A 72,089-nucleotide genomic window follows, 5' to 3' on the forward strand; every position below is an offset into this window, starting at 1 on the left:
TCCCAATTGGAATTATCACAGCAACAACAAACCAGGTAAGGATTCTATCAACTTTCATCACGGCATGCCATACGTATCTGAAGCACCAAATCCACAACTCACATTCTTCCACTGTATGCAGACCTCAGGACTGAACATCATCACAGAGTACATCATCGGGTACTTGTACCCCGGACGACCCGTCGCAAATATGTGCTTCAAGGTATACGGTTATATCAGCATGCACCAAGCTCTGATGTTTCTGCAAGATTTTAAGTTGGGCCACTACATGAAGATTCCCCCAAGGACCATGTTTATGGCTCAGGTAAGCTCTGTTTGGCCATCATAGTGTATTTAACATTTCCACTGCATAAGTGCACAGAAGGCATTAAGCATCAATATTTTGGAACATGGCAGGTGGTCGGAACAACGATCGCGGCATTCGTGTACCTTGGGACAGCATGGTGGCTGATGGACACAATCCCCAACATCTGCGACATTGAGCTACTCTCAGCGGGCAGCCCTTGGACCTGCCCCGGTGATCATGTGTTCTATGACGCGTCGGTCATATGGGGTCTTATTGGCCCGCGCAGAATATTCGGGGACTTGGGAACTTACGCGGCAGTGAACTGGTTCTTCTTGGGGGGAGCCGTCGCCCCGCTCCTCGTATGGTTAGCGCACAGGGCATTCCCAGGCCAGAACTGGATCGTACTCATCAACATGCCCGTGATGCTGGGTTCCATCTTCCAGATGCCACCCGCCACAGCAGTTAACTACACCACATGGATACTGATTGGGTTTCTATCAGGTTATGTGGTATATAGATATCGACGTGACTGGTGGGAGCGACACAATTATCTGCTTTCAGGTGCACTAGATGCTGGTTTGGCATTCATGGCCGTGTTAATTTACCTGTGCCTAGGCTTGGAGAACATCAGTTTGAACTGGTGGGGAAATGACTTGGATGGATGTCCCTTGGCTTCTTGCCCCACTGCTAAAGGTATAGTTGTCAAGGGCTGCCCAGTGTACAACTAAGCATCTTCTCATCTGCGGCGGCCGACGCTGGAAAAATTGGAATTGTGAGCAAGCAGAGATCGATGTAAATAGCGAATGTTTGTTTGGACCTTTTAAAGATGAGAAATGGGTTTTATTTTATATTCTATTGTGCAAAGTACCACAAAGATTGCCTGAAGAACAATCTTTAGTGGCAACAGGTTTTCACTGCCAAATTAACTGTTATCCCAGCTACTAGTAAATAACTGATTCCTTGATTGTTTGAAGTCCAGTAAAAGCAGGTAGCACGGGACTTGCAAGTTGCAAGTTTTTAACTGAAATTTCTGAATTTCTCACACACAATGTACCACAACTAGTATCTTTATGACTGCAAATTCTTATTCTTTGTTCGAAAAAAAAAACCCGGTTCCATTCACCAGAATGAAACCCTTGCAAGGTGCAAAAGCAGTACGCAAATTCCTCGACTTGTCAGTTGCCATTATATGACTGCAATTTTGTTACTCTACACAGAGATAATGATAGAGGGAACGGTCAACTACTCCTCTGACATTAGCAGTCCAGATTTCTCCCCTCCAAAAACTGAAATGGAACCATGTTGTATTACATCAATATATGGAAGGAATACGGTAATAATCTTCTTATTTCACGGTGACAGACCACAGTGCCAAGAATTTTCTTCAGAAAGTACTCATGACAACTTGACAGAATAAGAAGTTTTAGGCTTGCAGGCGTAGTCTACACATCGCATTACTAACTATTCACAGTAGGGTTTACTCTGAACCTCTTACCAGAGTTAGCCGCCGGCAACTCGCTCCACCGCCGCCCCCACGTCGGAGCATGACCGAACCTGTCCCTACTCCTCTCCGTCTTGCCGACGCCGGTGGTCGGACTAATCCACGTGCCGAGCTACGGGGTGGTCGGGGACTGACAAAATTGAACTGGATTGGAGGGCTGGCCAGCGGTAAGCCGGCAAGGCATGGCTCGGTGCTGGAGACGACGAGGCCGAGGGACTGGTATATTCTACCCGCTCTCGCTTGGGCTGGACCATATGACGCCCAGAGCTCGATAGCTACTACTCCCTCCGTTCGGAATTACTTGTCACAGAAATGAATGTATCTAGACGTATTTTAGTTGTAGATACATCAATTTTTATCTACTTTTGAGACAAGTAATTTGGAACGGAGTGAGTACTACCATATATCGTTGGGCCGTTCCATTCTGCGTGTATCCTACCTGGGCCTTGGGCTGGGCAATTTTTTTATTGTTCTTGCTTTGCATTCTCTCCATCAATAGCATTTTGTTTTGCTAAAATAAAATATCAATAGCATGTTCAATCGGCTCATTAGTTTAGTAGCTTGAATGTCGAGGCTCACAATTTAGCGAAGCATTCTATCGCTCCCTTTTCTTTTGTCGCTGAGCTCTTTTTCCCCTCGTTGAATTACTTCACAAGTGTGTGTTTTAGATTTTTAATGTGATCGTTCCAACTAATAATCTTAAAAGTTGTTCAAAAGAAAGTATTTACCTTTTATTTGCTGATGCGATCTAGCATTTTTTTTCATACTTATGGCCCCAAAATGAGACTTGAGTACTTTTCTTATATTGTACTGCATTTAAATTTTTGTTTCACTCGCCATTGTGAATTATGCTATATGTACTTTTTTTGTGATAGTTGTGAAATGGACTGCGAGCATTGTTCATTTATTCGTATGCGGCGCATTTAGGATGTGAATAGTCCTGTATGAACCTTTGTGCTCTCTCGCTACAATCACACCAACGTTCCGTGAGGGCTAGGTATTCCATTGACATTATACGAATTGCTCATGACAACTAAATTGTTGTTTCACATATTGATGGTTTTTATAGTCACTCGGAATTGTTCGATTGGTGATCATGAATTGTTTACGAGCACTAGTTATTCATTTTGTGCTAGTAATAGTGAATTATTACACAAGAACTAAAAATGTGTTCCACTAGTAATTGTGAATTGTTCCGTGTGTACTAAAATTTTGTTCCGAGAGTAATCATAAATTATCCACTTGCGCTAAATTTGTGTTCAGCATGCTTGAACTTTTTTTTATAATAGTAATTAATATTTTCCATGGCCACTAACCGTTTCTTCCACTAATGTGTCAATGTGTGTCGGCCTCCCGGTGACGCCACGCCGGTGATGAGTTATCAGCCGCATCGGCCAGCAACCCCATCACAAAGTCTCTTGAACAAAGAAGATCGTTGGAGTACATTGATGTCATGTTAATTAGAACCAGGCGTGCCAAAGAAAGCATGCCAAATCCACAAGTCATTCGTTGCCACTTGCCATTGCTTCAAGTATGATGGTGATCACTTTGACCTGATCTTGGTATTGACTATGCATACCTTTTGGGCAGTTCTTCCATTGTCAGTGCATGCAATCAACTGAATCCAGCATACATGGGAATCCTCTTGATGCTCTAATTTCCAACAATATTTTTGTATGTCCTCCACAGTTGGCTCTCTTAGGTACTATGGTCCAAACACCATCACTATAGTGCGTGCAAATTGCACCGTGTGTGTTCAGGACTATGGTCTCTTCCACCGGATTTCAGTATCAATTACATCTATGGCCTTACCATAAGCAAGCATCATAAGAGCGGTTGTGCATTTCTGCAGAGGAGACAAAGAAAGTTTTTTGCAACAATCCTTCCTCGGCTTGAATTTGTCATCAACCCTCTTTAGGGCAGTCACTATGCATAAGAACAAACCTTCGCTCATTCGAAGGCGACGTCGAAACAAACCTTCATGGTATTTTGGGTTCAGTGTGAAGTACGGAGTCTGTGGACAGAAGCCGTGCACCGGCAATCCTATCACAGGGAATAACTCTTCGTCCATATATGGAACCCTTGAAGTTTAGTACGTACTCCTCTGGCTTCTACATTTCCTCTTGGATGCTCGTCATCATCATGTCAGCATTTTCGTCTTCCAAATCCGACGAATTGATGAACTCGTTGAATATGAATTTGCCAAGGTCCGTGTTTCCATAGCCATATTCCTCGACAAATCCATTAGTGACCTAGAAATGACCAAAAGAATAACAAAACTGGCGTAGGCCCTTGCGATCAGTCCTATATGGTGGATGCGGCGGGTGTCCCCATATCCACCCCAGATATGGGTCGGGCATGGGGACTACTGGTCACCCCTGCCATTTGGGCTGAATTTGTCTGGTCTGATTGGGTGGCTCTTTTCTGTTTGTTCAGGCAGACTATGTGAATATTTGAGGCGGATACGAGGGCTTCATTGCAGATGCTGTAACCAGCCATGTATCCAGTGGCTCTGGTGGATTTGGAACTAGTAGCTCGTCAATTCTTCCAGAAAAGGACCTCTAATTAAAGGAGGGCGTACGCTTGATGGGCACCCCACTCCCACTGATGTTGCAATGCTGATGCTGCTCCTTGGCGAATGCATGCCTGGCTGAGATTTTCTTTGGCCCCGCTGCCAAAGCAGGAGCCGTACAAAACATCATATTCGGCGTGATTAATTTCTCGCTCACTCTAGCAGCAAGCCGACATGCATGATTATCTCGACGGTTTTTGTTTTCTGATGTAGTAAAATGTGCGACACTGCTAGGCCACAAATTATATATGGAATCTATTTATGCTTATGTCTGCAAAGTTTGCTTTCGGTGTGGAATTTATGTTTGGATTCTGCCATTTTTGTTTATGATATTATTTTTTTAGGGTAGTTTATGATATTATTAGAGCGTACGCATCCTCGTACTAGTCAGGTTATATATATCTATATGGACGCGCGCATCACGTGTCATGTTTAGAGCATCTTCAGCCGTTGCGTCCCCAAGACGCGCCGAAAATCGTCGTTTGGGGGCGAGCCGGCGTTTTTTTCGACATGGGGGCGAGCACGTCCCCAGCCGTCGCCCCCAGGTCGGGCCCCAGACGTCTCCACAGTTCGGCCAAATTTCAGCAAACACGGCCAAATTTCAACAAACACGACATATTTCAGCGAAATTTAGACGTTTTTTACACGAATAAAATGGACGGAAAAAACCCTAAACTACGGGCCGAAGTAGGTGCTGAGCAGGGCGTAGTCGTCGCCGGCCTCATCCTCCTGCTTCTCCTCCTTGACACGGCCGGCGCTGCTGCTCGACCCCTCGCCCCGGCCCGCTGCTTCACGGCGGCGGCGTTCGGCAATCTCCTCCAGGGCGCGGCGCTGGCGGTCCAGCTCCATGCGCGCGTAGTCCTCGCGTGCCCACTTCAAGGCGGCCTCTTCTTCGTCGGCCTCCTCGGCGAGAGCAGGCTCCGGCTTCACGGAGGCGAGCCCCGGCTCCGGCTTCACCGTCGCCAGCCCTGGCTCCCTCTTCGGCTTGACCAGGCGAGGAGGGGCCGAGGAGGAGGAGCCACGGCCGCCGTCGTTGATGACGAGGCCGGCGCTGCGGGTGCGCCTACCGAGCAGCGTGTCGGACGGCTCTGGCTTGACGCTGACCAACGCCGGCGCGCCAGAGGAGTGAGAGAAGGATCGGGAGGAGGAGGAGAAAGAGGAGGATGACCATCCCATCATCCTCCTCGGCAGCCACGCGCCGCCGCTCCGAGCGGTCGGGTACTCGAACGGCGGGTCGTTGCCGCCCTCGAGGTGCGCGAGGACACCGCTGAGCATGCGGCCCGGGACGCCCCACCATAGGCAGCGGCCCTCGCTGATGTTGCGGCCGCGCGGCGTCGGCGCATTGTTGGTGGAGGCGAGCCGCTCCTCCTGCCGGCGTTTGAAGTACGCCGCCCACGCCGCGTGGTTGCCGGTGACGTACTCCGGGAGCCCCCGCTCCGCGACCGTCAGGGACGCCCGCGCACGCTCAATCTCGGCGTAGAAATAGGCGGGCGTCTCGGGGACGGGCAGAGGGGGGACAGGGACCCCGCCGGTGCTGAGCCTCCACCGGGACGGAGCGTGTACGTCGGGCGGCGCGGGGTAGTTGGCCTCGTGGAGGAGGTAGGCCTCCCACTCATGCAGCGAGCGGCGGCCGAAACCGTTGGCCGCCGCCGCGTCGCCGGGGCACCTCGCGCTCATGGTTGCCGCGGGGGGGGGGGGAGAGGGGCTCGAGCGGCGGAGAGAGGGGAGGAAGTGCGACGGCAAGGAGGGGGAGGACTGCCGATGCCGATGGATGAGTGCCTCACCGGCGCGGCCAGGGGCGCCTTTTATAGCGGCTCGGGGGCGGCCACGTGGCGGAAGGGGGGGCGGCGTCGCCGCACTTCGCCGTCCGTGAATCAATGGCAGGCTGACCGGCGGCAGCCTTGGCATTGATTCCCCGCGGGAAAACCGAGACGATGAGGACGACCAGCCTTCGTCTCGCTGACGCGCCGGTCCCGCCACTCTTTCGCACCAAAACGTTCGCGCCGGCGCCCCCGGGCGTCCCCTAGCGCGCCGGGTTCGGGTTGGGTGCACCGGCGTCAATTTCGACCCAATCCAGCGAAAAACAGGTTCTTGGGAGTGTGATTGGGTCGATTTTTCGGCGCCGGCGCTAAAAAACAGCCTTAGAGGGCCCTCTTAAGGGCGCATAATGCTCTTATAGCAATTAAACTACTCCCTCCGTTCCTAAATAATTGTCTTTCTAGATATTTCAACAAGTGACTACATACGGAGCAAAATGAGTGAATCTACACTCTAAAACATGTCTACATACATCCGTATGTTGTAGTCCATTTGAGATGGCTAGTAAGACAATTATTTTGGAACGGAGGGAGTACGATGCAGCGACGACACCGTCTGTCACAGCACAGGTCAAGAAGAATTAATTACCGCGGAGGATCAACAAGAACGCCAGCCACGCAACAAAGGACGCGGTAGCCATGGCGTCCTCCTCCCGCTCCCACCAAGAAGCGGAGGACGGGGAGCTCCATGGCGATCGCATCACCTCCCCACTCCGTAAGCTCCTTCCGCCCACGCACGCACCCCTGCTCCCGCTGCTGCTGGCCATTTAACCGGTCTCTGCTCCCCATGCAGTGCCGGCGTCGACGTCGCGCAGCTCGCCGGAGCGGGATGAGGAGGAGGAGGGGGAGAACTCGCCGATCGAGCAGGTGGCGCTGACGGTGCCGGTGGGCGACGACCCGGACACCCCCGTGCTGACGTTCCGGATGTGGGTCCTCGGCGTCCTCTCCTGCGCCGTGCTCTCCTTCCTCAACCAGTTCTTCTGGTACCGCAAGGAGCCGCTCACCGTCACCGCCATCTCCGCCCAGGTCGCCGTCGTGCCGCTCGGCCGGCTCATGGCGGCCGCGCTGCCGGAGCGCCCCTTCCTCCGTGGCACACACTACGAGTTCACCCTCAACCCGGGCCCGTTCAACGTGAAGGAGCACGTGCTGATCACCATCTTCGCCAACGCCGGCGCCGGCACCGTCTACGCCATCCACGTGGTCACCGCCGTCCGCGTCTTCTGCGGCAAGGACCTCACCTTCTTCGTCTCTCTCCTCGTCGTGCTCACCACCCAGGTGCTCGGGTTCGGGTGGGCGGGCATATTCCGGCGGTACCTCGTGGAGCCGGCGAGCATGTGGTGGCCGTCCAACCTCGTGCAGGTCTCCCTCTTCAGGTACACCTTCCCACATCTCCGGCAAGCAACATGATTAGTTTTAACCGCTAATTAGTCATCACATTGCACACAACTTAATAGTACTTGGTCAGAGCCTCAGAGGGTTGACTTGTTGATGCTTGAGCTTAATTCACAAGCCATGATTATTTATTATTATTTTCTTATATTAAGAAAAGTATACTTATTGCAAGTAAGAGTTTCTTTGTTTTGGTTGAGCAAAGTCCAGTATAGCTGGCTAGCTACCTGTCATGGATCATGACACGTCAAAATTACATCATGATCACGTGGTCTGAGTTGGAGGGAAGTAGCCAGTTCTAAGGAGCTCAATAATTTGGTGGGATTTTCGTCAAAATTACCCATGGCGACTCGGGGAACGTATCTAGTGCACCAAGACAATTGGTGTTACCCGTGCACCGAACCCCGTTGCACATTCAAAAATATTTAAAAAAATTCGAAAATAATTTAGTGTATCAACAAAACATCAATTTGTATGTTGTCACAAAAATTCAAATCAAAATTCAAAACAATGCTAAAGATACAAAAATGATAAATTTGACCTCATTGTGCTAATGGGCCAAAACTGAAGCCCAACTTGTCTTACGTACTATTTAGTGTCAAATTTGTTATTTTTATATCTCGAGCAATGTTTCAAATATTGAATTAAAATTTTGTGACAACATACATTGATGTTGTGTCAATGCGTTATATTTTTTTGGATTTTTTCGAATATTTTTTAATGTGCAACGGATGACCGGTGCACCGGTAGCACAAATTGCCCCGGTGCACCAGATACATTCCCTGCCGACTCGCGCACGAGTGCGGCACATGAGGATTTTCCCGCCAGTAGCCATGTTGGACCGCCTCGTCACCTCCCTCACGAGTGCGGCACATGAGAATTTTTCCACTGGTTGTCACATTAGACTGTTAGAATAAATTTGAGGCATATCGTCGATCATCCAAGGATCAAACAATCACACGAGCACAACACCGAGATTTGTTAACGAGGTTCACCGATATGGCTACATCCCCGGGGCTTGACTACGGGCGCTCCTCCCCGTGACACCGTCACAATACCGCACCCGGTCGCCCTGGACACCGGCACATGTCGCCGGCTTCCCCTGCGTTCCGGTGCTATTATGTTGGCATATGTTACATCGTGTGTCTACCCCCGCTATATAAGAGAGGCCCAGGATATAAGTGTCCTACTAGGACACGACTCCACATCCTATGTAAACACAATACAACTCATAGTCCAACTGTAACCTACCTTGTACACAATATTCGACACAACTCTAACAAACTCCACCTTGGCGAATATTCTCCACCACCTTGAATTCGTCCATGCGTCAAACTTCCATGTACATTGGACTTGAGCTTATCCCATGAAAACCGCTGCTACTCCAAAGACTCCATGTGACTTCACCTGCAACTTGTAGTCCCTCCTTTTCCTCACCACAGTCAACACTCGAGCAAAATTAAGTTTCTCTTTACTCTAGTCTGTGCTCTCAACTTTTAGAGTATCTGTCAACATCATCACACACCGATCACTGACCTGCGTGAAAGTGAACAACTCACATATTGGGTGTCACACATAAGAGTTACTTGAACTCAACATCACCGCTCCTTTCTTGACCGCATGTCTGAAAATTGAAGGAATTTCACTGTTGCTTGTAGTCATCCCGAGTCAAATTCGCAGTTGTCTCACCACATGTATGACCACCAGAGCCCTGGCCCGTCTCCATGTCCCGTGCGTACCGCACGCCTCGCCGCTATTACCGCGTCGAGCCTCTGCTGTCCCGGTCGAGTCTCAAGGATCGCAAAACCACACTACTCAACCCCCACTGCAGTGTACCACCGATCATCACCGACCGATGACGAGTTTCATGCTTTCATCAGACCACCGGGCTCCAGTCTGAATTACGCGTCCCTCGCTTTTTACCCGCCGCTGAATAGGCTTTGGTTCTCTGGATCCATACACCGTAGCCCCTCAATCCAGCTCCACCTTCAACACGACTCCATGGTAGATGATCAGTCCACCCTTTGCGCCTCATCGACTTCAAGCTCCGGTATACACCACCTTGAATCAATCTCGCGCCATAGTCTTGTCGAAGCCACACAAGCCCTCGGGGCCTGCGCCATGTGTTTCCACGCCCAGAAGTCGGTCACCATCAGCATCACGCTCCTACGTCGTCAGCGCCGATTCCACCACCATCTTCTGTACCAACCGACTCACGTCGATCCGTCAGACTATCTAGTCCGACCCAGCCAAACTTGTCCGGCTGCATGACAAGCTCAAGGCTCCCAAATCGTCTTCCAAGAATTTCCATCCATCACAAGATAACTCCATCTTAGCTGAATTGACTTCCTGCAACTCTTCAAGCATCCCTGTTGTGCCAATAAATCTTTCATCCGTGTCCGTCATAGCCCAAGGTCAGTTCCTAAACTTCTCCACCTCAAACGTAGTACCCGTTGACGCCATGGTTCTTCGTATGACTGACTGTGTGAAAAAATACCTGAGCTATCCCCGCAACGCCAAAATACACGAGCAAAACCCAGCGTGGTCTTGCCTCCATGCACTAGTAGCAATCCACCAAATTTTTTTTTGGCCTTCAGGTGATCTGCTCCCTTGGCTCAACTCCTGACACTAGTGCAACTTGCTTTGCCAAAACCTGATGCTAATTCCAATGGATGCACAACGTGACGTTCTTTTTCCCTCTGATTGATCTGCTGCCTCATGCCGTGTCATGCGTGGACTCGGTCCACTTTTGGTCCAAACAAATCTCGTATGCACAGGCAGAACCATCAGCGCCGCATGCACAAGGCCTTTGCCTCCACTTGAGCCACACAGCTGCACGCACCAGCCGACTCCACTTGGGCCAGCCAGCCCGCTCCACGCACTGCTAGCAGCAGCACGCCATGCAGCCTGGCTCACGCGCACCGCCGATCGACCGGCTGCCCCCGACTCGGCCTGCTGTCAGATCGCTTTCCAGCAAGTCGGATGTATCCCGATCGACTTTTCGCCTCACGCCGCTTCCCGACTTCCCGGCGACCACGATCACAACATCAACCTTGTTTCCTCTAGATCAACAATCCGCGGTCTTTTCAAACCTTGCTTATGATACCATTTGTTAGAATAAATTCGATGCATACCGTCTATCATCCAAGGACCAAACAATCACACGAGCACAACACCGAGATTTGTTAACGAGGTTCACCGATATGGCTACATCCCCGGGGCTTGACTACGGGCGCTCCTCCCCGTGACACCGTCACAATACCGCACCCGGTCGCCCTGGACACCGGCACATGCCGCCGGCTTCCCCTGCGTTCCGGTGCTATTATGTTGGCATAGGTTACATCGTGTGTCTACCCCCGCTATATAAGAGAGGCCTAGGATATAAGTGTCCTACTAGGACACGACTCCACATCCTATGTAAACACAATACAACTCATAGTCCAACTGTAACCTACCTTGTACACAATATTCGACACAACTCTAACAAACCGCCTCGTCGACGCGTACATAGGGCAACCAAAACATATCCCTCTATAAATAAATATAAAACCGTTTAGATTACTATTTTGATGATCTAAATGCTTTTATATTTCTTTACAGAGGAAATCCTTTGGAGAGTATTTGCTCCCTCAAACCGGAGGTGTCGCTCGAGCAATTTAGGACATGTTGTATGAAAATTTCTTTCATGTGGTTAGTTGTTCTACCGCCAATGTAATTTACTATAAAAGACTAGAAGTTTACACAAACATATGATGAAAATGTACATTTTTTCTTCAAAAGAACTTAATGCATTTTTCTCGTCAGGGCTCTCCATGAGAAAGAAGGGCGCCGAAAAGGCGGCTTCACGCGCAACCAGTTCTTCCTGGTGGCATTCGTTTGCAGCTTCGCGTACTACGTCTTCCCGGGCTATCTGTTCCAGATGCTCACCTCCCTCTCCTGGATCTGCTGTGTCTTCCCCCACTCCGTGCTTGCCCAGCAGCTCGGCTCAGGCCTCCATGGGCTCGGCATTGGCGCCATCGGCCTCGACTGGGCGTCCGTCTCTAGCTACCTTGGGAGCCCTCTTGTCAGCCCGTGGTTCGCCACCGTGAATGTCGCTGCAGGCTTCTTCATCATCATGTACGTAATCACCCCCATCGGGTACTGGTTTAACTTCTACAAGGCACAGACCTTCCCCATCTTCTCTGCCGATCTCTTCACCTTGACCGGGCAGAAGTACAACATCTCGGCCATCGTGGACGACCATTTCCATTTCGACAAGGAGGCGTACGAGAGAAACGGGCCACTATACCTCAGCACTCTCTTGGCAATCACATACGGTGTTAGCTTTGCATCCCTTAGCGCGACGATTGTTCATGCTCTTCTGTTCCACGGAAGGTAAAAAATCTGTCAATTTGTTGTGCAAGATCACATGGTCGTGGCAACTAAGAGTCCTGATTCTTGTGTCCAGAGAAATTTTGCAGTTAAGTAGATCAACATTTCGAGGAAAAAGTGTGGACGTACATACAAAGCTAATGAGGAGATATAAGCAGGTCCCTGAGTGGTGGTTCATCTGCATCCTTCTTGTTAGCATTGCTGCCACTGTATTTGCTTGCGAGTACTACATCGAGCAGCTCCAGCTGCCCTGGTGGGGTGTACTGCTTGCATGCGCCATTGCCTTTTTCTTCACCCTCCCAATTGGAATCATCACGGCGACAACAAACCAGGTAAGGGTTCTAACAACTTGCATGATCTAGAGCACCGGATCCACAACTTACATTATTCCACTATATGCAGACCCCAGGATTGAACATCGTCACAGAGTACATCATTGGGTTCTTGTACCCTGGACGACCCGTCGCGAATATGTGCTTTAAGGTTTATGGGTATATCAGCATGCACCAAGCTCTGATGTTTCTGCAAGATTTTAAGTTGGGCCACTATATGAAGATTCCCCCAAGGGCAATGTTTATGGCTCAGGTAAGCGCCACTAAGCCATATACATAATTTATCTGTCATTTCCACACCACCAGACTAGACAAGATCATTTTGTATTGTGACAATAAGAAACAAATTCTTGGAATAATGGCAGGTGGTAGGAACATCGATTGCGGCATTTGTGTACCTTGGAACGGCGTGGTGGCTTATGGACACAATCCCCAACATCTGCAACATCGAGCTTCTCTCAGCGGACAGCCCTTGGACATGCCCCGCCGATCATGTGTTCTATGATGCATCGGTCATATGGGGTCTTATTGGCCCACGCAGAATATTCGGGGCCTTGGGAACTTACTCGGCAGTGAACTGGTTCTTCTTGGGAGGTGCCATTGCTCCTCTCTTGGTATGGTTTGCACACAAGGCATTCCCGGGCCAGAACTGGATCTTACTCATCAACATGCCTGTGATGATCGGTTGCACCGTCAAGATGCCGCCTGCCACCGCTGTAAACTACACCACATGGATACTTGTTGGGTTTTTGTCAGGTTATGTGGTCTATAGATATCGACGAGACTGGTGGGAACGACACAATTATCTGCTCTCAGGTGCACTAGATGCAGGTTTGGCGTTCATGGCTGTCTTAATTTACTTGTGCCTAGGCTTGGAGAACATCAGTTTGAATTGGTGGGGCAATGACTTGGATGGATGTCCGCTGGCTTCTTGCCCCACTGCTAAAGGTATAGTTGTCAAGGGGTGCCCTGTGTACAACTGAACATTTTTCTCAGGTCCCTGATTTTTTCCGGAAGTGAGCAAGCATGCATTGATATGTAAATAAAATATCTTTGTTCCTTTCAAAGATGAGAAAGCTGGTGTCATTCTATTGTTCAAAATATCAGAAAACAGGAACGTCCTCGGTAGTAACCTCCTAAAGAACAATTTTTAGTGCCAATAGATTTTTGCTGCCAAGTTAACTATTGTTCTAGCTTGTAAAAGTAGTGATTCCTTGATTCTTTGAAACCTAGGGAAAGTAGTTTGCATTGAATTTATCACCACTAGTAAAAAAATATTGATCGCTAGCATATTTTTAAGTAGTGAACTACTATTATTCCCATGAGCAGTATGGGACTAAACATTGACTTTTGCACTATAACTCGAGCAAGTTGGCAGATAGCAACTCGCAACCACTTCACTACTCATGCGTCCACCTAGTTTTCTCCTACTAACTGCGACCAAAAAGTGCTATGCTCATACTAGTCCACGGTGGAGCTAATGGGGCGAGGTCGACAACTGAGAGAATCGAACTAGGTTGGAGGGGCCCGACGTGGATGCGGTGTGGCGCAATGACTATACCTCGCTTATCGTGACTTATAAGTTGCGCTCGCCTTCGGTGCTCTTGCAAGTAGTTCATCCCACCAAACAATTTCCTTTTCCTCGCCTTCGCCTCTCTGGAGTATGTGGGTTCGTCCACTCGCGAGATACCATGTACTGGACAGGTCTTGTTTGCCAAAAAAATTCTTGCTCATTTTCTTCTTCTTTTGTTTCTTTTTGTTTGTTTGTTCTATCGTATTTTCTTTATTCAGTTTTTATTTCATTATAATTATTTGTTTCTTATTTTCTCTTTTAAGCAGGTTGTTTTTTTGTTCATAGTGTTCACGGAAAAATGCTCATTGTGTATTTTAAAATGTTCGTCGTTGTATTCAAATGTTAATCATATTTTTTTTATGAAATCAACATGTACTTATAAAATCTTCATAGTGTTTAGAAAATAATCATGTATGACTTTTAAAAATATGCAATGAACATTATTAAATGCACGGAGACAATTGATAAATACAAATATGTGTTTTCATTACAACATGCAAGTTTTAAATTGCAATAATGTGATGAAATTTTTTTACATGATGAACACTTTTTAAAAAGTGTTCACTGATTTTATTTTATTTTCAATAACTTAAGGAAGTGTTAACACATTTTTCTAAAATGTTCATACAATTTCAAAACAAATGGTCGCGCTTGTTCAAAACTTTTATGTAGTTTTCAAAAAAAATCATGAATTTGAAATGTCTATCATTTTATCATTAAATGTTTATAACAGCTGTTTTATACATATGCAAAAATATGTGTTCATGTTTTTAAAAGATGTATTTGCAGGTTAAGGACAGTGTTCCTATGCTAAAATATCGAAAACAAAAAAAAGGAATAACAACCTGATAAATGGGAATAAAAAGTTGTCTACTCTTTTCGGTCACGTGTGAGCGAAAGATTGCAAGAATGAAAAACAAAAAAATGATACAAATCTAGTAAGAGGCAATGCGAGAAAAAACACTTGTTGGGTGAGTTACGTAGAAAAAATGATGGGAGTGCTACCCGTTCTTGCATAAAAAATGGTGACTGCCAGAACTCATTGGAAGAGAGATGCAGAGGCGCCCGCTATTTAGGGGATCCATAGTGGAGGTGAATCCTTTTTGGCGCGCTTTGCGACAGAATATTGTGATAACAAATAAACGGAGCAAAATTGGGCCCGCCCAAATTGCTTTTCCTGTTTCACTATTTTGGGAAGGTTCTTGGGATGGGTTTTCCAGATTTAGAAAGATTCTACAATCTTTTTTTAGTTTTTTTGTTAGTCTTATATATGTTTATTTCTTTTCTTGTTTGATTTTTCTTCTTCTAGGTTTTTTTCCTTTTCGAAATGATCAATTTTTTTAGGAAATGTCTATTTTCAAAACATCATAAATTTTAAAATGCTCACCATTTTAAAATCTTCACAAATGGTTTTTGAAAATTCCACAGCTTTTGGCAAAAATGTTCGTATTATTCAGTAAAAAATGTTCAGAGATTTAAAATTTATTCAAATCTTGATAAAAATGGTTAGAAATAATTTTAAAAAGCTTTGCATATCTCAAAACTATCAATTTTTTCAACAATGTATAGATTTTTCAAACAAATTTTGTGCATTTTTTATACTTTAGAAAAAAAACTCTGTACTTTTTTAAAAGTATGTAGTTTATTTTGATAGATCCAGAAAAAGCAGACCGTTCTTTTTGAAGGGAACTGATTTGAAAATCATAGGAAAATACAAACTTAAAAAAATGCTTGGGATGAGCCTCTAGGCAGCATTGAAGTACGCTATCCCATAAATGAACATTCTGTTATTGCACATCATTTTAATGCACAATATGTCAAATAGGAGGTCCCGGTAGTGTATATGACGATGAGGAGGAACTTAGGGGCTGTTTGGTTTGAGACTAAGTTTGCCTAAGGTTGTCACACCTAAGGTTAGGCAAGTTTGACCAACTTGGATGGGCGTTTGGTTTAAGTCACGCCTTAGGCAAGCCACACTAGGGTCCCACATCACATACACTCAAAAAATGTGGTAAGATTCTCTTAGGCTTGCCAACTTGTGGCTCTCATTTTGAAGAACTAATCTTAGACAAGTGTGGCAACAGTGTATGGCAAAGTGTGGCACACGGTTAGGTCTAGAACCAAACAGCCCCTTCGTTCTCCCTTGGGTGGATAATACGAGGGCTATAGCTCGAGTGTACTGTATAATTGGGCCGTGTGATTTCAAGCATACTAGGGCTTTCAGCTAGCCGTTTCTTTCCTTTCTGTTCTTTTCAGCTGCTTTACTTTGCTAAAATAAAAAGTTGCTTAACTTTTCAAAACAACATTGTTGACACCCGATTTTGTCTATTTTTTCACGAGCTCCTCGAACGGCCAAACACCCCACAATTTTGCACAAACATCAGACATTTGAGTATCGTGCACCACAAAAAAAATCAGATTTGAAAAAAAACTCTGATTTTTTTACTATTCACTAGGTGCAGATGAGCCCTGGCACCGAATTGAATATTGGCTTATCTTTCCTCTCTTTGTTTTCCTTCTCTCCAATCTCCACCAATGGCATTTTCTAACCATCTTTTAAATTCTACTGTTTCCACTAATACTTTTTAAAAAAAATCCACATGATATTTAGCATTTTTTCCTTTGCTCTGTTGTTTTGCTGAACTAGTTTTTCCTAGTTGAAAAACTTCACATGCCTCTTTTAGTATTTTTAGATTTTTGATGTCAACTTTTCAACTTATATTCCCGGTCACAGTCCAAATCAGTTACGGCCAAATCCACTTTGATTACCAGATTTCCACATTATCATGTCACCGCTAGCAAAGGAGAGCAGAGATTTGGCTCCGAGGTCATCAGTTCCCGCCATGAACAGTAATAAGATAAATAAAAATACTAGAAGAACTAAAACAAATCTGTTTTTTGGATGTAAGATATTTTAGTGCGTGAGGTCCGTATCAATTTACAGCTCGTTTGGACATCCGTTTCTTTCATTTATTATTTCCTCCGTGTCGACCGACAGCAGGTCCCTATCGGCCGACCTCTCAACAGGGACCTCTCACCCGACACCCTTAGCACGACGGTTCACCCAGCTGGACCACCACTCCGCCTATATAAAAACTCACCCTGATCCAGAAGAAAACAAAGAGGAAGAAGAAGCTCAAGCTAGCTAGACAACACAAGAGTATCCACGAAACCCAACCACAAGGATCACCAACGAGATGCAGCAAGCGAAGGTGAAGGTGAAGGACGGCTCGAGCGCGCTGAGGGCCAAGGCGAAGATCGCGTGGGCTAAGCTGGCGGAGAAGGTGGAGGCGGCGACGTCGAGGTCGCACGACGAGCGTCAGCTGGCGCACGAGCGCGGCAGGGCCAAGGTCGCTGCCGCTGAGGCGCAGCTGCACCAGGAGAAGGTCGCGCACCGCGAGGCCGCCATGGAGCACCGCCTCCACAAGCACGCTGGCGTCGGCGGCCACAACCACAAGCACGACGCCGGTGGCGTGCACTGAGGCGTGACGCGTCTAGGGAGGCTGCCACCGTGTGATTTCCTCTATATTCTTTCCATTTATGTACTGTTACATACGCGTGTCGTGGTTATTTGGTCAAGTTGTATCCGGAGTGCCATGTGAATTGTTGACGTTATGGACGTTTTTATGATTGACTAACTAAGAAACGATTTTTTAAAACTTTCTTGACGTATTTATTTTCTTTATATTTGTCCATAATCCACGTCATCTCATGTCCATGTTTTCGCTCTCAGATAAAGAAACCAGTTCCCCAGTCCAAGGGAGCTACGAATTATAATTTTGTAATAAAACCAGGAAACACGGTTCATCTTGATCCCTAAGATCTCATATGGTGGTGATGACTGATGAAACTATTCGAAATCCAACTTCCAAAGTTTCAACAGAACTCTCGCCTTTTTGGCTATAAGAATATTACCATCTTGTGCTCAATCAACATTGAAGGATGCCATATCAATGGCTCCTTCGGTTCAATCTTTCTTTCTTCGGAACCTTGGACACCCCTACTATAGTACAATGTCTAATGACTCGTGTTCCCCCTCCTACCGCATCGGCGCATACTGTTAGATCCTCCCCCATGGAGGGATCATCCGTTTGTTCCTCCGGTGCGACTGGTGTCGAGGATGGAGGTGGTGGATTTGAAGAGGAGGTACCCAAGGGAACGGAAGAGGGATATGCCATGACGAAATCACTGACAGTAAGTCCTGGACACCGACGAGGCACACTGGGAGGACTCTCCCTAATATGTGGGTACCACTAGACAAGGGAAGCATGAGAAAGGAGACTAGAGAAACATGAGTCTAGTAGACGAGAGTGGGGAGGCCGAAATGTCGCTTTGTTTAGGACACCATTTCTCAGTCAAGACTGACCTTTAATATTACTCCACCGAGAGCGATAAACACGTTATTTGGGGCGTGGCTGTTTGGGATTGAGTCCGAAACAGCCAAACACATTCGTGTAGGAGTATGTGCGTTATTATGGGCAATTTGGAATTGCAGGAATGATTTGGTTTTTAACAGGACAACAAATATTCATTTTTTGCAGGTGTTATTTCGGGCTACGGCGCTGATCCGTACTTGGTCCTTACTCACTCCGACGGAGGCCAGGGAGCGTTTGGTTACTGGATCTGTCCGGTGGGAGACGGTAGCGCGGGATATCTTCAACCGGTTTGGATGGCGATCATGTAATAGGATAGGAGTTTAGTTTACCTATCTGCTATTTTGCCAGCCGGGTTGTGGCTTATCTCATTTCTGCCTTGCAGTCGATGCTCTATGTGAGCTATAGGCTGCTTTGGTTCCTTTTTCTGTAAGACCTTTGTTCAGAACCTGTTTATTTGTTTAATAAGAGAGGCCATATGCATCGATCTGATGCAGAGGGGAATCCCCTTTTCAAAAAAAAAAGTCAAGACTGACCGATCAAGACTGCGACATGGCAAACAAAGTCAGCGGCGCCTCGATTCCTCAGCCCACTGTCAGCATCATGAGGTGCAAGGTTCCCCTTCAACGATTTCCCCATTGGTGTTGTGGAGAACTGGAGATCGTGGGAATCTTTCTCCCAGGACCCTCTGACCAGATGCTGCCCCCCATGATTCAACCACTGAAATTCCTTGTCGGGTAGAAGTCTCCTGTAATCTCCTGGCGGGAGGGTTGCGCGGCACCGCCGGGGGGGGGGGGGGGCACCAACTAAGGCTCCGTTCGGTGCAAAGGAATTTTAAAGGAAAACTTGCAGGAATAAGAAATGAAGGAAAGTTCTCCCAAACTGCGTTCGGTGTGCAGGAATGAGCTCCTCAAGATCCAAAGGAAAGTTGCTGTAGCCTCTAGTTTTACAGGAAAGAAAACATCCGGTGCAAGCTCTTTTTTGGGGCGGAAGCACGAGGCAAAGTACAGGAAATCTTAGCTGGACCTGCATGCACCACCATTGCCTTGCTTTGTGTGACCCCACCACTGCCAGATGGACGCATCAACGAGTGGATGAGAAAATAGACTGACCATGCTTTGTACTAGTGGGACCTACAGATACCTTTGCCTTCCTTTGCTTTACCGAACACATCTTCTCAGCTTTCCTACAGACTTCTAATCTAGAGTTTTACCAGCCGATTCCCATGACGTTCCTCTGTTTTTCAGTTTCCCACAGTTTTCTTAACCTTTGCAGCGAACGGAGCCTAAAAAGGAAACTCAACTGTAGGTCAAGGAAGGCATCAATTTGCAATCACTAATGGATAGCGTGTGCTTTCAGACTATTTGTGTGGTGGCATTGTACATAGATTTTTATGCATAAGTATGTGCGCTCTAATCTCTATTGCGGCGCCTTTGATCGTTCAACCGATCTTTCTGGCTTTTGTAACAATTAATAAGCACTTGTGGTAACAAACTAAGACTAGCCACAATGAAGAGTAACATACACTAGTAACATGCATATATTTCTAGACTATATTACTACCTTCATAGTTGGTAGTAACATAGGTGTGGTGTCATGCAAAACTCCATCTATTAGGTTATAGAATCATACTGCATTGGAACATGTGATGTTACAGTAACTAGCTAAGTTATTAGAACTACCTCTCTCTTCATTAACTCACTGCCACATAGATAAATTTGCTGAGTTGGACTTGAAGTTACTACTGAAGGTACTTCCATTGTGGCTAGTCGTGTTGAGCTCATCAATCAACACAGGCCTATGTCGTGACACTAAAATGTATCCTTTGTGCATATCTCTACTCCTAATGGACGAATTGGTTGAATAATCCCCCCCACTTTCAACCGGTTTATTTTCAACCGGTTTTTCTTCGTCCCACCTCCCACCAGCCCCTCCCACCGGTTTTTCTCTTTTCTCGTCTGACCGGCAATACCCAACGTATTTATGGTAATCTCTACTCCTAATGGACGAATTGGTTGAATAGTCCCCCCCACTTTCAACCGGTTTATTTTCAACCGGTTTATTTTCAACCGGTTTATTTTCAACCGGTTTTTCTTCGTCCCACCTCCCATCGGTTTTTCTCTTTTCTCGTCTGACCGGCAATACCCAACGTATTTATGGTAATCAATCATAATTAATCCACATATATTAATTATCAATCCAGGTATGGTAAGGTCATAACTCAGGAAATTTTGAATATGGCAATTATATGGTAATAAATTTAAATTACCCCAAAGGCTATCAATCCAGATATGGTAAGGCCATAACTCGGGAAATATCGAATATGGTAATAAATTTAAATTACCACCAGGTATGGTAAGGCTATCCACGTATAGTAATAAATCATATAGTAATAAATCATAATTAATCCACGTATAGTAATAAATCAATCCAGGTATGGTAAGGTCATAACTCAGGAAATTTTGAATATGGTAATAATTTAAATTACCCCAAAGGCTATCAATCCAGGTATGGTAAGGCCAAAAATCGGGAAATATCGAATATGGTAATAAATTTAAATTACCCCAAAGGCTACCAATCCAGGTATGATAAGGCCATAACTCGGGAAATATCGAATATGGTAATAAATTTAAATTACCACTAGGTATGGTAAGGCTATCCACGTATAGTAATAAATCATATAGTAATAAATCATAATTAATCCACGTATAGTAATAAATCAATCCAGGTATGGTAAGGCCATAACTCAGGAAATATCGAATATGGTAATAAATCAGCGATCCGTCCGCATTACTAGCTCATCCGATAAATCAGCGATCGAGTAATTAAACCGTGCACTAATTAGTACTCCCTCCGTATATGGAAGGAACCGCCGGAGTATTCCATAGATTAGCCACAGGATTTTGGCAATCTCGCTGTGGCATCTCGGATTTCGGAAATCACGCGCCCGCAGACGCCGCCGTGCCCCCCCTGCAACCACCGCCGGAGTCGGAGGCGAACGCGATCGCAATCACGACGTGTGTATATATATACAAGGACGTACTACGTGCACAAGGGCCTGCAAGCAAACCCCAGTGCTCCTGATCACCATGCATTTCTTCCAGGTCGTCATGGCGTGGATGTTCCCGTGCGCCGTGTGGGCGGCGATGGCGCCGGCCGTGGCGACGGCAGCGCCCACGGACGGCGCTTCGAGCGTTGAGCAGGGCAGCTCCTCGTCGCCGGCGTTCGGCCCTGGCGACGCTAAGGTGGCCTCCGACCCGGGCTTCTCCCCGGCGTCGAGGTCGTCCACCTCCTCCTCCTTGCTCGGCGCCCGAAGCAGCTCGTCGAACAGCGCGCGCTCACCGGTGAGGGAGGGCGGTGACACGGCCGCACGGAAGGGCCACGCGCTAAGGCGGTGCCTGCACAGGTTCGCCAGAAATCTGCAGCGCGCCAGTGCTGCGGACGAGCGGTCAGACGGGCGCGGGAGACGGAAGGGCCGGGCGACGAAGCCGGACGGGAGGGTCGCCGCCGGCGAGGACGGCACCGCCCGGGCGAGGGAGGAGGCCGTCGCGAGCGCGATCGCTTACTGCAAGGAGTCGAGCCGGCAGCGCTGCAGGCCGCCGTTGGCTCCCTCGCCCAGCTTCGACGGCTGGCTCCTCGTTCGTCCGGAGGAGGAGATCGGCACCAGCGCCACGAGCGCCGTCTCGCCCTGCGAATGCGAGGCGCAGGGCACCTCGAGCGCCGCCGCCCCCCACCACGGCCACGCGGCCTGCGACGGTACGTGTTGTCAACCGATCCGTCGGTCGATCTGCTCTGCTGCACCCGTGCACGTCTAAACCGTCGTTGATCTCCTTCGTGCAGCAGAATGCGGTGGCGGCAGGCCGTCGACGATGGAAACTCGGCGAGGTCCAGCCGGGGAGATGGAAAAGGGTGACGCTGTCGATGGGCTTGACGGGGACGTCCTTACGATAACGAGTTACTTCGCCGCCAAATATGTGCGTGCGGTGCGCCATTGAAGAATAGCTCGGGGTCCGTCTCACATGAGGCGAAGCAAACAGTTTTTCGTAATCTAGAGGACCTTGTCTTACGTACCTTCGATCTTGTATGATCTGTCCATATCAGTGTGCGAGTAGTAGTAATATGATTGTAGTAAGATCTGTCCATATCAATTGTCGATCTTATTCTTATATGATATGATGGCTTGCAGCGTTCCTAAGATCTAACGAGAATCTTCTGGAGTTAACGACACAATCGTTCGATTGTTTCTGAATCAGACTGCAATTTTGAAGCTTAATTGGCAAAGGAGTTAAGATATAGACAATCCTATTTATTCGAACTAGCTTTGCTGAATCGAAAGAAAAGAGACAACGTGGATTCAATCAAAAGAAATTAGAAGATTTTAGTACTGGCATGTATTCACCTCAATCACTATATGCTCTGTTTGTACTCTACACATGAGGAATATATTCACCTTTAACTTATTTTTTTGCGGAAATAAGACTTTCATTCATCAACCATGGTCATTACACTCCAGATTTTACATAGAGCATGAATTCCATCCGGTGCATGCCCATGCACGTTGAATTATCAAATGAGTATAAAGTTGGTCTTTTTTTTAACTACTACACTCCAGATTCTCGAGCATGGAGATAGGCGAGTTGTAGACCAAGAGCTGGTACAGATATAGGCGAGTTGTAGACAAGAGCTGGTGGGCAGCAAGAAACGCATGCACACCAAAGAACAAATCTGAGTCACATGCCTACTTCTATTGGTTTCTACAAAGAGCGGCTAGCTTATATCTTAGACCAGTCGGTCACTGTCGAGGTCGCCAAGGTGATCTTACAGCACCGCCGTGGGGATTTCTCATATGATTTTATGTAGGCAAGCTGCAAGCGGTGGTGGTGATTGGCTGGGTGGTGTCGCTGCCTTGGGAAGAGACGAAGTGATGGTAAAAGTAAGCAGGATCCGATGATTCTTTCGTGGGGATAGCCAAAGTCAAGATGTCGACTACAGACTCGTCGCAGACTTGCAGTGAACCTGGATGCGGCGAGCCTGATTTGTGGATCGATGGCGGGTCTTGACTTTGTTAGGCTGGGATTGGATGGTTGCGGAGGGTGGTGTGCTTGGTTGGGTTCTCATGGAAGAATGTGGCCTCCTCGTGGATCTGGTCATGCCCATCCTAGAGAACATTGTGTTCCTAGCTCCCTCGAGGAGCAAGGACAGTGCAAGCGGCAGCAGGGGGTAGGGGTAGATGTGAGGAGGGATGTCGGCGGCTGCTCGAGGTCATCATGATGAAACCCTTGACGTCCCATCTTTATCAATGGAAGTGGAAGAGCACGAAGTCGAGATTGGATAGGAGTTTGAGTTCTTTTTGGCACCGATCGGTTCCCCACTTTAGAGATGTATTTTTTTTTGCGTGCGAGCAAACAGTGGGTTGATTCTAAAAGGGATAGGCACTTTTCAACAGAAGTGCATGACGGACCAAAAATATGACCTCATTTTATTCGTTTGATAGATATCATATTATTCGTTGTTGTTCGTTCGGTGAAATTTCCTAATATTTGATTGTTGTGTTTCTAATTAGAGCACCCCATAATCACCCAATATGAGGGGATGATAAATGAAAAATACTGATTATAAATTTTAAAGAGCCCGTGGCAACGCACGGGCGTTATACTAGTTATTAGATAGTTCATCCTTACTACGAAGTTTCATCCATTTTGTTCACTTTGTTGTGAAGTAGGAAGGTGCAACTCACACGAAGAGGTAGCCCTTCTAAATTTCGTAGACAAGCAACTCACACAAGGTTGAATTTCTACGTTGCCGCTCTGTTGTGGTACTTGTATCTTGCGTACTTCCTCGCCTGCCTGGCGCAGGCGAGGAAGTACGCAAGGTTGAGTGTCCCCATTGCCGCAAGTGTCCAGTACACGTTGTCCAGCCTCCCGTGGTCGATGTTCTCCGGCAGCCACGCCGTGACCCGCGTCACCACGTCCATGAACATGGTGCTCAAGAAGAACCCCAGCGCGACGAGCATGGGCGCCATTGCCGTAGCCAGGCTCCGCAGCGTCTCGGGGAACTCCTGGTAGTAGAAGGCCATGCTCCCAGGGAAGTGCAGGGCCTCCCTGACTCCGACGATGCCCAGCGGGAACAGCAGCCACATCACGGACATGGGCACGCCGGGTTGCGCAAGTCTCCGCGCTCCACCAGCGCGGTGGCGACTATGGCAATGACGTTCAAAACGTGGCCGGTGCCCGCGCGTTGCAGTGCGGTCGGTGGCGTGCCGCCGGTGATCCTGCGCCAGAGAGGGAAGATGGCGCGGTCCAGGACAAGGGTAGCCGCGATGAACGAGACGCGGCAGCTGACAGCGACTGACCCCACCGGGATGCTGAACTAGTGTGGCCCGACGGAGCGGTCCAGAGCGAGTGCCTGCAGGATGATCATGCCGATCATCACGCCGATCGACATGAACAACATTATGCCGGAGGACCACAGCGGGAAGACGCCGACGAGGGCCTTGAGGTCCTCCACTTGTTGCACCGTGCACAACCTCCAGGTGCCAGCCAACGCATCCCCGGACCCAGAGCCGTCGCTTGCAGTGATCATGGCGGCTCGGTTCAGAAATCTACAACAACAAGATACAGCAAATGATGCATCAATCCAGTGTAACTACGGAATGCCACCTAAATACTCCCGCTGTAAAGAAATATAAGAGCGTGTTTTTTAGTGATCTAAATGCTTTTATATTATTTTTTTACAGAGGGAGTACTTACCTTAAGCTTTTACTTGGTGCCCCGTCGCCGGCGGAGTCCACGACGGTGCCATTGCCCACGTTGTACTGCACACCGCCATGCGCGCCACTAACTTCGATGTCACCCTTGCGCACGGCGGCCACGATAACGTGAGCCAGCTCTGTGTACGGGCTGGCCTTTGTCGCCGGCATCCGGTAGTAACGTATTCCTTTCGTTTTTTTAGTTTGCATATAAGAATTGGTCAAAGTCAAACTTTGTAAAGTTTGACTAGCTTTGTAAGAAAAGATATCAACATTCATACTATGAAATTAACATTATTAGATAAATGATGAAATTAGTTTTCATAACATATAATTTTGGTATTGTAGCTAATGATTTTTTTTTATAAAGTTAGTCAAACTTTGTAAAATTTGACATTGACCAAATCTTATATGGAGACTAAAAAAAACAAAGGGAGTACGCGCAGAAGCATGACCAAGCCAAATGCCGACGTGGTGAGGCAAACACCAAAGCCCACGGCCCACGACACATTGTCCTGGATGTAGACTATGGCTGTATCGCCGAGCATGAAGGAGCAATAGAGGAAGACCATGTACGTTGAAGAAGGTGTCCTTGTCGCTCCTGCGTTCGAACTGGTCCGCACCCATCGTCGAGATGTTGAAACGTGTCCCACCAGCGCCAATGGCGAGAAGGCAGATGGCACCGTACAAAACAATGAGCTGACCAGGGGATCCTTGCTGACAGTCGGCCAACGGCGAGGTGCAGTGTGGCGGCCGCAAGGATGGCAGTGCCGCGGTGAGAGTGAACAACACAAAAGACTGTATAATAACATTGTGAAAAAGTATTAACAAAATATGACCTTTTGCAAAGGACTTCCTGGTTCAAGTGCGTGAGAAATAGTTTGGTTGCAGAGCATCCATTTTTTTATTGTGTAAAAGGCTATAGAATGTTGGCACCGAGAAAAATAATTGTTGCTAATATTGAGTTATTTCTCACGCGGCTAAGTATTTGCACCACACAACGGCAATCACTATAAACTTTCATGTCAACCAGTATTTCTCTTCTCAAACCTCTCTTATCTACAAAATATTCACGCGTGAAGAATATTGTAATACTTCTTTCACTATTGGATGTGAAAGGATCATTATATAGATTGAGGTAGTTGAATTAAAGAGAGTTTTCTTTCCTTTTGTGAGAGGAGCATGAGATATAGTTGGTATTTATCTTTACCGTCTATAAGTGTGAATAATTTTGATAGACAGAGAGCAGCATGTTTTTCTCGACATTACATGATAGGAACATTTGAATAATTTTGTTACACATCGAACAATGAGTAACGTTTATTAGCATAAATATAATAAGAAGAGAATCCTACTGTAAATTACTTAAACTAAAAAGTAATTATGCATAGGGATGTTCTAAAAACAATATATAGGAACATCCGATATACTAATAATTAGGTGATTCCCCACTAAGATATATATCTTAACATGTAACTATTCCACCTCAAAGGCCCATTTCAACACGTGCAACAATGCATGCAAAAAGACTTCAATGTTTTCATCATATTATGTATTATATAATTATCCAATAATCATATGTATTTTCAATTTTGGTCCAACCATGCATGGAATATGCCTCAAATGCTTTTATTATATTAGGTTACTTATATTCAATAATTATTTTGTAGTTATATAATTATACAATAACAATCATATGCATTTTCTATTTTTCTTCTTATGTGTTAATCCAAATATCCATGTTCATGTTCCTATACTATAACTAAGTACGTGATCCCCACTAACAAATTTATCTCAATATTCAACTATGACATCTGAAAGGCACACCTTAACATGCAATGATCAATGCAAAAGGCCTTAAACATTGCAATTACATAATGTTACTTATATTGGATAAACATATATAGTTATAAAGTTATCATATGTACTTTTAGTTTTTTTGTGCAAGCATATTATACAAAAGGCTCGAATGTTGTAATTATATTATGTTACTTATTTAATAAATATTTTTATTCTAAAATTATGTTATGCATTTCATTTTTTATTTTATATTATTAATTCAAATATTCAACTTCGTGTAACCAAAACCATATTAAACTACATTATAAGCAATTTCTGCTGCAACGCGCGTCGTATCATCTAGTTATAGGATGACCATACTATGAACTGCAACGTGGACCATTCTGTTATAATCGCTCTCCATCCGGAGTTAGATGGCGCTCGGAGCGGATGACAGAGGGAGTATTTTGGGTAGGGGTCGCACCAGAAGGTTGATGGCCGCTCCGGCAAGTATGACGGGGAAGCAACCCAGATAGGAGTCGGAGAGGATGGCACCGGCGATGGGCACCAGGTTGAGGAAGCCGCGGACGACGTTGGTGATCTGCGCGGCGCCGACGCCGTCCACATGGTACTCCTTGAGCAGGTACACCAGCATGTTGCTGGTCGTCCCGTTAACGGCAAGCCCAAGCCCCAACATGGTCGCTGCATGCACGTTTTGCACACAAGCTAGACAGGGAGTGAGTGACGATGTGTGTGCAGAGAGAGAGAGAGAGAGAGAGAGAGAGAGAGAGAGAGAGAGAGAGAGAGAGAGAGAGAGAGAGAGAGAGAGAGAGAGAGAGAGAGAGAGAGAGAGAGAGAGAGAGAGAGAGAGAGAGAGAGAGAGAGAGAGAGAGAGAGAGAGAGAGAGAGAGAGAGAGAGAGAGAGAGAGAGAGAGAGAGAGAGAGAGAGAGAGAGAGAGAGAGAGAGAGAGAGAGAGAGAGAGAGAGAGAGAGAGAGAGAGAGAGAGAGAGAGAGAGAGAGAGAGAGAGAGAGTGCATGCACGTGCACGTCCCAGCTATGAAGGGAATAGTGATCCATCCACCTTGCTTTGGCTTCGTTTACGGATTATTCGTTCCCGATTCGAAACTCCGCCCGTAGCAGTTACAAAAAAAATTAACCACTGCTAGGCCAAAACCTCTGCCATGATTCGAAACTCCGCCCGTAGCAGTTACACGCCTTAACCACTGTATGCCAAAACCTCAGCCATGATTACAGATTATTCGTTCCCGATATTTCGTGTCAAGTGCGCTCTTCTGCTCCGCACGTTCTGCTTTCATTCGGAAAGGAAGTCTAAAATAAACCTTGCATTTGTAGACAAAAGCTAAATCAAATCCTGAATACCGTGAGTCGAACTTAAGACCTTGGCGGTGCAAAACTCGTATTGCTTGCCACTGCCACTGCAATCTATTTATGTGATAGACAATAGCGACTTTATTTAACATATAACAGCGCCGAGATTAGGAAACATCTCAGAAATTTTATGAAAGATTTTCTTGAAAATTGTCAAAACAAAATTGAAATCCGAACATTTTCGCGAATTTTTGGAATTGCGATCTTTTTTAAAAAACACAAACTAATATTGAAAACATGAACCCTTTTTAAATCACCAAAAGAATTTTTTGAAAAAACTGAATTTTTTTAAACCTGAACAAAATTTTAAAGTGCGGAAAAATTTGAAACCTGAACAAATATTTTAGATTTGTTCCCATTTGTAACAAAATAGAAAGTGCTCACAATTTAATTTTTTTGAGGTTTGAAAAATATGTTCCCATTTTTATATAAAAAGGTGTACGTTTCAAAACATTTTTTTAATTTTCTTTTGTTTTCTTGAAAATTGTCAAAAATATTGGAATGAACATTTTGTTCAAACACAAAGAAATTTTGAAAACGAGAACTTTTTTTAAAAACCTGGACATTTTTTAAAGTGTGAACACTTTTTGAAGAAAAAGCATGTTGTGGTATGTAATTAAATAATTCCGTGCTTCTTTGTTTAAATAATTGTCGTCGGTTGGGTTGGCTAGCGTGATGGTTTTTTAAGCACCAGCACCCAAGTTCGATTCCCTTGAGTCTCGAAATTTTTAAATCACCTGGTGGGCCGGCCCAGTCGCGTCGGGCTGCAGCCCAGACCTACCGACAATCCCATTGAAAACAGGCTAAGGTTCAAAATAGACCGGGATCACATAGTTCGGTGTGCTGATTTCAGAGATTAGAAGTTTGGGGTTTGATTTAGCTTTCGACTATAAGTTCAAGGTTTTTTTTAGACTTTTTCCTTCCTTCTATAACAAAAAATAGCATGTTGACCCGTGCAAAATGCGCGGCTAGATTTGCAATACATATTTTATATCTTGACACGTTTTTCTATGTATCTTATTTCATTTGAGTTTTTTTTTCCGAGAGATCCAGCTACGATGGCATTTCATTTGAGTCGCTAAATCAATATTTGTATAGAGAGATACATCCAAAATGGACACAGTCAAAAATACTTGATTAAACTTTGGTATTAATATTTCCATCATATGTGTATAAAGTTGGATACAGATGTTGATGTGTGACAATGAAATACCAAAAAAAAACCACGGTCTATGTCCTACCATGCCAACCCACATACTTTCCTACTAATTCTTACACTTCCTTGTTCCACTTTTTTCATCTGCGACACTTATCTTTGGGAATTGTGCGTACTCTTTTTTTAGATGAATTTTATGTATTTTTGTTGGACTGCTAAACCAGGTTGTCCACTGTATGCATGCATGTATGTTTTGATAGACTTGCACGTATACTATCTTGGAAAGGCCTACTGCGAACTAAGTGTACCACAGATGGTTAGGTTCCTTGTGATGGAACTAGCCAATCATGCTTCAAGTCCTGATGCTTGTATTTTTTTGGATTTATTTCAACTACAGGAATTTAAATAGATGCCGATGGCCCGCGGTCATCGGCATAGGACTACGCCAAAGGCTGCCATTGGCATATGGCCGTCGTCCTCGATTTCCTCGGCATAGGGTTGTCAGCTGTCGGGATAGATACCCTATGCCGACGACTTTTCTCATGGCCGCCGGCATAGATCTATGGCGACAAAGAAAATCAGAGTGCATGTCGTCTAACGCTGTTCAGACACATGTCACCACTAGGTTATGCGACGTGCCAGTGGTATGCTGACGGCAGTAACATCAGCAGAGTTCCAAGTTGTGCCGACGACATACCTCTGCCATGTGTCACTTCTTGAGTGCTCATCATGTCATAGATATGCCGACGGCATTGTGTAAATGCATCTAGTGCCACCCCTAGTTGGTTTTGGAGTATTAACGACAAACCTAGTTGAGGGACTAATGTGTTTGTGAGAATTGCAGGATAACACAGGTAGAAGTCCCACATTGATTCGGTTTTACTACCAGAGATGACCCCTAAAAATGTATGAAGACATTGAAGCCAAAGGTGGTATATGAAGATATTCACATTGAAGACTATGACAAAAGAAGACACGTTATGAAGCCTATGGAGCTCGAAGACTTAGATCTTTCGTAGTTCTTTTTCTTTTGTGTTGAGTCATAGGAACCACCGCACTGTTAAGTGGGGTCCAAGAGAACCAGTCAGAATGACTGAAGTGATGCCTAAATCAAAAACCTATGTCTTCGAGTGAAGACAATGAGAGCGAATCTTGTCCAGAGTCGGACAACTCAGCTTTGCTTGTAGCCCAAGTAAAGTTGCCATGAGAGTTTGAAATCTGACCGTTGAGACACGTGTCAGTTCCTTAGTGACCCAGGGTCATTTCGGACAAATCAGGTCGGGTTGCCAAGTGGCTATAAATAGCCCACCCCCTACAACCATAAACGGTTGGCTGCTCAGATTTCAGTGCACGGCTTTTGTCGTTTGAGAGCAACCCACCTCGAAGCCTTTGAGAGAAAATTCCTAGCGAGGAGAAAAGCCCTAACCACCCAGAGCCAGAGAACATTGGGCATCACTTAAGTCTTCTTGTCTGTGTGATCTGAAGACTTATTACACTTGAGGACTGTGAATCCTCCAGACGGTTAGGCGTCGCGTTCAGAGCATCCAAGAGACATTGTGGATTGCCAGTGAACGAAGTCTGTGAAGGTTTGGGAGTCTACCTTGAAGACTTACCAGAGTGATTGGGCGAGGACTATGTGACCTTAGCTCAAGGAGAATACGGTGAGGACTTGGTGTCCTGAGCTGCGTGTTCAGGACTGGGTGTCCGGGACTGTGTGTCCTAAGGTTTAAATACCTAGCCGCTCCAACCAGACGTACAGTTGTCACAGCAACTGGAACTGGTCCAACACATCATTGTCTTCAACGAGTCACGGGTTTCATCTTCACTTCCTTTTTCTTACTGTTACTCATTGTGAAGCCATTGCATGCTTGCTCTATCTTTTGTCTTCACAACGTGAATGTATGATCTGTTTGGCTTCATAACTTCTTCCTACCTGATCCTTATTACACTGCAGCTGTTTGTCATTGTGCTTTCACTCTATTGAATACTTGACCATGGCTTGCCTAGTGTAATCTAACTTCCGCTGCATAGTAATAGGCATAATCTTCGCTGTTTGTCTTCATAACTCCCACCTTTTGAAGACTTCCATAAAAATCGCCTATTCACCCTCCTCTAGTCGATATAACGCACTTTCAATTGGTATTAGAGCAAGGTGCTCCCTTGTTCTGTGTGATTCGGTTTAACCACCTGGAGTTTTAGCTATGTCGACTGCAGGGATAATCAAAGTCTCCGCTGCGTGCCCCGTCTTCGATGGAACTGAATATCCCTACTGGAAGAATAAGATGCGCATGCATCTTGAAGCCATTGACGTCGACCTATGGTATGTCGTCGAGAACGGCGTTCCCAAGGCTGGAGAAGGTGTCACTGCTGCTGATGTCAAGAAGTTCACTCAACTGGACTCTACTGCCAAAAATATCATCTGTGGTCATCTGACAAAAGGACAGTATGGCCGTGTGAGTGCCTTGAAGACATCCAAGCTGGTCTGGGACTGGCTCTCCAAGGTCAATGAAGGCATCTCAACCCAGAGAGATCAAAGAATCAGTGTTCTTCGCAACCTCTTCAACCGCTTCAAGCGAAATGACAATGAGAATGTCCAGCACACATTTGACCGGCTCACTGACATCACAAATGAGCTTCAAGCCCTCGGCGCCACTGAGATCACCAAACATGAAATCGTCAAGACGCTGCTGAGATCACTTGATAGTTCGTTTGACATCCTAGCCCTGATGATTCAAGAACGTCCTGATTTCAAGACACTCGATCCGTCTGACATACTTGAGAGGCTCAACACACATGAGTTTCAGCTTTCTGAGAAAAGAGATATCTACGGTCCAAACTATGGGCGAACTCGTGCCTTGAAGGCAAAAGCTGTTTCCTCATCTGAAGAAGAATCTGACAGCAGTTCTGATGATCCTGAAGACATTGGAAGGGAACTTGCAATGCTAGTGAAGAAGTTCCAAAAATTCACCAAGAAGAAAGGCTTCAGAAAATCTTCACGATCAAGCTCAAGGAATGATGAAGCTTCTGCTCATGACTACAAGAAGAAAACATGTCACAAGTGCAAGAAAACTGGACACTTCATCTCTGAGTGTCCACAGTGGGACAATGAGAACAGAAGGAAGAAGAAGAGCAAGGAATATGATTCTGACGACAAGAAGAAGAAGAAATACTCAAAGTCTTCTTCCAAGTCTTCCTCAAAGTCTTCATCACACAAGAAGAGCTCATCTGGCAAGGCACGTGCGTTTGTTGGCAAGGAAATGGATTCAGAGGAGGAGTCCGCTTCTGAGGAGGCAGAGGTGGAGTCTGAGGAGGAGTCTGATTCTGGCATTGCGAGTCTGGCTACAGCATACGTCGCCAAGTCCATCTTCAACACTGAAGACAATGACTTCATCACCGACACCGATGCAAATGACAAGAACGACTCCACTCCTACCTACTGCTTCATGGCACGCGGTGCCAAGGTAAACACACGCACTACTCGCTATCAAACATCTAGTGACGATGACTCTGACTGTGATTCAAAACCCAGCTACAAAACACTTGCTAAAATTGCAACTGAACAACAGAAAGCTATGGAACATATTCAAAAACTGTTAGACAGAAGCGATGATCTGTTGGGTGCTGAAATGACTCGATCTGAATCCTTAATTGAAGACATAAAAAATCTTCACGTTAAGTATCAGGAACTTGAAGATCGTCTTGATACTCTCTCAACAACTCATGAAAAGCTTTCCTATGATTATCTTCAAAGGAAGCAAGAACTTGAGAAATTGAGAGCGGCTCATGAAGATCTTCAAAAGGAAAACGAGTCACTTCGCGCCGAACAGATCAGTTCCGCTCAGGAAGGATTTGAACCACCATGTCTTAAATGCATTGAGCGTGATAATGCTACTTCTGTTGCTGAATGTTCCACTGCTACTGCTGTTGCAATATCTTCAACTGTTGATGTGGTAACTAACCCCTCTGCTGAGGATACCACTGCTATTGCTGATGAGAATGCTAGGTTGAAGACATTGCTTGAAACAGGGATGTACAAAAGTCTTAAAGGACATCAGACATTATGTGATGTCCTCAAGAAGCAGATTCTGAACCGAAACCCTAGGAAAGAGGGTGTTGGGTTCGTAAGGAAAATAAATGCAGATGGCTCTTACTGGAAACCTGAGCAGTACCCCAAAACCACATGGGTTGCTGCAAAGGAACTTTCAGCAGATCCATCCAATTTATCTGGCTTCACTTGTGCTAACCCCATTATCATTGATGAATCCTTTGATGCAAACTATAAACTGTTTAAGAATCAGAATGGTGAAGTGTTTGCCAGGTACATTGGTACTAACTGCAGGAATGGACCGCCTATGAAGAAGATCTGGGTTCCGAAAAAGTGTCTGGAAAATCTTCCTGTGAATGTCTTCATGACACCTCACTTGAAGAAGACAAACCTCAGACCAAAGGCTTCATACGGTCCAAAGGCTTCATACAAACAGAGGACTCACCTGAGTCACACTAACGCAAATGTTTTGCAGGGAAACCATACTCAGGCATATGAATATGAGAGCGGTTCATCGAACCGTCATGTTCATATGACCAAAAATTATTCTGCTTATTCCTATGAGTATTATTGTCCACCTGCAAGACTGTTTGCTAAGGCTTCAAAGCCAAAATTCTCAGATGCTGCACTTAGACTTATTGCTTCTAAGCCACCCTTGAAGATGTGGGTGGTTAAGAAAGCTTAACTCTCTTTTGCAGGGAAAGGTCTCCAGCAGAAAAACAAAATCTTCTGACGCTATTGCTGGGGACCTTAAAAATCTTGTAGGGCGCAAGATAAAATGCCCGAATGGCATCATTATGTACTTCGTTCCTGAATCGCATGCTACTCTCCCTATTAGTCCTAATCTGGATCTAAGTTTTCATAACCCACTGGTTCGTCAAATGTTTTTGCTTCACAATTCTCTTCGTGAAGCCTATCCCCCTAACTGCACTGTAGGGTACGACACCAGCGACTTCAAAGTCTTCAGAATGGATTATTGACAGTGGGTGTACAAATCACATGACTGGCAAAAGAAGCCTTCTTATGGACTCAACCTTACGTCCATCCGACAAGAGCCACATCACATTTGCTGACACTGGTAAAAGTAAGGTATTGGGTCTAGGTAGAGTTGCAATCTCAAAGGATCAACACATGGATAAAGTCATGCTTGTTGAATCCCTTGGCTTCAACTTAATGTCTGTCTCAATGCTTTGCGATTTGAACATGATCGTAATGTTTGGAAAATATCGTTGCCTAGTACTAATGGAATCTGACAAGTCTCTAGTGTTTGAAGGGTATCGAAAAGATGATCTGTACGTGGTAGATTTCTCAGCAGGGCCACAACTTGCAGTATGTCTTCTTGCAAAAGCTTCAGAATGCTGGCTTTGGCATCGGAGGCTTGGGCATGCTGGCATGAGGAACCTCCACACCCTTGCGAAGAAGAAGCATGTCATAGGCATCGAGGGCGTCAAGTTCAAGAAAGATCACTTATGCGGTGCCTGTGAAGCAGGGAAGATGACAAGGGCAAAACATCCTTCGAAGACAATCATGACTACTACTCAACCCTTCGAACTGCTCCACATGGATCTTTTCGGTCCCACTCACTACTCAACTTTTACTACTACTGCTTGCCTCTATGGCTTCGTCATTGTTGATGATTACTCTAGATATACTTGGGTGCACATAATCCTTTACAAGACTGAAGTGCAGGATGTCTTCAGACGCTTCGCCAATCGTGCTATGAACAATTTTGGCGCCAAGATAAAACACATCAGAAGTGACAATGGCACTGAATTCAAGAACACTGGCCTTGATACATATCTTGATACCTTGGGCATCACACATGAATTCTCAGCTCCGTACACGCCACAGCAGAATGGCGTCGTCGAACGCAAGAACAGAACACTCATTGAGATGGCCAGAACAATGCTAGATGAATACAAGACTCCAAGAAAATTCTGGACTGAAGCCATTGACACTGCATGCCATACAATCAATCGTGTTTATCTTCACAAGCTTCTGAACAAGACATCTTATGAACTCCTAACTGGCAAGAAGCCAAATGTCAGTTACTTCAGAGTATTTGGCGCAAGGTGCTGGATCAAGGACCCACACCACACCTCAAAGTTTGCACCAAAAGCACATGAGGGCTTTATGCTTGGATATGGAAAGGATTCGCACTCCTACAGAGTCTTCAATCTCTTTCATTACAAAGTGGTTGAAACAGTGGATGTGCGGTTCGATGAGACAAATGGTTCACAAAGAGAGCAACTGCCAAATGTGCTAGATGAGATTCCAGCTAGTGAATCAATCAAGCTAATGGGAACTGGAGAGATTATACCTTCTGAAGCTCATCCTGAAGAAGAACTTATCATCTCAGCACCTGATCAACATGAAGACAATGCTCAGCCTGAAGACATTCCTCCCAACAACAACACAGATCAGCAAGAGCAAAGTCTTCGCCCTGTACATCCTCGTGTTGCCAATGAAGTGCAAATTGACAGAATAATTGACAGCATCAATGCACCTGGTCCACTCACTCGTTCAAGGGAAACTCAGCTAACAAATTTCTGTGGGCACTTCGCATTCGTATCAATATCAGAACCCAAGAAAGTTGAAGAAGCCTTCATGGAACCTGAATGGATTCAAGCTATGCAAGAAGAGCTTCAACAGTTTGAACTGAATAATGTATGGGAACTGGTCAAGCGTCCTGATCCACGGAAGCACAACATAATAGGCACCAAATGGATATACCGCAACAAGCAAGATGAGCATGGTCAAGTTGTCAGAAACAAAGCTCGTCTCGTTGCTCAAGGATATACTCAAGTGGAGGGCATTGACTTCGATGAAACATTTGCTCCCGTGGCTAGGCTTGAAGCCATACGCATTCTGCTGGCCTATGCAAATCATCATAACATACTTCTATATCAAATGGATGTGAAAAGTGCCTTTCTCAATGGCAAGATTGAAGAAGAAGTGTATGTTGCACAACCGCCTGGCTTTGAAAATCCAAAACATCCTGACATGGTATACAAGCTCAACAAGGCACTGTATGGCCTCAAACAAGCCCCTAGGGCCTGGTATGACACACTCAAATACTTCCTGAAGAGCAAAGGCTTCATACCTGGTTCCCTGGATCCCACTCTTTTCACGAAGACATATGATGGTGAACTGTTTGTGTGCCAAATATATGTGGATGACATTATCTTCGGCTGCACCAATCAGAAGTACAGTGAAGAGTTTGGATATATGATGCAAGAGCAATATCAGATGTCCATGATGGGGGAGCTGAAGTTCTTCCTTGGTCTTCAAATACGACAACAACGCAATGGCATCTTCATATCTCAAGAGAAGTATCTCAAAGATTGCCTGAAGAAGTTCGGTATGCAAGACTGCAAAGGCTTCACAACACCAATGCCAGCCAAACATCATCTAGGTCCTGACGACAATGGTAAAGAGTTCGATCAAAAGGTATACCGCTCCATGATTGGTTCTTTGCTTTATTTATGTGCATCTAGGCCAGATATTATGCTTAGTGTTTGCATGTGTGCTCGATTTCAAGCGGCACCAAAGGAGTCGCATCACTTAGCTGTGAAGCGAATTCTTCGATATTTGGCTCACACCCCAACTCTAGGATTATGGTATCCAAAGGGCTCAGAGTTTGATTTGGTTGGATTTTCGGATGCTGATTATGCTGGTGACAAAGTTGATCGCAAGTCTACATCAGGCACATGTCACTTTCTGGGACGATCACTTGTATGTTGGTCTTCAAAGAAGCAGAACTGTGTATCTCTCTCCACTGCTGAATCTGAATACATTGCTGCTGGATCTTGCTGCGCTCAGCTTCTGTGGATGAAGCAAACACTCAAGGACTATGGTATTCATCTGAAGCAAGTGCCACTTTACTGCGACAACGAAAGCGCCATCAAGATTGCCAACAACCCAGTTCAGCACTCGAAGACAAAGCACATTGAAATTCGTCATCACTTTCTCAGAGATCATGTTGTGAAGGAAGACATTGATATCATACACGTCAACACTGAAGAGCAATTGGCAGATATCTTCACCAAGCCCTTGGATGAGAAGAGGTTTTGCAAGTTACGGTGTGAGCTAAATATCCTGGAATCCTCAAATGTCCTGTGATCAGGCACACATCCTAACCCTTATGCATATTGATGACTTAGATGTGCAACACACGAAGTGAAGTATATCTTCAAATCAATGAAGATATACATTCTAAGTGTGAATATATTAATGTGGAATTTGACTTCGGAGCGCCACGATAATTGTGCGCCGTGTCTGGGTCTAATTCTTCCTATACGGTGGGTAACGCCACCACCAAACGTTCCATTTTGAAGTGTTTCACTCATGGCGTTACCTTGCAATATCTTCACATTTGGTTTGGCTTCGAACTCAACATGTCTTCATGATTATCTTCACTATGTTGATTATATAGATATATACATACTAGTGTTCTGTCCTCTACAGCATTCACTTATAGCTATGTCTTCTTGGTTGAATCTTTTGAACTAAGTGAATGTGATCGGACCCTAATCTCTCTATGCTTTCTATCTCAAATTCTATCTCTCCAAGTCATATGCATTCTATTGAAACTGTCGAATGTCTTCACTGTGTCCTTGTCAACAGAAGATATAGAGACAACCATAAAGTCCGTTTTTAATGCTCATTCCTCCACATAAAATACGGAGAAGCAGGAACGACCGCCCGACAATCCAGGCGTGCGTGGGACGTGGAACAAACCCCAAACTTCCGCAAACTGGCCACGTGTTCCTCAGATGCGAATCGCCAGGGGCACCTGTGTTGGGGAACGTTGCAGAAAACAAAAAAAATTTCCTACGGTTTCACCAAGATCCATCTAGGAGTTCATCTAGCAACGAGTGATCGGATTGCATCTACATACCTTTGTAGATCACGCGCGGAAGCGTTCAAAGAACGGGGATGAGGAAGGCGTACTCGACGTGATCCAAATCACCGGAGATCCTAGCGCCGAACGGACGGCACCTCCGTGTTCAACACACGTACGGTCAGCGTAACATCTCCTTCTTCTTGATCCAGCAAGGGGGAAGGAGAGGTTGAGGAAGATGGCTCCAGCAGCAGCACGACGGCGTGGTGGTGATGGTGCTGCAGTACTCCGGCAGGGCTTCGCCAAGCACTATGGAGGAGGAGGAGGTGTTGGAGAGGGAGAGGGAGGCACCAAAGATGTGGTATGAGAGGCCCTACTTTCCCCACTATATATAGGGAGTCCAAGGGGGGGCGCCGGCCCTAGGAGATCCAATCTCCTAGGGGGGTGCGGCCAAGGGGAGGAATCCCTCCTCCCCAAGGCACCTAGGAGGTGCCTTCCCTCTTTGGGACTCTTCCCTTCTTGAACCCTAGGCGCATGGGCCTCTTGGGGCTGGTGCCCTTGGCCCATATAGGCCAAGGCGCACCCCCTACAGCCCATGTGGCCCCCAGGGGCAGGTGGCCCCACCCGGTGGACCCCCGAGACCCTTCCGGTGGTCCCGGTACAATACCGGTGACTCCGAAACTTGTCCTGATGCCCGAAATAGCACTTCCTATATATAATTCTTTACCTCCGGACCATTCCGGAACTCCTCGTGACGTCCGGGATCTCATCCGGGACTCCGAACAACATTCGAGGGTTACTGCATATACATATCCCTACAACCCTAGCGTCACCGAACCTTAAGTGTGTAGACCCTACGGGTTCGGGAGACATGTAGACATGACCGAGATCGCTCTCCGGTCAATAACCAACAGCGGGATCTGGATACCCATGTTGGCTCCCACATGCTCCTCGATGATCTCATCGGATGAACCACGATGTCGAGGATTCAATCAATCCCGCATACAATTCCCTTCGTCAATCGGTATGTTACTTGCCCGAGATTCGATCGTCGGTATCCCAGTACCTCGTTCAATCTCGTTACCGGCAAGTCACTTTACTCGTACCGTAATGCATGATCCCGTGACCAGACACTTGGTCACTTTGAGCTCATTATGATGATGCATTACCGAGTGGGCCCAGTGATACCTCTCCGTCATACGGAGTGACAAATCCCAGTCTTGATCCGTGTCAACCCAACAGACACTTTCGGAGATACCCGTAGTATACCTTTATAGTCACCCAGTTACGTTGTGACGTTTGGCACACCCAAAGCACTCCTACGGTATCCGGGAGTTACACGATCTCATGGTCTAAGGAAAAGATACTTGACATTGGAAAACTCTAGCAAACGAACTATACGATCTTATGCTATGTTTAGGATTGGGTCTTGTCCATCACATCATTCTCCTAATGATGTGATCTCGTTATCAATGACATCCAGTGTCCATAGTCAGGAAACCATGACTATCTGTTGATCAACGAGCTAGTCAACTAGAGGCTTACTAGGGACATGTTGGTGTCTTTATTCACACATGTATTACGATTTCCGGATAACACAATTATAGCATGAATAAAGACAATTATCATGAACAAGGAAATATAATAATAATGCTTTTATTATTGCCTCTAGGGCATATTTCCAACAGTCTCCCACTTGCACTAGAGTCAATAATCTAGTTACATTGTGATGAATCGAACACCCATGGAATTCTGGTGTTGATCATGTTTTGCTCTAGGGAGAGGTTTAGTCAACGGATCTGCTACATTCAGGTCCGTATGTACTTTACAAATATCTATGTCTCCATCTTGAACATTTTCACGAATGGAGTTGAAGCGACGCTTGATGTGCCTTGTCTTCTTGTGAAACCTGGGCTCCTTGGCAAGAGCAATAGCTCCAGTGTTGTCACAGAAGAGCTTGATCGGCCCCGACGCATTGGGTATGACTCCTAGGTCGGTGATGAACTCCTTCACCCAAATTGCTTCATGCGCTGCCTCCGAGGCTGCCATGTACTCCGCTTCACATGTAGATCCCGCCACGACGCTCTGCTTGCAACTGCACCAGCTTACTGCCCCACCATTCAAAATATACACGTATCCGGTTTGTGACTTAGAGTCATCCAGATCTGTGTCGAAGCTAGCGTCGACGTAACCCTTTACGACGAGCTCTTCGTCACCTCCATAGACGAGAAACATTTCCTTAGTCCTTTTCAGGTACTTCAGGATATTCTTGACCGCTGTCCAGTGTTCCTTGCCGGGATTACTTTGGTACCTTCCTACCAAACTTACGGCAAGGTTTACATCAGGTCTGGTACACAGCATGGCATACATAATAGAACCTATGGCTGAGGCATAGGGGATGACACTCATCTCTTCTATATCTTCTGCCGTGGTCGGACATTGAGCTGAGCTCAATTTCACACCTTGCAACACAGGCAAGAACCCCTTCTTAGACTGATCCATATTGAACTTCTTCAATATCTTATCAAGGTATGTGCTTTGTGAAAGACCTATGAGGCGTCTTGATCTATCTCTGTAGATCTTGATGCCTAATATATAAGCAGCTTCTCCAAGGTCCTTCATTGAAAAACTCTTATTCAAGTAGGCCTTAATGCTGTCCAAGAGTTCTATATCATTTCCCATCAAAAGTATGTCATCTACATATAATATGAGAAATGCTACAGAGCTCCCACTCACTTTCTTGTAAACGCATGCTTCTCCATAAGTCTGCGTAAACCCAAACGCTTTGATCATCTCATCAAAGCGAATGTTCCAACTCCGAGATGCTTGCACCAGCCCATAAATCGAGCGTTGGAGCTTGCACACCTTGTCAGCATTCTTAGGATCGACAAAACCTTCCGGCTGCATCATATACAATTCTTCCTTAAGGAAACCATTAAGGAATGCCGTTTTGACGTCCATTTGCCATATTTCATAATCATAGAATGCGGCAATAGCTAACATGATTCGGACGGACTTCAGCTTCTCTACCGGTGAGAAAGTCTCATCGTAGTCAACCCCTTGAACTTGTCGATAACCCTTAGTGACAAGCCGAGCTTTATAGATGGTCACATTACCATCCGCATCTGTCTTCTTCTTAAAGATCCATTTATTTTCTATGGCTCGCCGCTCAACGGGCAAGTCAGTCAAAGTCCATACTTCGTTTTCATACATGGATCCTATCTCGGATTTCATGGCTTCTAGCCATTTCTTGGAATCCGGGCCCGCCATCGCTTCTTCATAGTTCGAAGGTTCACCGTTGTCTAACAACATGATTTCCAAGACAGGGTTGCCGTACCACTCTGGTGCGGAACGTGTCCTTGTGGACCTTCGAATTTCAGTAGGAGCTTGATCAGAAGTATCTTGATCATCATCATTAACTTCCTCTCTAGTCGGTGCAGGCACCTCAGGAACATTTTCTTGAGTTGCGCCATTTTCCGGTTCAAGAGGTAATACTTCATCAAGTTCTACTTTCCTCCCACTTACTTCTTTCGAGAGAAACTCTTTCTCCAGAAAGGATCCATTCTTGGCAACAAAGATCTTGCCTTCGGATCTGAGGTAGAAGGTATACCCAATAGTTTCTTTAGGGTATCCTATGAAGACGCATTTTTCCGATTTGGGTTCGAGCTTTTCAGGTTGAAGTTTCTTGACATAAGCATCGCATCCCCAAACTTTTAGAAACGACAGCTTAGGTTTCTTCCCAAACCATAATTCATACGGTGTCGTCTCAACGGATTTCGACGGAGCCCTATTTAAAGTGAATGCGGCAGTCTCTAAAGCATACCCCAAAAAGATAGCGGTAAATCGGCAAGAGACATCATAGATCGCACCATATCTAATAGAGTGCGATTACGACGTTCGGACACACCATTACGCTGAGGTGTTCCAGGCGGCGTGAGTTGTGAAACTATTCCACATTTTCTTAAGTGTGTGCCAAACTCATGACTCAAGTATTCTCCTCCACGATCTGATCGCAGGAACTTGATTTTCCTGTCACGTTGATTCTCAACCTCACTCTGAAATTCCTTGAACTTTTCAAAGGTCTCAGACTTGTGTTTCATTAAGTAGACATACCCATATCTACTCAAGTCATCAGTGAGGGTGAGAACATAACGATAGCCACCGCGAGCCTCAACACTCATTGGACCGCACACATCAGTATGTATGATTTCCAATAAGTTGGTTGCTCGCTCCATTGTTCCTGAGAACGGAGTCTTGGTCATTTTACCCATGAGGCATGGTTCGCACGTGTCAAATGATTCGTAATCAAGAGACTCTAAAAGTCCATCAGTATGGAGCTTCTTCATGCGTTTGACACCTATGTGACCAAGACGGCAGTGCCACAAGTACGTGGTACTATCATTATCAACCTTACATCTTTTGGTACTCACACTATGAATATGTGTAGCATTACGCTTGAGATTCATTAAGAATAAACCATTCACCATCGGAGCATGACCATAAAACATATCTCTCATATAAATAGAACAACCATTATTCTCGGATTTAAATGAGTAGCCATCTCGAATTAAACGAGATCCTGATACAATGTTCATGCTCAAACTTGGCACTAAATAACAATTATTGAGGTTCAAAACTAATCCCGTAGGTAAATGTAGAGGTAGCGTGCTGACAGCGATCACATCGACCTTGGAACCATTCCCGACGCGCATCGTCACCTCGTCCTTCGCCAGTCTCCGCTTATTCCGCAGCTCCTGCTTTGAGTTACAAATGTGAGCAACTGCACCGATATCAAATACCCAGGAGCTACTACGAGTACTGGTAAGGTACACATCAATTACATGTATATCACATATACCTTTCGTTTTGCCGGCCTTCTTGTCTGCTAAGTATTTGGGGCAGTTCCGCTTCCAGTGACCACTTTCCTTGCAATAAAAGCACTCAGTCTCGGGCTTGGGTCCATTCTTTGGCTTCTTCCTGGCAGCTTGCTTGCCGGGCGCGGCAACTCCTTTGCCGTCCTTCTTGAAGGCTTTCTTTCCCTTGCCCTTCTTGAACTTAGTGGTTTTATTCACCATCAACACTTGATGTTCCTTTTTGACTTCTACCTCTGCTGATTTCAGCATTGCAAATACTTCAGGAATGGTCTTTTCCATCCCCTGCATATTGAAGTTCATCACAAAGCTCTTGTAGCTCGGTGGAAGCGACTGAAGGATTCTGTCAATGACCGCGTCATCCGGGAGATTAACTCCTAGCTGAGTCAAGCGGTTATGCAACCCAGACATAGTGAGTATGTGCTCACTGACAGAACTGTTTTCCTCCATCTTACAGCTGAAGAACTTGTCGGAGACTTGATATCTCTCGACCCGGGCATGAGCTTGGAAAACCATTTTCAGCTCTTCGAACATCTCATATGCTCCGTGTCTCTCAAAATGTTTTTGGAGCCCCGGCTCTAAGCTGTAAAGCATGCCGCACTGAACGAGGGAGTAGTCATCGGTACGTGCCTGCCAAGCGTTCATAACGTCTTGTTCTGCAGGGAGAACAGGTGCATCACCTAGCGGTGCTTGTAGGACACAATCTTTCTTGGCAGCTATGAGGATGATCCTCAGGTTCCGGACCTAGTCCGTGTAGTTGCTGCCATCGTCTTTCAGCTTGGTTTTCTCTAGGAACGCGTTGAAGTTGAGGACTACGTTGGCCATTTGATCTACAAGACATATTGTAAAAAAATTTAGACTAAGTTCATGATAATTAAGTTCATCTAATCAAATTATTCAATGAACTCCCACTTAGATAAACATCCCTCCTGTAATCTAAGTATAACATGATCCGAGTTAACTAGGCCGTGTCCGATCATCACGTGAGACAGACTAGCCAACGTCGGTGAACATCTTCATGTTGATCGTATCTTCTACACGACTCATGCTCGACCTTTCGGTCTTCTGTGTTCCGAGGCCATGTCTGTACATGCTAGGCTCGTCAAGTCAACCTAAGTGTTTGCATGTGTAAATCTGTCTTACACCCGTTGTATGTGAACGTTAGAATCTATCACACCCGATCATCACGTGGTGCTTCGAAACAACGAACTATCGCAACGGTGCACAGTTAGGGGGGAACACTTTCTTGAAATTATTATGAGGGATCATCTTATTTACTACCGTCATTCTAAGTAAACAAGATGCAAAAACATGATAAACATCACATGCAATCAAATAATAATAGTGACATGATATGGCCAATATCACATAGCTCCTTTGATCTCCATCTTGGGGCTCCATGATCATCTTGTCACTGGCATGACTCCATGATCTCCATCATCATGATCTCCATCATCGTGTCTCCATGAAGTTGCTCGCCAACTATTACTTCTACTACTATGGCTAACGCGTTTAGCAATAAAGTAAAGTAATTTACATGGCGTTTCTCAATGACACGTAGGTCATACAAAAAATAAAGACAACTCCTATGGCTCCTGCCGGTTGTCATACTCATCGACATGCAAGTCGTGATTCCTATTACAATAGCATGAACATCTCATACATCACATATAGATCATTCATCATACATCACAACTTTGGCCATATCATATCACAAAGCACTTGCTGCAAAAACAAGTTAGACGTCCTCTAATTGTTGTTGCAAGTTTTACGTGGCTGAAATAGGGTTCTAGCAAGAACGTTTTCTTACCTACGTGAAAGCCACAACGTGATTTGTCAACTTCTATTTACCCTTCATAAGGACCCTTTTCATCGAATCCGCTCCAACTAAAGTGAGAGAGACAGACACCCGCAAGCCACCTTATGCAACTAGTGCATGCTAGTCGGTGGAACCGGTCTCACGTAAGCGTACGTGTAAGGTTGGTCCGGGCCGCTTCATCCCACAATACCATTGAAGCAAGATAAGACTAGTAGCGGCAAGAAAGTTGACAACATCAACGCCCACAACCAATTGTGTTCTACTCGTGCAAGAGAACTACGCATAAACCTAGCTCATGATGCCACTGTTGGGGAACGTTGCAGAAAACAAAAAAAAATTCCTACGGTTTCACCAAGATCCATCTAGGAGTTCATCTAGCAACGAGTGATCGGATTGCATCTACATACCTTTGTAGATCACGTGCGGAAGCGTTCAAAGAACGGGGATGAGGAAGGCATACTCGACGTGATCCAAATCACCGGAGATCCTAGCGCCGAACGGACGGCACCTCCGTGTTCAACACATGTACGGTCAGCGTAACATCTCCTTCTTCTTGATCCAGCAAGGGGGAAGGAGAGGTTGAGGAAGATGGCTCCAGCAGCAGCACGACGGCGTGGTGGTGATGGAGCTGCAGTACTCCGGCAGGGCTTCGCCAAGCACTATGGAGGAGGAGGAGGTGTTGGAGAGGGAGAGGGAGGCACCAAAGATGTGGTATGAGAGGCCCTCCTTTCCCCACTATATATAGGGAGTCCAAGGGGGGGCGCCGGCCCTAGGAGATCCAATCTCCTAGGGGGGTGCGGCCAAGGGGAGGAATCCCTCCTCCCCAAGGCACCTAGGAGGTGCCTTCCCTCTTTGGGACTCTTCCCTTCTTGAACCCTAGGCGCATGGGCCTCTTGGGGCTGGTGCCCTTGGCCCATATAGGCCAAGGCGCACCCCCTACAGCCCATGTGGCCCCCAGGGGCAGGTGGCCCCACCCGGTGGACCCCCGGGACCCTTCCGGTGCTCCCGGTACAATACCGGTGACTCCGAAACTTGTCCCGATGCCCGAAATAGCACTTCCTATATATAATTCTTTACCTCCGGACCATTCCGGAACTCCTCGTGACGTCTGGGATCTCATCCGGGACTCCGAACAACATTCGGCTTACTGCATATACATATCCCTACAATCCCAGCGTCACCGAACCTTAAGTGTGTAGACCCTACGGGTTCGGGAGACATGTAGACATGACCGAGATCGCTCTCCGGTCAATAACCAACAGCGGGATCTGGATACCCATGTTGGCTCCCACATGCTCCTCGATGATCTCATCGGATGAACCACGATGTCGAGGATTCAATCAATCCCGCATACAATTCCCTTCGTCAATCGGTATGTTACTTGCCCGAGATTCGATCGTCGGTATCCCAATACCTCGTTCAATCTCGTTACCGGCAAGTCACTTTACTCGTACCATAATGCATGATCCCGTGACCAGACACTTGGTCACTTTGAGCTCATTTTGATGATGCATTACCGAGTGGGCCCAGTGATACCTCTCCGTCATACGGAGTGACAAATCCCAGTCTTGATCCGTGTCAACCCAACAGTCACTTTCGGAGATACCCGTAGTATACCTTTATAGTCACCCAGTTACGTTGTGACGTTTGGCACACCCAAAGCACTCCTACGGTATCCGGGAGTTACACGATCTCATGCTCTAAGGAAAAGATACTTGACATCGGAAAACTCTATCAAACGAACTATACGATCTTATGCTATGTTTAGGATTGGGTCTTGTCCATCACATCATTCTCCTAATGATGTGATCTCGTTATCAATGACATCCACTGTCCATAGTCAGGAAACCATGACTATCTGTTGATCAACGAGCTAGTCAACTAGAGGCTTACTAGGGACATGTTGGTGTCTTTTGTTCACACATGTATTACGATTTCCGGATAACACAATTATAGCATGAATAAAGACAATTATCATGAACAAGGAAATATAATAATAATGCTTTTATTATTGCCTCTAGGCCATATTTCCAACAACCTATGTAATAGCACAGTGCCGCCCCTGAGCCTATAAATTCACACTTACCGCGGTCATTATCTCCTTCTTCCACCCTTGCACGAACCCTAGCGCCACCGCTAGCACTCGACGACGCCGACGACGAAGCGCTTCGCTGCCGCAACTTCTCCGACACCGTCTTCACGCCGATCGCGGACATCGTTCTCTCTGCTGTCGCCATAGGTGTCTTCCGTTGCCAAGTTAGGGCACGGAGGACTGAACTGCTCGGCATCATCTCCCACTTCCGTCTAGCAGTTCCAAGTGTGGTAAATATAACTTCTTTTTACAGCCCCGTTTGATCTCATGGTTCTATCACTTTCTACCATAAGAAGTTTATCTTCACACAAGTTAGATCTCTCAATCTGCATCTCATAACATGCCTAGTATATTCACTTGTGCTTCATAAAGTAGTTAGATTCCTCACTTGTACTGATCTGTGGGTTCGTACAAATCTGGAACCAACTTCTTATCTATGAGTGAATGTCTTCGCATGATGAGGTCAATGTCTTCTAAACTGATTAATCTTCAAAACCTTCTGAGAATGCATATGACCTCTTCCCCTTCCCTCGCACCTTAATGTTGTCACAGGTACATGTACGTGGGAGAATCCTTCGGTTCTCATAGTCCGCATTCATTTGCATAATTCCTACAGCATCACATAAACTCTCCTGAAGCCAGTTCCTGTTGGTCTAGCAAAAGAAAGCCTTTGAAGCCTTTGAAAGTCTTGAAGCCTTTCAAGTTAAAGTTTATGGCTTCAGAAGCAGCAGCAAGGAAGGGGGCAGACAGAGACGTGAAGGGACTTCCAAAGATCTGCCTGAAGACCTGGCAGAAATGTATAAAACAGATCCTGAAGAGAGTTATGGGCAGCGCAAGACCCGAATCCAATGGATTCGACGCTATTGGGCAGAACAATGGTTCAAATACCGCTTCGTCACCCAGGAGTATGCTGAGAAATGTGCCATCAAGAAACCATGGGGGGACATCCTTTACAAGAATCTCGTACCCAGGACCAGAGTTGAAGCCATTGCTCAAGGCTTCTACCCATGCATGGTCCGAGGACCACAGCCTGATGATGCGCATCTGTCGTCACTCCTCTGGTGTCGTGATGACAATCTGTTCAAGCAGAACTTCCAGATTGCCCAACAATCAGCGAAGCAGAACAAGAAGAAATTTGGGTTAGACTTCAACCCTGGTCCCTCCGCACCAAGGGCAGATGGCACACGCTACGCAGAACCCAATGTCATCGGTCCGTTTGCCAATCTTGAGGGCCTCATCACCCACATCTTAGTCCAAGGGACTGCCGTGAATGACCCTCCAGCTGACTCTGAGTCTGATGAAGCTCCTACTGTACCGAAGCCAAAGCAGACGAAGAAGCCAAAAGCTTCAAAGCCGGCCCCTGCCTCAAAAATCTCAAGGGCGAAGCCATTGGCAACTGCACCTCCTGAAGATAGTGTGCAGTCTGAAGACGTATCCCGCGTCTCCAAGCCCCAGAAGGACAAGGTGCCTCAGCCACACACCGGCAAAGAGCTCACAGCTGCTGCCATTCTGCGCAGTGAAGCCATTAATCTATCAACTGATGAAGATCTTGGAGATGACGCTCTAGAGCAGCTCATCAAGAGCAAAGAAGAAGCTGAAATCTTCAACAATTTGCCTCTCTTTGATGTCGCCATCATCCACAACTTCATCGACGAATGGTTTGCCACGCCAAACATAAGCTTCGAAGATCTGCAGCTGCCCGTTGGCCTCAGCGTCGCCTTCCAAGGCGCAATTGCTTTAGAACTTGCCATTGCTCAGCGCATTGTTGAGCTGAAGCAGAAAATTGATCATGAAAAGGCTCAGTTCAAGAAGAATATGGCCAAGCTCAGCGTGCAAGAAGTGAAGAGAATCAAGACCATGTTGCATGAGCTCAAGGAAAATTTTCTGAAAAAGCGTGCAGAAGCTCAGGGCTCACGTGAGCGAATGAAGTCTTTGGCTGAACGATGTGTGCAGGCATACAATGAGGCCGAGAAGCGCAAGGCACTTGGGCGTCCTGGCATCGACCCCAAGATGGCCGCGAAGAATAAGAAGAAGCCTGCTATGGCTGAACCAGAGGCACCTAGGCAAGAAGCAGTTCAAATTGTCTTCCCAACTGCAACAACTGGCTCGAAGCCAAAGAGCCGGTCAATAGCTTCAGAGCTCAAGAAGACAAGAACTGCTGAGATTGAAGCCAGGAAGAGGAAAAGCTCTGAAGCCTCTCCTACTGCCCCCAGCAAGAAGAAGCGCAAGATCAAGAAATCTCAGGCTGCTCCCACAGAACCCTTGATAGTTGAACCTATCTCAATGGTTCACCCCAACACCGAACGACAACTGACAGTTCATGAGCCTGCTCCCACAGAGGTTCCTGAAGCTGAAGATATTCCAGCAGCCGACCCCATCGCTGCTGAAGACATTGGTCACCAGGATAATGTACAAGATGATGCAACCCTTCCTCAGTGCGAACAAAGCGAGCTCATCAGCATTGGTCGTCCTTTGACGCCAATTGCACAAGATGCGTCATGGGTGGATCGCCCTCAAGAGGAAGAAGACAATGAGGCCCAGCCCACTCCAACCCCACAGGCGTCGTCTACATTCTGCAGGCTTCGCAGAGGTCCAAGGTCTCAAGTCTCTACTGAAGACATTCTGGCTGCATCAGCTGAAGAAGAAGCAACACAAGAGCTCCACCAAGAAGCAGTTCTTCAAGAGAACGTGCTTGTGACTGACCCTCCAGCTAGTCAAGCGGAGGCGGCAAATGTTGAGGCTGCCACAACCAACACTGAAGCCAATGTGGAGCCCTCCCCACCAAAAGCTTCAGCAGACAGCGAAGCTACTGATCAAGACACTTCTGTTCCTGAGTCTGCTGCAGGTCCTCAATTTGATTACCATGTTGAGCACAGGCCTCATGTCCAGAAGCCAGTCCCAAGGCTGCCAAGGTTCCCAGGTCCTACATCAGCACCTGGCTCCTTTAACATCAACGGCTTCAAGGCAGGCAATACGTTCTTCAACAGCTCCAAGAACCCCTATTCAAGGGAAAGGATTTCATCAGATAGGTTCTGGAGCTATCCTCAGCGCAGCTACTATTCATGCATCCTATACAACCAAGGTCGCATCTTCCCGCACAAGCGCCTTGATGTTGAAGCTATTGCTGGTCTGCCCTACTTAGAGGAAGCGCTGGATTGCTTCAAGCAAGTGGGACTGCTGCAGTTTATAACTGATGAAGAGCCCTGGAATGAAGAGTTTCTGCTTCAGTTCTATGCCACCCTCCATATTAAAGGATACAACAGAGATCCGAAGACTTGGGTCCTGGAGTGGATGATCGGCAATGTCCATCATGAAGCCAATGCATTCGATATCATTGAACTCACTGGCCTGCCCACTCCTGGCGAATTCTTCGAGGAAGGCTGTCAACTACATGCTGAAGCAATTGAGAGCATATTCCAGAGGCCTGAACCAAATATGAGTCAGATGCTCTCAATGATGAAGCCATTGCCCCTTGATGCACCCTATCCAACTGAGTTCTTCGTTGAAGACCTTGAGTACCTGCCCAGGACCATATATCACATCATCCGGCGGACTCTCTGGCCCATTAAGGGACACTCTCCACATGCCAAGATTGAGGGTGAAATGAAGACTCTCATATTCTATATCCTTCATGGCAAATGCTTCAACGCACAGGATTTCTTCATACGCCAACTTGCAGCGTCAGGCTCAGATTTATTTGGTTTGAAGTTCTATGCTCCTTGGGTGATGAGGCTGATCAAACTACACTCTGCGATCTCGTATCAGCCCTCAGCCCGCAACCATCGGATCTTCTTGCCAGATGTGGATACCTCCACTGAAGCTATATATCCTGAGCCTCCCAAGCAACCTTTAAGTCTTCAGAATGCAGAACACCAGAGCTTCACTCAGAATGATGAAGGTGTTGAAGCCATATCCAGGGTGTATCCGTTGGCTGGCACTACACGTGCACCACGCCCAGCATCTACTGAAGCCACAGACAGCACAAATGCTCAAAGACTCAAGAAGCGCGCTCGTGCCCTCAATGACCGAGAGCTTCTTGTGGCCCTTCACCAAAAGCAAGATAGGCATCACGACTGGCTAAAGCGTCAGATGAAAAGCCTCTTGGTGGATGTTAATCGTCTTCGAAATCTTGCCACCAAGAATGCTTTCGTCACTCATGAAACCTGTCGTCGTACATGGAAAGGGCTCTCAATGATGTGTACTGAAGCTGAACTTGAAGAGGATGGCTTCACTGAGCGCTTCAAGTTTGACACCACACCTCCTAGAAGGGCTGTGATGCGAAACACACCATCACTTGAAGACTCTGAGTTTTCTTCATCTGCTGCCACAGTCACTGCCAGAATAATTGATGAAGAAGACGATGCTACATCACCGCCACCTGCTTCAGCACCTCCAAGCTCTTCTGCACCGCCAAACAACTCCAACGACCCTGCTGCTCCTGGAAACGAGTAGACACTCTATGTCTTCAAACCTTTTTGGTCCTTGCTGACAAAAGGGGGAGAAGCATATGGGTTTATAGTCTTCAAGCGGGTCCATATGGGCGGGTGCTTTATGTTTTGCTATATTTTGCTTCGTGCTTACAACTCTCGTTTTTGCTTCATTTGGTTCTTTGAGTTGTAACACTAAAACTCGATGGTCGTCTGCTACTTGTTTGCCACCCTGTTTTGCGAAGATAAATTCCGCATGTGCGACGATAAATTCCGCACTTATCTCATTCCGCAGACGTCCATTTTCCATTATGCATGTCATTATCTTCATATACCTTCACATGCATAGTGGATTGTCATCATAAGTTGAAGTGGATCTCCACAAGAACAACCTGCCATGTGCATTTGCATTCCAAAAGCAAATTAACTTATATGCACATCTTCAGGGGGAGCCCTTGCAACTTATGAAGACAATTCCCTATCCTTTACAATTTCACAGACTATATTCCCCGTTGAAAACTTCAACTAGTTTGTCATCAATCACCAAAAAGGGGGAGATTGTAAGTGCATCTAGTGCCACCCCTAGTTGGTTTTGGAGTATTGACGACAAACCTAGTTGAGGGACTAATGTGTTTGTGAGAATTGCAGGATAACACATGTAGAAGTCCCTCATTGATTCGGTTTTACTACCAGAGATGACCCCTAAAAATGTATGAAGACATTGAAGCCAAAGGTGGTATATGAAGATATTCACATTGAAGACTATGACAAAAGAAGACACGTTATGAAGCCTATGGAGCTCGAAGACTTAGATCTTTCGTAGTTCTTTTTCTTTTGTGTTGAGTCATAGGAACCACCGCACTGTTAAGTGGGGTCCAGGAGAACCAGTCAGAATGACTGAAGTGATGCCTAAATCAAAAACCTATGTCTTTTAGTGAAGACAATGAGAGCGAATCTTGTCCAGAGCCGGACAAGTCAGCTTTGCTTTTAGCCCAAGTAAAGTTGCCATGAGAGTTTGAAATCTGACCGTTGAGACACGTGTCAGTTCCTTAGTGACCCAGGGTCATTTCGGACAAATCAGGTCGGGTTGCCAAGTGGCTATAAATAGCCCACCCCCTACAACCATAAACGGTTGGCTGCTCAGATTTCAGTGCATGGCTTTTGTCGTTTGAGAGCAACCCACCTCGAAGCCTTTGAGAGAAAATTTCTAGCGAGGAGAAAAGCCCTAACCACCCAGAGCCAGAGAACATTGGGCATCACTTAAGTCTTCTTGTCTGTGTGATCTGAAGACTTATTACACTTGAGGACTGTGAATCCTCCAGACGGTTAGGCGTCGCGTTCAGAGCATCCAAGAGACATTGTGGATTGCCAGTGAACGAAGTCTGTGAAGGTTTGGGAGTCTACCTTGAAGACTTACCAGAGTGATTGGGCGAGGACTATGTGACCTTAGCTCAAGGAGAATACGGTGAGGACTTGGTGTCCTGAGCTGCGTGTTCAGGACTGGGTGTCCGGGACTGTGTGTCCTAAGGTTTAAATACCTAGCTGCTCCAACCAGACGTACAGTTGTCACAGCAACTGGAACTGGTTCAACACATCATTGTCTTCAACGAGTCACTAGTTTCATCTTCACTTCCTTTTTCTTACTGTTACTCATTGTGAAGCCATTGCATGCTTGCTCTATCTTTTGTGTTCACAACGTGAATGTATGATCTGTTTGGCTTCATAACTTCTTCCTATCTGATCTTTATTACACTGCAGCTGTTTGTCATTGTGCTTTCACTCTATTGAATACTTGACCATGGCTGGCCTAGTGTAATCTAACTTCCGCTGCATAGTAATAGGCATAATCTTTGCTGTTTGTCTTCATAACTCCCACGTTTTGAAGACTTTCATAAAAATCGCCTATTCACCCCCTCTAGTCGATATAACGCACTTTCACATTGTCGTTAGCATACTTTTGACACACGACGCTTATTGGGCCATCGGCATACCACAGACACGCACCGCTTATAGAAGCCGTCAGCATATATGCCATGTGTTGTCACCTGGTAACTTGGTACCAAGGCTATGGCGACGGCAAAGCCGTCGGCATAGTTTTTGTCATTTTTTTGCCTGTTTTGCTTCTGCCCTGCAAATGAAAATAGCTACATGCCCAAATATATGCATACAGGGGCGGAGCTAGGATTTGGATATGAGGGGGGCGACGTATATGCCGGGTAATAGAAAAAAAACTACATTTTTATCAATGGATTTGCACTCACATATGTTTGAGCTGGAAGCAATGGACTTGAAAAAGGGAATCTATTTTCCTTGTATTCTTTCTCCTCATATTTCAATCATTGAAAAATTAAACAGAAGAGCGACACTAGATTTCTAAATTAGAATCTGCCTTATCAAATTAGTAAATTAAACTATTTTCTTCAAAGGAAGCAAAACATTGTCAAAATTACAATACAACGGTGACATACCTTGATTCCTTGAAGTTGAATTTGATCTGTTGTTGTATGATACTGGTAAATCACACAAGCAGTCGTTGTCTCGTGGACTCCGATGGATTCAATCGCCGTGAAGTGGACTGCCCTCTGCCGGTCTTCCCTATCAAGAAGCGAGGGGTGGCGGCGCATGGCGATACGGAACCTCCAGAATGACACGAATGAAATTACGAGGAGGGCAGATCAATAGGAAAGTAACTCTCCTCGCCAAATGGTTGTTTGAATTACTGACCGAAAATGGTGTATGGCAAACCCTCCTGAGGATGAAATATGTGGGCTCCAAGGCGGTATCCCAAGTATACTGAAAGCCTGGGGATTCTCACTTTTGGGCGGGTCTAATGGCTACGAAGAAATATTTCTTCTCCTATGGATCCTTCTCGATTAAGGACGGCTCGGAAATTAGATTCTGGGAGGACAAGTGGCTAGGAAATGCCACACTCCGGGAACAATATCCGGCTCTATACAACATTGTGCGTCACAAGGGTGATACTATTGCCACTGTAATGGAATCATTTCCGCCAAATGTGACGTTCAGAAGAGATTTAATTGGACCTAGACTCCAATCGTGGTACATCCTGCTTCAACGGTTGTCCACGGTGTAATTGTCACATGGGTCTGATGTATTTCGATGGAACCTACATGAGAATGAAAAATTCTCAGTGAAGTCTATGTATAGAGCGTTAATCCAGTCTGATGTGCCAGTTGATAATAATAAAAAGATCCAGAAGATGAAGATACCTCTTAAGAATAAAATATTTGCATGGTATCTTCGTCGCGGAGTCATTCTTACTAAAGATAACCTTATTAAGAGGAATTGGCATGGAAGTCCGCGATGTGTTTTTTGTCATCATGATGAGACAATAAAACATTTATTCTTGCAATGCAAATTGGCTCGGTCTATATGGTCAGTCATCCAGATAGCTTCTGGCTTGTATCCTCCTTGTAGTGTTGCCAATGTATTTGGCAACTGGTTACATGGAATTGATCACAGGTTTAGAACTCTTCTTAGGGTGGGAGCGCTAGCCGTTATTTGGTCGCTTTGGCTATGTAGAAATGATAAGGTTTTTAACGATAAAAGCACTTCTCTAATGCAGGTTATCTACAGATGTACCGGGACTCTTCGTTTATGGTCCTTTCTACAACGCGTGAAGAATCAAGACCTATTTACGGAGGTTTGTACACGATTGAAGGATACGGCGAGGGATACTTTTATCCAACATGGATGGCAACATGATCATAGGATTGACCCACCTCCGCTTTAGGCGTTATACAAACTCTATATTTGTATTCCGCCTATCTATTTTTCGTTCTTGCAGAGGACTTTGTGTGGCTGTGTGCATCTTAGTTATGCAGAGACTGGGTGTAATGCTTAAACCTTTTAAGTAATAAAGCGCCCCTTTTCGAAAAAAAGTAACTAGGCCACGAGCGAAATTACGAGGAGGGTAGATCGATAGGAAAGTAACTGCTCGATCTCACGCCTGATCTTTTCTGACCTCTACAACTAACGATCAAGGCTCAAGCGGTGCTTTCCCATGTTTGGGCCTTTGGGCTAGAAAGTTGCCACGTTGGGCCATAATCAATTAGTATTAAACGACAAATGGCAATACACTTTATACGTACAAACTACTGATAAAACTAGCACGCTGCACGTACCAGTAACGAGATATTATAGGGGGGGCGACGCGATGGGGGGTGTTTGACCCCTGCTCGCACCCCCTGTGTCCGCCCCTACGCATAGCATCATCAAAACCACATACTATATCACATCGGATCCATCACATAGCCCCAACAAAGTCATGCATAGCATCAAATTCACCGCGGTCGTCCAAACGAAGTCACACATAGCATTAAAACGACATACATGTCACATCCATCACATAATTCACGACAAGTTGACATAGTCTTGTTTACATGACCCCATAGTAGCTCGGCAAGTTCACATAGCATAGAAAGACATACAAAGGCTAAAAGAAAGTCGACCAACAACCTTCAAGCACCACCAAAACCCAAAGTCCACCGACAAGAGCATCCTCATTACAAAATAAAGGACAACTGTTTAGCATGGCAATTGGTCTAGCTCTAAGTTTGTGGCTTGGCAAATGTTCTAACTATAAGTTGATTCATCTTGCGAGTAGGAGACTAAATGGAAGGGGCGAGCCACGGGTCGAGGGAGAAGCACTACAAAATACACATCCGCGACATTATGACCCGAACACAAATATTTTCTGTTAGAGCATCCCCAACAGGCGCACAAAAACTGTTCCGCACGCTAAAATTTGGGTTTTTTTGGGCGCCGGACAGCTCCAGCAGAAGCTGCAAAATAGTGCACGCGCAAAAAAGGATTGGGCACGCACTAAAAAGCGCTATCAGAACCTGCAAATTTAGGGCTCCGCACGCTAAAATTTGGGTTTTTTGGGCGCCGGACAGCTCCAGCAGAAGCTGCAAAATAGTGCACGCGCTAAAAAGCGCTATCAGAACCTGCAAATTTAGGGTGCCCGATTACGCACACTTCACAATTTGCACTACATGTTTTTTGGACGCGCGTTTTTGGCCATATGCTAAATCAATGTTGGTCTGGCGCGCTAAAACTATTTTAGCGCATGAAACTTTTATGCGCGCGTTGAAGATGCTCTTATGAAAGTGACACTTCCATGATAATAATTGTGAAAAAAATACGTATCGTCATAAATGTGGCAGACTCTACTTCTATGACAAAAAAATTATAATAGAAAATGGGTTTTTCATTCTGGTCGGGCTGGAGGCGGACCTGCATGACATTCCTTGGGCCGTTCATGACGTTAAAAATCATGGTAGAAGTGAGGGCGAGCAAATTTTCAGGGATTTCCTGATGTACATGTGGGTATATAAGCTATCATTTCCATTCGGTCCCAAAAGTATGGTTTGTGGTCGGTAAGAAAGTGTGATATAGGCAATCATTTCAGTAGTTTTTCTCATTTTTGAAAACCTGCAACAGTGGACATATTATAAAGTTGAGATGGCGTGTAGTCCCACTCCCATACAGCCGCGCGCAAAGGCAGGGTCGATGGGATTGCACGCACCTACGCTCTAGCCATTTTGTAGTATTCTGCTGGTAAAAAGAAGAATATCAGTAGCACGGTAGCACACCATACCAGCAGGCCACTTCTCCCTCTTTCTCACACCATCTCTTCTCCAACATGGTCTTCTTCGCCCTCCCTTCCACTCAAACATGTCCGAGTCATCTGGCCGCAGCAGCTGCGGGTGCTCGATGGACCTGAAAACCCCTCAGTTATGGTGAAGGGCAACACAAACCAGAATTGCATTGCGGTCGTGACGTTGCATATATCCATAGAGAAATGATGACTGTACCACGAGCTGTAGCTTACTCAAAGTAAACCTGAACAAAAGATTTTGCTATTGATCCATCAGCCCACGAGGATCTGCGATGGGTCCAAAACACAAAAAAAGGAGGCTCTGGCTGGCACCAAAATCACAGTCTGCAGCACACGAGAAGTGGCACCGCATGTCACAAAAAACACGGCCGGCAGCACAGATAGTATCGTGTTGGTCGTCCATCACTCGTGTCAAGCCCACATGCGGCGCTGCATCATGTTCTTGGCTCTTCGTCACCGATCTCGGGAGAGGGAGCTCGCTGGCTGCAGCATAGGGTTAAAACCTCACCGCCACTCTCGCCCTAATAACCGCTGCCCCAAGCAGGGCGACCGTCGCCGAGAGAGAGGCACAGGGATTATTTTCTCCTCAACATGCTCCAGCTCCACACTAGCACCTGTAGGAACCTGAATGGCAACCATGTAACAGACAAAGTGTGGTAAATTTTCGTGTTTTGATCCTTTTCTGAAACCTATTCGAGATTTGACCCTAGTTTGAAAAAAAATCCAAGATCTGACCCTTTTGCTACCGCCAGAGTCCATGGCGGTAGGGTCTAACAGCCTACCGCCAGGGACTTTGGCGGTAGGAAACACCGCTACCGCCAACAGGCTGGCGGTAGCCTGCACAACCCTACCACCAAGGTGCTTGGCGGTAGGCACGAGCACGCACTGTGTTCAATACTTAAGAGGTTTTTGGCGGTAGGGCATGCAACTCTACCACCAGGGACCTTAGCGGTAGGCTGTTATACCCTTCCGTCATGGTCCCTGGCGGTAGCAAAAGGGTCAGATCTCGAAAAAATTTCAAACTAGGGTCAAATCTCAAATAGGTTTCAGAAATGGGCCAAAACACGAAATTTAGCCACGAAGTGTATGGATCTCGATGGCAGTAGGCAGGAGGCAGTAAGAATAATATTTCTTTTCATGTCGTAGTAGAAAGCTGAGTCATTTATTTTGAAACGGAGGGAGTATATCAGAATATTCACATGCTACGAAATGTGCAACATTGTTCCTAGCACATATGTCTATGGAGAAAAGGCAACCATGTAAGAGACAAAGCGTATGGATCTCGATGGCAGTAGGCAGTAAGAATAACATTTTTTTCAAGTCGTAGTAGAAAGTTGAGTCAATTTATTTTGGAACCGAGGGAGTACATCCGAATATTCACATGCTACGAAATGCGCACCATTGTTCCTAGCACATATGGCTATGGAGAAAACAGAAAAGGCAACCATGTAACAGACAAAGTGTATGGATCTCGATGGCAGTAGGCAGGAGTAAGAATAACATTTTTTTAGGTCGTAGTACAAAGTTGGGTCACTTATTTTGAAACGAAGGAGTACATCAGAATATTCACAAGCTACGAAATGTGCACCATTGTTTCTAGCGCATACGGCTATGGATAAAAGGCGTCGGGAAATTTCTGATAGATTTGAAAGAACAAAACATAGGGTTTGTGCCTAATGATGAAATTGTGCCAAAACAGAGTGCTTTATGAGTGTGAGAATAAAAAATTAAAAGAAATGATCCTGCATGATAGTAGTGAGGGATTTCATTTTTAGAATAATAGCAATGAAGAAGAAAAAAATTGTGGAGGGAATGTCGGTGAGGATTAGGTATAGAAGGATGGGAGAGCGACAAGTCATAGACAATTGCAACGCTGTGGGACGCCTTGGTCCGGGCTTTTTAAGGTAGGCCTTGATCCAACTAGGGGCGTTCTTTCTCCATTCTATCTGCATGGGCCCAATGCTTTATTCACATTCTTCCATTGTATGCAGACCCTGGGATTGAACACCATCACAGTCACCTCAAAAAGAAAAAAGAACACCGTCACAGATTACATCATCGGGTACTTGTACCCTGGACAACCCATCGTGAATATGTGCTTCAAGGTATAAGGTTATATCAGCATGCACCAATCTCTGATGATTTTGCAAGATTTTAAGTTGAGCCACAACATGAAGATTGCCCCAAGAACCATGTTTATAGCTCAGGTAAGCTCCACTAAGCCATATACATAGTTTATCTCTCATTTCCACTCCACAAGGCCACATAAGACTTGTTCTATTGTGATAATAAGCAACAACCTCCTCGAAAAAATGTCAGGTGGCCGGAACATCGGTTGCAGCATTTGTGTACTACCTCCGTCCCGGTGTATAAGTCATTCGCGTAGTTCTAGGTCGATAATTTAACTATCTAAATATGTATTATATGTGACAAAAAATATATATTTAGAAACTACATCCGTGTGGAAATCTAGTGGTATACTTTTCATGACATATAACGCATATTTAATTCCTCAAATCGATGACCTAGAACTACGCGAATGACTTATACACCCGGACGGAGGGAGTACCTTGGAACGACATGGTGGCTCATGGACACAATCCCCAACGTTAACGTCTGCAACATTGAGCTTCTCTCTACAGACAACCCTTGGACGTGCCCCAGGGGTCATGTGTCCTATGATGCGTCAGTCATATACTCATATGAGGTCTTATTGGCCCATGCAGAATATTCAGCGTCATGGGAACTTACTCGGCAGTGGACCAGCTCTTCTTGGGGGGGACATTCCCAAGCCAAAACTGGATCTTACTCATAAACATGCCTGTTATGATGGGTTGCACCGTCAAGATGCCTCCTGGCACTACGATCGACGTGACTGGTGGGAAGGACACAATTATCTGCTCTCGGGTGCACTACGTGCAGGTTTGGCATTCATTGTTGTCTTAATTTACTTGTTCCTAGGCTTGGAGAACATCAGTTTCAACTGGTGGGACAATGACTTAGATGGATGACCCCCTAGCTTCTGCCCCCACTGCTAAAGGTATAGTTGTCAAGGGGTGCTCATTGTACAACCGAACATTTTCTCGTGAGGTGCATAGATCCCGAAGAAATTTGGAAGTGTGCAAGCATACATAAATGTACATAATAAATGTTTATTCAAGCTTTCTAAAATGAGAACTAGTGTTACTTCTATTGTTCAAAATATCAAAATGGCTCAAAAAGGGAGCCTTAGTAGTAACTGCCTAAAGAACAATTTGAGTGCCAAAAGGTTTTTGCTGCCAAATTAATTGTTGTTCCAGGTTGTAGAAGTACTGCTTCCTTGATTCTTTCAAAACTAGTAAAAATGTTGATTAGTAGGTATTTGAAAGTACTAAACTGCTATTATTTCCCATGAGGGGTATGGGACTAAACATTGATTTTTTTTCCAGTAACTCGACCGAGTTGGCTGTTAGCAACTCCCAAGCACTTCACTACTCATGTGCCCCCTATCTACGCAAACACTATATCTTGCCTGGTGCGGGGGCTACATCGCGCTAGCCTACATGCGTTGAGAGATGGGCCGCCATAATGCCGTATTTTCTTTCATTTTATGACAATGTAGCATGGATCGGAGAAATGTTATGTTTTTTTTTTGCTTCTAGTATGCTCTCAGTTGCCTCAGTAAGTTATCTCTTCGGCTTCAAGTGAGGAGGGCAAATTGTTTGACCAACAAATGCCTCACTAGTTCCACAAGTCCCGTTCTCTATAAAGTAGGAGATTCGTTCTTTTTTCTAGATATCCTCTCTTCTTACTCCTCAAGTCCCTATCGCAAGACCAAGTGGACCTCATGCTACATAAGACTCACAACAGATCTATCTAATGGCACGACTGGTTGTCGGATGTGATCTATTCTTGTGTCACATTGCTTTCTTTCATCTCCCTCCATTTGATGAATATTATTTTAATGTACAATGACATTTTCTAATACGGGTTGAACATATTAATATGTGATGAATACTTTTTAGTATACGATGAATGTTTTTGCATTACATGTTTAGATTTTTCTGAAATACATAATGAATATTTTTTTGATAGATGATAACATTTTCTGAACACAGGTTGAACATTTTCTTAATACACGATGAACATCTTTAGATTACAGGATTAACATTTTCTGAAATACATGATGAATATATTTTTAATGCTTGATAACACTTTTTTGTTACAGGTTGAACCTTCTCTTAATACACGATGAACATTTTTTAGTACATGATGGGCATATTTTTAATATGCGACTAGCATTCTATAAATACGTGATGAACACTTTATGAGTATGATGAGCATTTTTTGAATACACAGTGAATATTTCCTAAATATACAACAGACATTTCTCAAATACTAGATTAACATTTTTTTAAACACGTGACGACCATTTCTTATGTCGCAGTGAACTATATACGGATGTGCGATGAACATTATTTTTCTTAATACGTGGTAAAACTTCTTTTAGTACATGGTGAAAATTTTCGAATACATGATAAATATGTTTGTGTATATAGATAAATATAATTTTTAAATATGCAAATATTTGTTTATTTAAAAATTAGCAAACTAAATGTTAAAAATATATGTGCGAAACAAATGTTTTACACGCATGTTTGTCTATTTTTCTTGAGAGTGCATACGCACGTTGTCTTTTTTCACTTAATAACAAACTTGTTAGAAAACAATATTGAAGAATAAAAACAGGCGCGTCTTTTGTCTCTCTTATATCGAGACACAGGTATGCTGAGTGAGACGGCCGAGGAGCGTTAGTTCACTAGTTTCTTTTCTTCTTCTTTTTATTCTTTTACCTTTTATTTGTAGTTTGAGACATCTAAGATCATATATTACAAAAATTAATTTACTTCATTTTTACAAAAAATGTTCACAGCGATTATGAAAAATGATAACCCAGTGTAAAAAGTTGGTCAGCATAAATTTAGAAAATATTGATAGCATCCATAAAAATGTTTGTGACATTAAAGAAAATCCACGAGTTTGAATAAATGTACGTCACATTTTTAAAAAATGTTTTCACAATGTAAAACCATGTCCATATAATTCCAATTAAAATAATTACCATTCATAAATATATTCAAGACTTTCCAAGAGATGTTCTTGACATTTTGAAATTTGCATATAAAATGTAACAGATGTTGGCATAATTGAAAAAATTACTATTCGAAAAAATAATGTTCCAATGTGTATTTGAAAAACATTTAACACGTACATGGAAAAATATTGAAAACCATGTATTTGAAATACTGTTAATCATTTTTCTTAAAAATGTTAGATGTGTATAAAAATTATTTTAGATGTATACCATAAATTTAGGAAAAATAGACATAAAAAGGTTTAATATCTATAGAAAACTTCTAGTATATGCAAAAAATGTACAATGTATATGGAAAAAGTCGACATGCGATGAATGTTTTTAAAAAAGAAACTAACAAGAAAATAATAATTAAAATTATTTTTTAAAACATAAGAAAATCGGTGAAAACCAAAGAAACAAACAAACAATACAAAAATGGCAGGGGAAAAAGGAAAAACCAAGACTAAAAAAGATAGCCACCGAGAAAAAAAACTTGCCGGAGAACTACATTACCGGTCCGTCCAAGTATCGGTGCCAGTGACGAGACGGAGATGCTTCTCGGAATAAGCAAACATAGCTCCAACGAATACTCCAGTGCTCCATGTTATGGCTCTGGCCCATGCGTCGATGTGCTCTGTAGGGGAGTCCATCCTACAGCTTGCAGCAAGCGAGCTATAGACGATCTAGGTTGGAGGGGCTTGCCAACAAGTGGTAATAATCCACGATGGAGCTATGAGGAGAGACTTGCCACTGATAGAATCGAACTAGGTTGGAGGGGCTCGGCGTCGCTGCAATTTGGTGCAACAACTATACTCACTTATTGTTAATCAGAAGGTGTGAGCCCACCAAACAATTTCTATTTTCCTGCAGTCGCCTCGCTGGAGTATGTGGTTTTTCTCTCCCGCAAGACGCTATGTGCTGGACTGGTTTAGTTTGCCATTATTTTCTTTCTCATTTTAGTTTTTATTATTTTCTTTTTTGCTCTTTCTTTATTCATTATATTTTTTTGTTTTCGTTTTTCTTCATGTTTTTTGAAAAATGCTCATAGTGTACTTACAAAGGTTCGTCATTGTATTTTTAAAAGTTTGTCATGTTTAGTTTTTTAAATACATAATGAAAATTATTTAAATACACATCTACCACTTTTCAATACACAATACATATTTTGTTAGATTATGACAGGCAAATCGAACAACCAAGAAAGAAATCAACACAGCGAGACATGAGATTTTAACGTGGAAAACCACTCCAAGGCGAATGGAGAAAAAAAAACCACGGGCGCCAGCCAGCAAACTTCACTATATCAGTAGAGGGTACAACCGCAAGGGATTTATAACCGATCACCTTATCCCGTGCAGTGGCTTACAAGAGGTATATATATAATATCAGTGACCTCTGGGCTCCCGGTGATGGGCAGGAGCTCCGCTCCGCTCGTCATTTGTATTTATACTTGAATTTGGATCACAACATAACAAGTCTTTGAATTGCACCATGAAAATTTTTAAATACACATTCTACAAAATTGTAAGGCAATGAACATTTTTGTAATAGGGGTCACACATTCAAAAAACAGATCATTGAATTAAAGAAGTGTTAACAGATTTTTAAAAATGTTCATGCCTTTTCAAAACAAATGGTCGTGTTTGCAAGAACATAATTTCAGAAAAGAGTCTTTGGACTTACAATGACTGTCGTTTTATCAAAAAAAAATGTTTCTGATATGTATATTATATAAAAATATTTATAGATATCCATGTACAAATATATGTTCTTGTTTAAATAAATGTATTCTGTAGGTAAGATGGGTGTCATATGCGTAAAATATTGAGACAAAGAAAAAGAACAACAATGTAATAAAAAGAAGAAGAAAAAGTCGGCTGTTCGTGTCACGTGGGAGCGAATGGTTGCTGGAATGAAAAATAGAGGACGATACCAATCCAGAGGGAGGCAACGAGAGAAAAACCACTTGGTGGGCGAGTCACGTGGAAAAGTATGCATGTGAGCGCTACGCAAACTCTTTTAATCTTTCAGAAATAATCTAAGAAACCAGTTTTTTAAAAGGGAACTTATTTGAAAACCGAAGGTAAAAATCTTAAAAATCGCTCGGGATGAGCCTCCAGGCAGCGACGAAGTGGGCTGGCCCATAGATGAATGCTCTCTGTGATTATACTCCGTTTTAATGCACAATGTATTAAATAGGAGGTAACGGTACGTAATAGAGAGACAGCGACGAGGATCTTCTTTCCCTCCTCGAGAGGTACTCCCTCCGTTCCTAAATATTTATCTTTCTAGAGATTTCAACAAATGACTACACACGGGAGCAAACTGAGTGAATCTACACTCTAAAATATGTCTACATACATCTGTACGTTGTGTCCATTTGAAATGCCTAGAAAAATAAATATTTTGGAACGGAGGGAGTATTATATAACTGGGCCGTTCGATTTCGAGTATACTATACATTGTCATTCGGCTGGCTTTTTCTTTCATCAATGTCTTCATGGTATTTTCTTTCGTCTCTTTGTTTTCAGTCTCTCCAATCTTCATCAATATCAGTTTTGTCACCATACTTTAAATGCCACTATTTAAACTAATAATTTTGAAAGTTGTTCCACTTGATTTTTTATTTTCTCCTTTATTTTCTGTTGAACTCCTTTTTCCTAGTTGATTGAATAACCTCACAAGAATTTTTTATTTCTTTCTTCGTCCATCTACGTCTTATTTTATATTCTTCCTTTTAAGAAATTTTCATATTTTGTAAAACAATGCTCATAAAATTAAGAAAATGTCACAATTTTTAAAATATTCACAAAATTTAAAACAAGTTCACAAATTAGGAAATGTTCAAATTTTCAACAAAATATGTTCACATATATCTATTGTTCTATAGTTTGTTATAGAAAAATGTTCACAAACTATTTAAAATGTGTTCACGATTTTTAGAAAAAGTCTATTTTTTATATGCTGCATTTTCGAAAAATGTTCACTCATTGGTTTCAAATTTTACAACAAGATCGAGACATTTTTAAGATGCTACTACTTTTTATATTTTAGGAAAAAATCTTATAAACTGTTCTTTAAAGAAACCGGTTAGAAAAGCAAAAGAAAAATAATAATCATGTCAAATAAATATATCGGGACGAGCATCCAGGCAGCGACGAGGTGCGCCGGCCCATAAATGAAGGCTCTCTGTGATTGTACACCATGTTGACGCACAATGTGTCACATCGGAGACCCTGGTAGTGTCGAGGCAACGACGAGGAGGAACTTTGTTCCCCCTTGGCTGGACCATATATGAGGGCTAGAGCTCGAGAGGTACTATATAATTGGGCAGTTCAATTTTGAGTACACTACTTTTCCGACAAGGGGAATATATTAATATCGTGGAGATACCAATTACACCCTGCCTCTACAACAACACAATATCGCAAAGACATTACGGATGCACATAGCCAAAAGACAAAAAAAATAGACAAAAAGAAAGAAAGATCCTGCTACAGTGATCAATTCCTTATAGCTGCAACACGAACCACCACCTATACAACACCCGAAGTCCAAACTCTCCAAAAACGATGCCTCCAAGAAGGAAACAGTGCACATGCACCGTCATCGTCCGATCCTAGATCTTAGGTTTTCACCTTGAAAAAGATCCGCGTTCTCAAAACAATGCTTTCAACAGGTTCACTATGTTGTGGCTTTCAGCCAGACTTCTCTTTCCTTTTTTGGGGGTTGGGGGGGGGGGGGGGGGGGGGCTATCTGTTTCTAGGGGCTTTTCTTTCCTCTCTTTATTTCTGTTTTCTCCTATCTCCACCAATAGCATTTTGTCACCATCTTTTAGGTGCCACTGTTCAACTGATAATTTAGAAATTTGTTCCACTTGATATTTAGTTTGTTTTTCTATGCTCCATTTTTTTTTAGTAAAACTCTCCTTTTCCAGTTGGATAACTTCACAAGCATTTCGTGGGCATGTGTTGATTTTTGATGTGATAGTTTGAACTAACATTTCCTGTCCCAATCCAATCCAAGTATCAATCCATTCCTATCCTAAAAAAAAGTATCAATCCATTCCGACCAAATCCACTTAGATTACCAGCTTTCCACGTGACCATCTTTTTTTTTGCGGGTATCGACGTGTACGCACGCATCTATTCCTTTCACTTTGTATTTCCTCCATCCATATCGTGTCGACAGTTACCGGGCCAGGTCCCTGTCGGCCGACCTCTCAACAGCGACATCTCACCCGCCACACGGCGCACTACGGCTCACCCACTTGGACCACCACTCCGCCTATAAGTTGAAACTCACCCTGACCGAGAAGAAACCAAAGATCGGTGAAGGACGGTGCGAGCGCGCTGAGGACCAAGGCGAAGATCGTGTGGGCCAAACTGGCAGAGAAGACGGAGGCCGCGACGTCGAGGTCGCACGACGAGCGGCAGCTGGCGCATGAGCGCGGCAGGGCCAAGGTCGCCGCCGCGGAGGCGCAGCTTCACCAGGAGAAGGTCGCGCATCGGGAGGCCGCCATGGAGCACCGCCTCCACAAGCACGCCGGCGTCGGCGGCCACAACCACAAGCACGGCGCCGGTGGCGTGCACTGATATATAGCAGGGGCGTGGCGCCCCTAGGTGGCTAGGTGGCCGGCCACCGTGTGATCTCCTCTATTTTTTTAGCTGATGTATGTACTACTACGTACGCGTGTCGTGTTTATTTGGTTATAAGTTGTCTTGGTGTGCTATGTGATTTTATTGACGTTATCGGCGTTTGAATGATCGACTAATTGAAAAAACTATTTCTCTTCTTTTCTTGATGTCTTTATTTTGTTAATATTTGTTCATTATTCACTTCATCTCATGTCCATGTTTTTGCCTCCATACAATAAATAAACTAGTTCCTCAAGGGAGCTACGGACCTAGGCAGCAAGCAAACTATTACGTTCCCCATGTAAAGCAAAATTCTGGTATAGGTCAAGGTCATCTTGAACCCTAGAATCTAATATGGTGGTGTGGTGGTGATGACATTATTGGAAATCCAACTTCCAAAGTTTCAATAGAATTATCGCCTTTTTGACTACAAGGCTAGTACTATCATCTCGTCAGTCAATGTTGAAGCACGCCACATCAATGGCTCATTCGCCTCACCCTTTCCTTTCTCCGCCACCTTGGAAGCCCCTACTATGCCTGATGACTCATGTTCCTCCTCGTCAACCGCATGGAGGGATCTGATTGTTCCTCAAGCGCGAAGGGTGTCGACGATAGATGTGGTGGATCTGAAGAGGAGGTAACCAAGGGAACGACAAAGGAACACACCATGATGAAAGCACTGAGAGTGCAGTAACTCTTGGATGCGGGTGAGGCGCGCCGGCAGAAGCCGTGATTCTATCTCGCTGATATCTGAGCACCACTAGGCAAGGGAAGCATGAGAAAGAAGATGAGAGCGACATGAGTATGGGTAACCTAGCCCTCTCTCTCCATGTTTGTCTTATAGGCAGAAGGCCGAAACATCACTTTGTTTGGGATGCCATTTGTTGGTCAGGACTGACCGGTCAAGACTGCGGCGTGGCAAACAACGTCAGCTATGTCTCAGTTCGTTAGTCCTTCTGTCGGTGTCATGCGGCACACAATTCCTCTTCCAAAAATCGCCTATTGGTGGAGTGGAGATCGTGGAAATATTTTTCCCACGATCTTCTGGCCAGATGCAGGCCCATTATTCAACCACTAAAATTCCTTCTCGGGTAGCTCCCCATCGAGCAAGAAGAGACTTAACAAGCCCATGTAACCTTCTGGCAGGAGGGTTGCAAGACATTCGGGGGCTACTATCAAAGGAAGTGCCATTCGGGCACGCTAAAGTAGGAGACTCAGGTCATCCATGGCCAAGTACTGAGTCAGCTTCTCGAGCCCAGCTGTAGATGAAGGAAGACAACAACTTGCAAGCATGGACGTGGTAAGACAACATCGCACGACACGGTTTGATGGGATCAAAGGGCGCCAACCCGCCGACAGTATGCCCCGACCCATGTAACCCTAGCTTGACCAAGTATATAAGGCAAGCTAGGGATCTTTTTGAAGGATCCAACAAATTCTAGATCATCCTAGATATAAGGTTCTCCTACCACCATCTTCCCCTCCACCACCAGCCGAGGACTTGTAAATTGTAACCCAAGAAACGGATATCTTCGGCGATCCTCCGATCACCGGCGAGCACTTGAGCAATACAACCACTAAAGGTAGGTGTAGGGTCTTACCTCCTCCCAGAGGGTCCAAATTTAGGTGAACTCCATGTCTTGTGCCTTACCATTTCAATGTGCCGCTCACATACCCCTCTCTAAACAAATATGTCGTCACTTGACATCACGGCCAGTCTCAAAGCACCGACAACCAACGTGTGGAAACACGGGCTACACTAAACTTTGGATAGCGCGTCCTTTGTTCAGCCTATTTCTGAGGTGGCCGTGGCATTGTAACAACTGAACACCTGGTAATCTCTATTGTGTTGCCTTGATCGGTTGACCGATCTTTTAGGCTTTTGTAACAACTGAACACCTGGTAATAAAGTAAGGTTGCACGCATCAATCAACACAAAAGACCGGTGTCGTGCCACTAAAATGTATTCATTGTGCATATTATTACATAGTTCTTCCTTGCTACGATGTTCCATCCATTTTGTTCACTTCGCTCCGAAGTAGAAAGGTGCAACACAACTCTTCCCTGAATGCATGATACATGAAGAGCCAATCTTGTCTACATCGCCGCACGGTTGTGGTACTTGTAACGCCTGTCGCAGGCGAGGAAGTAGGCAAAGTTGAATGTCCCCACCGCCGCAAGCGTCCAGTAGACGTTGTCCAGCCTCCCGTGGTCTATGTTCTCCGGCAGCCACGCCGTGAACCGCGTCACCATGTCCATGAACATGGTGCTCGAGAAGAACCCCAGCGCGACGAGCATCGGCGCCATGGCCGTAGCCAGGCTCCGCAGCGCCTTGGGGAACTCCTGGTAGTAGAAGGCCATGTTGCCAGGAAAGTGCAGGGCCTCCCCGACCCCCGCGATGCCCATCGGGAACAGGAGCCACATCACGGACATGGGCACGCCGGGCTGCGCAAGCCTCCGGCGCTCCACTAGTGCGGCGGCGACCATGGCCCCGACGTTCAGCACGTGGCCAATGCCCACACGCTGTAGCGGGGTCGGTGGCGTGCCGCCGGTGATCTTGCGCCAGATAGGGAAGACGGCGCGGTCCAGGACCAGGGTGGCCAAGATGAACGAGACGCGGCAGCTGACGCCGACTGACCCCGCCGGGATGCTGAAGTGTGGTCCGACGGAGCGGTCCATGGCGAGCGCCTGCAGGACGATCATGCCGATCATCACGCCGATCGACATGAACAGCGGTATGCCGGATGACCACAGCGGGAAGACGCTGACGATGGCCTTGAGGTCCTCCACTTGCTGCACCGTGCACAGCCGCCAGGCGCCAGCTGACGCATCCCCGGACCCGGATGATTTGTCGCTTGTGGTGATCATGGCTGCTCGATTCAGAAATCTGCAACAACAAGGTCCCGCCGATGCATGATTCACCAATCCGGTGTCCTGTGTGGAAAGCAGCTACGGAGGAAATGCCACCTACGTACTACCTTACCTTAAGCTTTTACTTGGTGCCCCATCATCGGCCGAGTCCACGACGGCGCCGGCGCCCACGTTGTACTGCACACTGCCATGCGCGCCGCCGACTTTGATGCTACCCTTGCGCACGGCAGCCACGATGACGCGAGCCAGCTCTGTGTATGGGCTGGCCTTTGTCGCCGGCATCCGGTAGTAACACACGCCTAGAAGAAGCATGATTGTGCCGAATGCCGTCGTGGCGAGGCAAACACCAAAGCCCACCGCCCATGACACGCTGTCTTGGATGTAGACGATGGCTGTGTCGCCGAGCATGAAGGAGGCATAGAGGAAGACCAAGTACCAGTTGAAGAAGCTGTCCTTGTCGCGCGTGCTGCTGAACTGGTCCGCGCCCATCGTCGCGATGTTGAAACGTGTCCCGCCAGCGCCAATGGCGAGAAGACAGATGGCAGCGTACAACACGAAGAGTTGCCCGGGGGATCCTTGCTGGCACTCAGCAGGCGACAATGTGCAGTGTGGCGGCCGCAGCGATGGCAGCGCCGCAGTGAGCGTGAACAACACAAAAGCCTGTACAATTACATTGTGAAAAACAATATTATTAACAAAAAAGATGATCATTTGCCATGGACTGCCGGGCTCAAGTGCATGAGAAACAGTTTTGTTGCAGTGCTTCAATTTTTCTGTTGCATAAAAGGGCAGAGAATGCTGAAAACAACTAAGGGCTCATTCTGTTTACATGGTTTCCTAATCAAGGGAACATAATTTTTTTAAATCATATAGGAATACTCCAAAATCTTACAAATCGAATGATCCCTATGTAATTCAGTCTAGGGATTGTTGCATTCATTTGTGGTGATAAGGGACTGATGGTGTTGCAAGCATATAAATGTTATTGTGCAGTCATGTTTCCTTATTGGTATGGCCAGATGTTGACAGTGTAAATGACGAATTGTTGACATGTTGCAAACATATGAACAAAATGTTGGCATCGTAAAAAAAACCTCTCGTCTTGTGCAAAGAGTGAGTGAGTTCTCACGCGCCTGAGAGTTTGCAGATCGATTTTGCACCACACAAAAAAATTATATAATAATCACTATAATGTTTCATGTCAACAGGACATGTATCTTCTCAAACCTCTCTAAACTTCAAAATATTTATGTGTAAAGTTCCTGGCAATCGTTTATTCACATTTGGATATGAAATGATCAGCGTATGCATCTTGAGGTAGTTGCACGAAAGAGAGTTTTCTTTTTTTTATGTGAGGAGCATGTGTCGCTATTTGTCATTATCTTCGGATAAATGTGAAGTTGTCATGCATGCACAATTCAAATGGTTATTTTGACAGATAGAGTGCGACATGTTTTTCTTGACATTACATTACATGGCAGGACCTTATGAATACTTTTGTTGCACATCGAACTGTGACTTTCTTTTTTAGAAGAAAAAATAAGAGTAGAATTCCACGGCAGATTACTCCCTCCGTTCCGTAATTCCTGTCTTGGTTTTAGTTCTTGAACTAAAACCTTAGTTCTTGATCTAAAACCACGACAAAAATTACGGAATTGAAGGGAGTACTTAAAATGAAAATGAATTATGCATAAGAAGGTTCAGAAAAGGAATATGACTAAGTAGGCGATGTCCACTAACATATTTATCTTAACATAGAACTATGCCAGCTCGAAGGGCCACCTCAACATGCGAGCATGCATGCAAAAAATCAAATATTTTAATCTATTATTTTTATATTCAATAAATATTCTATAATTCTATAATAATCATATGTATTTTCATTTTCTTGTTCTTACACTATTAATCCAAATATTCACATTCATATTCTTATCTTCTATATCTAAATAGTTAGCACCCACTAACCTATTGCCCTCAACATCCAAGCATGTCACCATATCATGGAACATGCATGGGAGAATGCCCACCTCAACATGCAAGCATGCATGATAATATTCATTTCATAATGCTATTTATATTGATTAATACCACTATAAAATAATCAACACAATAAATAATATGTATTTTATTTTTATTCTCATATTATTACTCTAAATATTCAGTAAATATTTTATAGTTACATAATAATATGTATTGCTAGCTAGTTTTTGTTTATATATTATTAATTCAAATATTCATATTTATATAACAAAATTTCATGGAAATATATTGCAAGCAATTCCTGTGGTAACGTGTGGTGTGTCATGTAGAGTTATAAGATGTGTTTCCGACGCTACTTATAGTTTGGCTCTAGGAAGGACCAGTGTGCCATGACGCTTGAAAAGTTGTTATCGTCTCTCAAAGTTGGTCGGAACGGAGTGCGACAAAATAATTCCGT

General features: G+C 45.1%; 4 protein-coding genes and 2 pseudogenes across 4 annotated transcripts in view; 4 read left to right on the forward strand and 2 right to left on the reverse strand.

Annotated features, from left to right (window-relative positions):
• Positions 1-1,136, forward strand: part of LOC123151727 (oligopeptide transporter 7-like) — a 4,110-nt pseudogene extending 2,974 nt beyond the window's left edge.
• A 5,615-nt stretch (positions 1,137-6,751) lies between these two features.
• On the forward strand, positions 6,752-13,288 carry LOC123150676 (oligopeptide transporter 7). The gene is made up of 6 exons (XM_044570510.1): positions 6,752-6,891; positions 6,970-7,549; positions 11,370-11,939; positions 12,013-12,268; positions 12,339-12,521; positions 12,634-13,288. Exons 1-6 carry the CDS (start codon positions 6,816-6,818, stop codon positions 13,249-13,251), a joined length of 2,283 nt encoding a protein of 760 aa, XP_044426445.1. The 5' UTR covers positions 6,752-6,815; the 3' UTR covers positions 13,252-13,288.
• A 3,678-nt stretch (positions 13,289-16,966) lies between these two features.
• LOC123151220 (uncharacterized) lies at positions 16,967-17,500 on the forward strand. Its single transcript, XM_044570964.1, has one exon. It carries the CDS (start codon positions 17,039-17,041, stop codon positions 17,321-17,323), a length of 285 nt encoding a protein of 94 aa, XP_044426899.1. The 5' UTR covers positions 16,967-17,038; the 3' UTR covers positions 17,324-17,500.
• A 6,508-nt stretch (positions 17,501-24,008) lies between these two features.
• LOC123152879 (protein NRT1/ PTR FAMILY 2.3-like) lies at positions 24,009-27,925 on the reverse strand (annotated as a pseudogene).
• Positions 27,926-59,767: 31,842 nt separating this feature from the next.
• Positions 59,768-66,939, forward strand: LOC123152881 (uncharacterized). Its single transcript, XM_044572274.1, has 3 exons — positions 59,768-59,950; positions 60,032-60,093; positions 66,472-66,939. The coding sequence occupies exons 1-3, from the start codon at positions 59,768-59,770 to the stop codon at positions 66,737-66,739; spliced, it is 513 nt and encodes a 170-aa protein (XP_044428209.1). The 3' UTR covers positions 66,740-66,939.
• Positions 66,940-68,729: 1,790 nt separating this feature from the next.
• The window catches only part of LOC123147086 (protein NRT1/ PTR FAMILY 2.3), a 3,812-nt gene continuing 452 nt past the window's right edge, over positions 68,730-72,089 (reverse strand). Inside the window, exons 3-4 of the mRNA XM_044566326.1 lie at positions 69,765-70,312; positions 68,730-69,668 (exon numbers count right to left, since the gene is read on the reverse strand). Coding sequence (XP_044422261.1) covers positions 68,879-69,668; positions 69,765-70,312 — 1,338 coding nt within the window. The 3' untranslated portion in view covers positions 68,730-68,878. The remainder of the gene's footprint in view (positions 69,669-69,764; positions 70,313-72,089) is intronic.

The sequence above is a fragment of the Triticum aestivum genome, chromosome 7A, assembly GCF_018294505.1.
Source record: "Triticum aestivum cultivar Chinese Spring chromosome 7A, IWGSC CS RefSeq v2.1, whole genome shotgun sequence".
Classification (NCBI taxonomy): domain Eukaryota; kingdom Viridiplantae; phylum Streptophyta; class Magnoliopsida; order Poales; family Poaceae; genus Triticum; species Triticum aestivum.

Bases quoted from the DNA above. Each gene is read 5' to 3' on its own strand.
- LOC123152881 (XM_044572274.1), top strand. From the start codon at position 59,768: ATGGGAACTTACTCGGCAGTGGACCAGCTCTTCTTGGGGGGGACATTC. The intron at 59,951-60,031 runs GTTTGGCATTCA...ACAATGACTTAG, and splicing joins CTCGGGTGCACTACGTGCAG to ATGGATGACCCCCTAGCTTC. The intron at 60,094-66,471 runs GTACAACCGAAC...AAGAAACCAAAG, and splicing joins GTTGTCAAGGGGTGCTCATT to ATCGGTGAAGGACGGTGCGA.
- LOC123151220 (XM_044570964.1), top strand. From the start codon at position 17,039: ATGCAGCAAGCGAAGGTGAAGGTGAAGGACGGCTCGAGCGCGCTGAGG.
- LOC123150676 (XM_044570510.1), top strand. From the start codon at position 6,816: ATGGCGTCCTCCTCCCGCTCCCACCAAGAAGCGGAGGACGGGGAGCTC. The intron at 7,550-11,369 runs GTACACCTTCCC...TTTTCTCGTCAG, and splicing joins GTGCAGGTCTCCCTCTTCAG to GGCTCTCCATGAGAAAGAAG. The intron at 12,269-12,338 runs GTAAGGGTTCTA...CACTATATGCAG, and splicing joins TCACGGCGACAACAAACCAG to ACCCCAGGATTGAACATCGT.